This window comes from Stenella coeruleoalba (assembly GCF_951394435.1).
Source record: "Stenella coeruleoalba genome assembly, chromosome: 17".
NCBI classification, from domain to species: domain Eukaryota; kingdom Metazoa; phylum Chordata; class Mammalia; order Artiodactyla; family Delphinidae; genus Stenella; species Stenella coeruleoalba.
Genome location: NC_137163.1, coordinates 59,264,253 through 59,336,341, shown reverse-complemented (window position 1 = coordinate 59,336,341; position 72,089 = coordinate 59,264,253). Strand labels below are relative to the sequence as shown.

General features: G+C 35.0%; 1 pseudogene across 1 annotated transcript; it reads left to right on the top strand.

Moving 5' to 3' along the window:
• The first annotated feature begins 31,667 nt into the window (after positions 1-31,667).
• Positions 31,668-32,025, top strand: LOC307176387 (glutaredoxin-2, mitochondrial-like; annotated as a pseudogene). The gene has a single exon. The product of its transcript is annotated as a glutaredoxin-2, mitochondrial-like (transcript).
• The last annotated feature ends 40,064 nt before the right edge of the window (positions 32,026-72,089 follow it).

Genomic DNA, 72,089 nt, shown 5'->3' with positions numbered 1-72,089 from the left:
TTCTAAAACCTGGATGACTGGGCTATGGCATATGCAGTGGAAATGCTGCTCCACAATCCAGATAAGTAGACCCACTTCTTCCTGAGTGACGTTAGTTGTCTACACCACAAATGGGGCCACTGAAAAAGTTAGATATTATCTGAACTCATTAATATTCTGCTATGAAGTTTGTTACTAGGCAATTATGATTAAAACAGACAAATCTTCAGTCTGCTGAAAACTATGTTTAATGACACTTGCAAGTAGAAATTTGTTTCTTCTACTTATGGTCAAATACTAAAACCAGACCTTCTTAAAGGAGACAATAATCTCAGTTCAAAGAAAATCAGCCATAATGCAATCACACATATGTAAATATTAAACATGTACATAAACCAGAAAGACAAGTCATGTTTGATTGTGGCAGGAATGGATTATGATTCTTTTGTAATCTTTTCTTTGAAAAAATGATTATCCACAGAATAAGTTCACAAGTTCTAATTTTAGTTCTTCTTCATCATCAAGAGAAAAGGTGATTAAATATTTAGCATTCAGAGCTCCCTATGGAGTAGTTATCATGCCCATTACAAAATGAGGAAAAAAACACTCAGAAGGATTAGATAAAATTGCCTAAGCACAGCTAGACAGGAGCAGAAACAGGATTCACACTTGTGTCCGACTTAAAACATATTCTCTTTTACTTCCTTATGTTTCCTTTCAATGAATAATTATTAAGATTGTATTATATGAAGGATACTGTAAAGAGCCTTCATAGGCTAGAAATAAACATAAGCTCCTGTCTTTCTGTGGATTAACTGATAGAGCAAATGTACTGATATAGTGATGCAGTCTTTATATATGCAGAAGAGGCCTGATCATTAAGACTTGAATGTTCCAGGGAAGTCTTCAAGTGAAACTAGGAAAGGAGCAGGTGAATAACTCCTGACTGGAGAGAGCATGTTCATAGCTGAGCAGGTCAGAGAGCTGCTGCCTTGCATCCCTCAGAATCATCACAGACACAAGAAACACAATCTAACATAGAGTGGATAATAAGTAGATAGTTATTGAATTAATGGACAAGAGGACTAATTAATAAAGTCATTTGGCTGGAGTGAAAGTTTTATGTAGAAAAATAAAAGCAAAGATAAAATTAGGCAGATAAAGAAAGGGAGCATGTAGAATGGTTTCACGGCAAGAATATGGGCTTTGAACTCTATCCTCTAGAAAATGGGAGAGGTCACATAAGTGGGATGATAAAAGACAGAGTGGATATATTGTCTAGGAAGAATTGGAAGGGGAGAGATGGGTGAGAAATAGACAATAGCCCAAGTGTGAGATAATGAGAACCTGGGCTGGGGAGGGGGGGCAGTGTGGAATGGACAGGATTACCTTTACTTGTGAATAATGGAAACCTATTTCAAGAATAAATATGGCAAATATATTCCAACAAAATGGATAAATCACTGTTAACAAATTTCTCTTACAATTGAAGATAAAAGAAATACTGGTGTGAATAAATTTATTTAAATTTTAAGATGCATATTTTAAGCAGTTTCATTATTTGATTGATATTTACTATTCAAATAATTAGTTGTCCATATCATTTTTTTTTTTTTTTTTTTTTTTTTTTTTTTTGCGGTACGCGGACCTCTCACTGCCATGACCTCTCCCGCTGCGGAGCACAGGCTCCGGACGTTCAGGCTCAGCGGCCATGGCTCACGGGCCCAGCCGCTCCACGACACGTGGGATCCTCCCGGACCAGGGCACGAACCCACGTCCCCTGCACCGGCAGGCGGACCCCCAACCACTGCGCCACCAGGGAAGCCCTGTCCATATCATTTTGCATATACAATAACTCATACCCAATCTGCTGACAAAACCTTATGGAGTCTACATGGCAAAACTGCATCAGCCTTTTCAATTAATTTAATAAAGCACTTGCTCTTCACATTTTAAAGAAAAAAATATAACAAAGCCCTAGCCCAAGAAAATAATCTTTTACTTGGGCATTTGTAAAATAAAAATTGAAAAAAAATAATGAACATCTTTTGTCTTTCTCCAACTCTTTTTTACTTTTCTCCAACTCTTTTTTACTTTTGTCTTTCTCCAACTCTTTTTTACTTTGTCTTTCTCCAACTCTTTTTTACTTTTTTACTTTACTTTTGTCTTTCTCCAACTCTTTTTTACTTTACTTTTTTACTTGGGCATTTGTAAAATAAAAATAATAAAAAAAAAATAATGAACATCTTTTGTCTTTCTCCAACTCTTTTTTACTTTGAAAAAGAGCAATAAGAAAAGTCCAGAATTGTAAGTTCATCCATTATTTGGACTGAATATAATTTCATCCTTAAGTGAGTATTATGTTTTTAATCCTGGCCTCCTACTATAATCAAAATAAAGCATATTGGTTACCTGCCAGGAGTCAAGTCTGACGCCACAGTACAAGTGCACTGGATTGTTCTTTGGGGCACCCAGGGTAAACTAACACCCAAAAGTCATCCCGAGTTGCCCTTCAAAATCACTTGCAGCTATTCGTTATTTAATCTCCACAGCAATGCTTTTGTGACAAAGGTCAGGATCTCTTTGTAGGCAACCAGGTGGCTGAGGCAAGTGACACAAATGTCAGAGTTTTAGGGCTTCATCCAGCAGCTCAATTTTCATCTCTCTGTTTATTAGACCAAAGTAATAAGGCTTAACCCAACTATGTATTCAAAATGCATCATCATAAAAGATAGATGTCTTGGCTGTAATAAATTTTTTTTAAACCAAAAAATAAAGCAATGTTTCATACAGCTGGGGAGTTTGAGTTTATAGAAAAGTATTTGTTGACACAATAGCGATCTTAGCATTAAGAGCTTATATTTCTTAAAAGCTCTTCAGAGCTTAGAATACTCACTAATACACTGGGATGGATGGCGTATAAACGAGCCTACTTCCTACTTTGTTCATCTTTTGTTTTAAATGTTAATCCACAAAAGAAGCCGAGTGAAGTGTTTTCTATGAGAAAAGTATAAAAGCTGAGTTTATAAGTATAAAAAATAAAGACTAGTATAACAACCAGCCCTGAAATAATGGGAAATGGACTGCTGTCAAAAGAACAAGAAAAAAATTAGGAGAAAAGACTGGATTTTTCTACTTTTGATGTGAAAAGGAAAGGGCTGCTTATTTTCATCTGTTTACCCCCGGACTCACCTCTCCCCAGATACGTCGATTCTGAGTTTGAATATTAAATGTCTATCAATGTAGTAGAAATAATGAGATCTATTTGTCTATCTATTTATCTGTCTGTACATATACATTTAAATTCAAAACATACTATCATTTGATACAATCATTTTTTGAAATGTCAGTGTTTCATTTTATATAAAAAGAGATACAAAAAATTAAGTGAATAAATTAAAAGAAGGGTCAGAAATAATGTGACACAATCATAGTGACACAAAGGACCCCTGGGAGCCATAAAGAACCTTTATCTGTTTCTAAGAAGCCTGCGGCTTGGTTATTTAAGATAAATACTTGTCTCTGCTCTCTTGATCTGCACATTCACAAAGCAACAGACTGGGAAGCAACACACCAACTATCAAGTTCTTTCTTTGCTGCTTAGTAACAGTATACCTTTTGCACAGCCATTGAAATTTTCTGTACCTCACTTCAGTCATAGGGAAAATCATGCTATAAACTTTCATTTGTCTTCTATCTTTAAGAGTAAGGGAGAATAAATTAAAATTAAAGAGATTTTTTCTTTTCTTAAGTTGAATTCAGGAATTTTTCTCATAGCTAATAAATATATTTTCAAGCACAAAGGCCAAACTCCAATGGCAAACGCATTATCTAACCTTGTATGCATTGTCAAATATTTCCAAGGAGAAATGCAAGTCTGTGTGTCTAGTGTGTGTGTGTGTGTGTGTGTGTGTGTGTGTTTGTGCATCTGTGGTATTTGCCCACACCGACATATACCTGTGAATACAAACTAATATTACAGCATATTGAATATTATAGGAGTAAAAAATCTATAAGTCTGATATAAATATTAAGTGTCTTAATTCTATGGGATATTCTATTGGGCTTATAAAATGTATAAGATGTAAATCACAGAATTTGTCAAAATGCAATAGTTCTAATTTGAAAGTGGTTAAAGTCAAAACTTTACAAATGGGCCTGGTCTTACTCTACAACAGATGGATTAAGCAAAGACATTTAAGCTCATAGCCTAAGTGTATAATCATCCTCATTGAGAATAATATCTTTTTAAAGTTGACTGTCCATGACTTGATCTATTTAGCATTGGGAGGAGAGATAAATTAGGAGTTTGCAATTAACACATACACACTACTGTATGTAAAATAAATTACCAACAAGGATCTACTGTATAGCACAGGGAACTCTACTCAATATTTTATAATAACCTATAAAGGAAAAGAATCTGAAAAAAAATAGATATATATGTATGTATAACTGAATCACTTTGCTGTACACCTGAAACTAACACAACATTGTAAATCAAATGTACTTCAATAAGAAAAAAAAGATATAGAGGTGCCTATCCCATCACCTATTGTGAGTTTTACAGGGTTACAGAATCCTGGGTGGTGCCAGGGCCTAGCGGGCAGAGTCATAATAATTTCAGAATTACTTAGATTTGAAATTCCAGAAATTCTATTAAGTCAGAAGTGAGAAATGTGTGAGTCCTCTTAACCACAAAAGTATGCAATGAAATATATTACAGTATTTAAGAGAGAAGGTCCTAAGCCTGCTTGCCTTAGTTTCAACGTCAACTCTGACACTTTCTAACCAAGTGCCTTGGACAAGTTATTTAATATCTCTGTACCTTGAAATCCTTGCTCACTATTGAAAAGATGATGGTAGTCTTTACCTCATAAAGTTAGAATTTTCTATGTGTTCAGGAAAAAAGAATCACTAGCACAGAGGAAGCGTGTGAAGAATGTCTGATGTCTGTTTTTCCACTGAGTGTCCTTCAACAGCCTCTGGACAGTCCTGAGAACAAATAACTAAAGCTCTTCTCTTTGATGTTGTGTTGTATGGACACTACTTTCTACCTCTTTAGTCTGTAGTTTTCTGTGACAAGTTGAGACTTGATAAGATTTCCAGGGCTTTATTTTTCTCCACTTGTGATGAGGGAATTAACTCATTTGATAAAAGTTTACTGAATAAATACTATGTGCCTGAAACTATGGTAGGTACTGTGGATGTATGAATGCTGGTGAAGTTACATGCTACGAAGAAAAATTGCAAGAGTTAGGGAGTGTCAGTTTTCCAATGAGTTAACATTTGAGAAGAGACCTACAGGAAGAGAGTGAATAATCCAGGGATGTATATGAGCCCTGAGTGTTTGAAGGAAAAATAACAGTAAGCGCAAATACCCTGTAGCAAAGTCATGCTTGGTGTGTAGGGCATTGCAGAAGCCAGTATGTCTAGAGCAAAATGAGGAAAGAAGAATGATTGTGAAGCTCCAAGACATGGGATCATGCAGGTTTTTGTAAGAAATGTGGCTTTTACTCTCAGCGTATTGAGAGCATTGAAGAACTGGAGTAGAGAAATATCAACAAACATGGTTTACAAAAAGTGTCTTTGATGTGTTGCAAATAGATTGAAAGAGGGCAAGAGCCAATGCAATTAGAAGGCTGTTGCAATAATCCAGGCAAGAAATGATAATATCTTGGATGAGGGTAGCAATGATTAAGATGGTAAAAGAATTTGTATTCTGAGTATACAGCCCTTAGGGACAGAAACAAGGGTGTTTGTTCATAGACTGGATATGGGTTTGAGAGAAACAGGGAGGTTATGGACAACTGCAGTGTTTTCGGTATGAGTATAAGGGAGGATGGAGCTGACTTTAATGAGATGGCAAAATTGTGGGATGGGTGGGGTTTGGGGAATCAGAGAGAATCAGAAATCTCACTGTGAATTTGTTTAAATGTGAGATGACTATTAGATACTTAGTGGGAGTATCAAGGAAGCAGTGAGGTACACTGTCAAGATTTGGTTACTCTGGGAATAAGATCCAAGGGGCAGACTCATCATTGTCATGATGTTTTGGATGTGCCCATGACTTTCATGCATTGACAACATATTGCTGGTCATTTGTCTTGTACAAGTTAGTATGATGATAAATAACAGAAATACCTTTATGTACACCCCACCCAAAAAGGTATCAATAGAGCTATAAGAGATCATCTCTGAAAGCATGATGGGCAGCTGCATGGTGTGAGGCAAAGGGACAGCCTTACCAATTATAGGTACCACTTTCCACCACCTCTCCACATTTAGACATTGTTTGCCTTACATTGTATCTCTGAATCCACAGCTCGTTGAATTTCAAGCTCAAACACAATAAGATGTATGGAGTGATTACTGACTCCAAGCAGAAGGAAAAAAATGAAACAAAACAAATGACAAGTTTTGACTATTCAGTTTAGTTAAAATAGTAATCCCCAAGATGAAGTATTTTAAACTAGTTCATTTTGTCCATCTAAATGTGTTTCTTCCGTTACCAGGGCTTACTTTTTTCCTCTGACCTACCTTTGCTTTTAATGTTTTTCTAGTCTGTTTTAAGTACATTTAACTATATGGGAATGGAACTGTGTTTCCTTCTGAGAATTCTGATGACTCATTAGCTGGGTTGATTTCATACACTGCATTAATGTGCTTGTTATTACAAACTATAAGATAAAAGCATGTTTTCTTTTTTATTTAAAAGTTCTTTCTAAATATATACACACATTCATATGCAGCACCTGCAAGCATTAGAATTGCTACACTTCGTATTTCATGCATTTTCCTTTTTTCTGGTGTACCTGTTTTTGTCTCATTTCATTCTATACCATTTATTTTTAATTAAGGATGCCTCTTTTTCCTCTAGATGGCTGACTCTAAATTCTTCAACTGTTCAAAACCCACTGAACATTTACTAGTACACTGGGATCCATTCTTTGGAATGTTTCTAAAACAATGAATGTTCTATGCACCAAATCAAAATACGCATGCCACTGTCCCTGTACCTCCAAACCTGTTTCTGATTACTGATCAAAATTCCCCTGTTCTTCATTAAAGGCTGAGATTCTTTTTAAATGCTTATTTATGGCTGCCTGTTCCACAGGGGCAGACTATGGATTTAATCGCCTACAGCACCAAATCTCTTTTAACATTTGGCCAACTGAGCATTAGGTACCTTGTTGGCTGGGGGGCAACACGTTCCTACTTAGTGTTTGGAGAAGGTAGCAGCAATCCAATATGCTTCATTTATTTCCAAGAACTATTAACATTAATGAGCATTACATCCACACATCAAGAAAAGATACAAAATAGAGTCACTGCTTCTCAGACTTTATTAAGCTGGGTATTGCTTTATTCAAGGGGTAAGTGTCTAATTTTAGAATGTTCTGTAAAGACAGATGAAAACAAATACACTGTAATTAATAAAAAGTATTTCTTACCTCTTTAGTTGGTAACTCCTATTCAGATACAGCTGTGAGTTTAAAAAGATACTTCTTGGGGTTAAACGAAGAGATAATTAAGTGTACTACAACAGAAAGCAATTCATTAAATGACAATGAATTTTATTTTCTCCTGATACAAGTAAAACAGGCAGGTGTCCACATTCATTTTGTATCTTCTTTTGTGACTGCAATATACCACAAAAGGTTTTCACTTAAATTTAATTTTTGTTACATGATTCATATTATATTGCTTGCTGTATGTGTTTAAATGCTTTAAGCTCTGCATCTACAATATAAAATTTAAAAGAAGTTTTTCCTCTTGGAAATGTCAGGGTTTTTTTTCCCCCTAAATCCAGAGTATGTTTTCAAGGTCTCTTCTAAAATGATAACCTTCATATGAGTCACAGGAAGCTAAGAACATCTCTGGATTAGTCTGGCTTCAGTGAGGTTAAACGCAGCAACAGTATGCCTACAAAGAGATACGATAAGCAGTTATAATGGGTATCACTCAACACAGCACCAAATATAAATCAAAACTAACAAATGCCCTCCCCCACAAATGCTCTCAAGTTCAGTTCCTTGAATTTAATTATTATAGCAAATGGTAATATAACAAGAGTGTCTACTGTCAGGGAAAAAAATGTTTAAAACAGATGTGAACCATACAAAGCATATGTAAAACACATGTGATCCACAGTGAGGTCACAGGACCCATTGACAGAACACATGTGGAGTACGTGAACCACATATGGACACATGTTGCAAAATCACATGTTTCTGTTCAATGCCAAGACTCGTATCGTATTCTAAAGAAATCAGGGGCTCTTAAATAAACTTTGTACTTCTTAAGGTAAATGGATACCTTTTTGTTTAAAATCCCTTAGTGTAGGCAGACAAGGGTCCTCAAATCTAATACTGGGCTTGAAAGTACTCAAATCCTTGTTTCACTCCTGTTTTCCTATCCCAGGGTGATTCAGTTGATTATTCTCAGGGAATAAAGATTTCTTCCTTGCCCACAGCTAATTCTTTGAGGATGCCATAGCTTATAATGAAACCTAAGCAAACAGAGCCTAAGTGTGTGAATTAGGAGCAACTGTGGTTTGAATGGGCTTTTTCTTTCCTAAAACACTCAAACTAGCAAGACATTGCTGCCTTATCTTATGTATCTGAAATAGAATTAAAATCTTCTATACTTACAAAAAATCATCAGCATAAAAATCCCAGAATAACATTTATTTTATCTTATAATTTGGGGGAATAAAATATTAACCATATAATTTAAAGTGAATATGAAAAGTCTCATATATACATGGAAATAAGCACAAGTATATCATTTTCTAGTGTGAAAACAGTAACAGTCCCTTATGCACAGGCATTAATTTAATTAGATTCAATATATTATTTCATTTGGTCCTCCTCACAGCCCTGAAGAAATGTAGTGCAACTAGAATTCAGTAAGGCAACTACATGGTATTTAAAAAGAACCTAAGAGAGTGGCATGGACATATATACACTACCAAATGTAAAATAGATAGCTAGTGGGAAGCAGCCGCATAGCACAGGAAGATCAGCTCGGTGCTTTGTGACCACCTAGAGGGTGGGATAGAGAGGGTGGGAGGGAGATGCAAGATCCCCCATATATGGGGATATATGTATATGTATAGCTGATCCACTTTGTTATACAGCAGAAACTAACACACCATTGTAAAACAATTATACTCCAATAAAGGTGTTAAAAAAAAAAAGAGAACCTAAGATATAAGAACAAATGAGAGAAGTAAAAGTTCTTCTCCCTGAGCTGTTAAACTGTGGCTTCCAACAAGTGATACACTTTTTTTGAGGTTCAGTTTTTAATAAAGAAACATGGGGATTATACAATTGCTAACTTAATATGTTTGCTGTAAATTACCCAACTATTATATGCAAAATCATATTGTAAATGCAAAGATATTGTATGTATAGGTGTTAGTTATTTCCACTGACAATTTACACATGAGAAACACTGAGATTCAGAAAGGTAAGCCGATTGTCACATGACTAATAATTAGTAGGCCTAAGATAAGAAAATAGATAGTTTTGCTTAAGAGTCCCCCATTCTCTTCCAAAAGGCAAAGCTAAGCAGAATATATTTCTCATTACAGGACATTCATTCTGCCTCTACCTCAATAGACAAGCATTGATATCACAGATAATCATTACTATAATAATGCCACATTCACATTTATAGCATTTTACATTTTCAATGTAAAGCATGATCCAGTGAGCATTTGTCTCTTCCATTTCAGGGAAATTACCTCCTTTCTAAAGATTACTAAATTAAGGTTCTAAGAACACAGTAAATAGGTTGCTTGAATTCGTATGCTTGTTAAGAAACAAAACTAAGAATCTAATTCAAGAGATGAAATTTGAAGTCCAGTAATTATTTTCCATTAAACTAAAATTTTAAATATATAATTGGCAGGCTCTCAATATTGTGTTTTTGTATAATTATATCCAAAACAATGTTTCTAATGATGCTGCTATTAAAAATGAGTGTATGATGGAAGAAAATCACGGCATTAGAAGGAGAAATTTTACCACTGAATGAAATGAAAGATTTTCCTTTGTTACTGATTTTGGCAAAATGCAGTCAGTAGACTATTCAGCATGGCCTGAAAAGACAGAGCTCCAAGCTGCTTACTGACTTCAGATGTATCCGTTACCTATTGTTTATTGTTGTTTTTGAAAGTGTCATTCTATTATACCTTAAGATTTTAAAAATATTTTTCTTAGAAACATTTTTTTAGCTGTAATTTCTTTGTTAGCATAACTTTCCCCTTTAAACCTGGCTCACTGCCATCCACACTTCAAGACAGAATTCTGATATCACTTCTGTGAACCCTTCCTGGAGGATCCTAGACAGAATTGTTTCCATCTTTCCATTGTACTTGCTGCATTGTGTTACAGTGGATTATTTGCATGTCTACGTTTTATCTCTGCTAGTCTGAAAATTCCTCAAGAGTGGAGTCATTATTTTTATTAACTTTGTATCCACAGTGTTTTGTAAAGCTATTTAAAATGGCAATTCTGAGGAAGTAGAAAATAAGTGAATGAATGAATGAATGATATATTGCTGCTTTTCCTTTTTGGAATTAGTTGACTTAGAGGTTTACACACTCAGTTCAGGTGCAATGTCTTGGCCAGCCACATACCGTACTAAACTATTTCCACCCTAAAAGAAAATATTATAATGCAAATAGCCACTGGATTTTTGTTCATTCCTATTAAATTGTCTATTTATGAAACATCCCTTCAAATAATCAGCTAGCGAAGTAGTGTGCCTCTTCTTTTAGACGATTCTATATGACATGTATTATAATTTTTCATGAGACACTCCCCCTGACACTAGAAAGAATCTTTATGTCATACTAACATAGAGAATTGTAGACAATATCACTACACTGGGTCTGGAATTATTTTTCTGGATTTTGACACTAGATTATACACACGCTTTTATCATACGCTGCATCTCCATTGGAAATACAAAGAAAAGGGGTAATCTTTTGTCATTCCAATTTGCCACCAGCCATTGACATTTCTCTATTAGAGATGTGGAGCTGAAAATGTGAGTCTCACCCCTTTTTGTCTTATCTTAATGAGCCACGAGGAAAGAGAATCACTCAATATTTTGGCTGTACACTCTCTACCATGTGCAAGGCAGACACGGTGTCAGCCAGCCCTCCAAAGGGTATGCAGATCTTGCATGCTTTCACATTTGATCAATACAAATCTGACAGTCTGCTACTTAGTTTCTTCCAAGGCTGGGTCTCACACATGAAAACAGGAGTAAGGTTTTCAACTCAATCAAAACTGATTGTTTTTCCTCTCTTCCCATCTAATCCTCTCCCCATCTACGCACATCCACCAGGCACAAATATGACAAATATGTTTTAAAATCCTTTCTTGTATATAAGGTGAGGTCCAAACTACTTTTGTACACAGACATGTTTTGTTCAATCTAGACTCTTACCTATCTCATCATGGTTACCTTTAACCACTTTTTTTCTGCCCCTTCTTATTCACCTTTATTCTCCAGCCACATGAAGTTCTTACAGCTTTTGAAACATGATACCTACGTGATTTGCCTGACTTGTCCTATCTCTACCTCTGCTTGTAAAAATCCTTACTGATCCTTCAAAAATCAACTGAAATATCATAGAATATCTTCCTTTTCATGCTTTCAGAGCACCTTTTATTACTTCTCTGGAAGAAATTGTCACTTTGTAATAAAATTATTTGCTTATGCACCCTATTTTGCACAAGATTGGTGAATTTACGAAGGTAATATCATATGTGTATTTCCTATACCTCTACATTCACCCACTGGTTAAAATAGTATATGGTAAGAGCTTGACAGATTAAAAGAAGCAATGGAGGGGAGGAAGTAGCTGATCTTATTTCAAAAGGAGCCATTAATGCATACATCTTAAAATAGGCTTTGAAATCAAATATAGAATTTGTCCTTCTTAATCTTTAGAGATTCTTTTTTAGATAAGGATGCACCTGAAGACAAGGAATATACTGTGGATTCTGAATGTCTGTTTCCATCTTATAGAGCAGTTGCTTATAGAGCATCTTATAGAGCATTTTCCCCTTATAGAGGGGTTTTAGGTACCCCGGTTACTGCAACAGTTAATGATTCTTAGCTTCTATTTTTATTATGACATGATCATCTCCCAATAATAATACTTGTATTTATCATTTTTCTTTGTGTTCTTTATTATCAAAGCTGATTTATCACTGAATTTTGGTTTCCTTATGCAATCGGGAGGGTGGACCCCATGAATACAACTTGAGATGATATCAGCCAAATGTAGCATAACATGAAGTCACATCACGTATCTAATAAAAAAAAATCAATACTAAGCACGTGAAATATACAAGTTGCCCTGGAAAAGAGTAACTCTCGAAACAACTGTGAGATCTTAATTAGTAAAAGGAAATCTTGAAGAACACTTATGAATAGTTAAAGCTTTATTTGTGTTATGGTTTTCTAATGATGTGGATGCAAAATATAGTGTGAATGTGAAACAGTTTTGATCTCTGAGGACCTCGCAAAGATAGGACTATCCTTCTAAAGAGAGAGAATAGTGTGTAGTCTCCATACTGTGTGTTACATCTCAAGAGAACTTTCCACTCTGCCCAAAATAACACATGCATACATACACACACACACAGACACACAGACACACACACACACACACACATACACACTCACTTGGACATTCCCTTTATTTCTGAAAGTCACTTTGAGGTTTTAGTTTAAGCCAAATAGGTTAAGTGCATTTCTTAAAATCTCAAAAGCCCAGAGGAGAAGTGACCTTTAGTCCCTGGAAGGATGAATGAATTTATGTTTCAGAGACAATTTTGCTTAGGGAGCAGGGCTGAGAAAGGGCATAACAGGGATGGAGGAAGAACAGGTAAGTGGCAACTCCGTGTACCTCTATGTAGACCAGGTGGCACGTCACCTTTGTCACAGTTTTGTCGTTGGTAGAAGGAGCACTCTCCTCTATTTAGAATTATCAACCCTGAGAATAACAGTAGAATAGAAAATATCACTGTCAAAAAGTCTTTTCTCCAAATCTTCCCAGCAAGAAGCTGGGGGATAATGATTTTCATACAAGTTCTATAGGTGTTACAGAATTAAATCTTCTTTCAATGTGTTATTCTTTCTCTTATGGTGACTAACTGCCCTCTTTCTTGACTAAAAACAAATATTGTTTATGACCCTTCCATTACTAACAGAAATATTTTTTAATTACAAATAAAGCCTCTACTAATGGTCTGTTGAAGGCCATACCACATGCCAGTATAATAAAAATTTCCATTTTAAGTCAAATAAGACTTGTTAGAATGTGAGAAAGTTGTATTTCTCATGATGGCATACAAAACAATGTATTATTAATCATCAGATGCTACAGAACGAAGATCACGGAAGAAAATGATTTATTATAGGGGTAATATATTTGGTTTTATTTTTTTCTTCTTGTTAGTTTTTCTGATGGCGCCCCTTACCAAGGGGCATCTAAAAATATCTTTTCACTACTGAGAGTAGTATTATTCTTATTTACTTATTAACAATTTTAAAAAGTTAAGTGAACATGGGAAAGTATTGTTTTAAAGCAATTTGTGACAGAAACCTCTGTGCTTACACTATTCAATGAGCTTAATCCATTTGGTTTATCTCTCTCAAAAGAAATTGCATATCTTTGGGTATTTGGAAACTGTGTCCAGAAATTTCCTTGTGTTTAATTTTTTTGTATTTTCTTTTAAAACTATCTATAAAACTTATCATGTGATTTAATTTCACTGGAATTTATTTGTGAAGAAATACCAGACTTCTTAAAACAAACCTGAACTCCCTTTTCTCCAACACACACACACACACGCACACACACACACACAGAAACACACACAATTGATAATATAAACTTTTTGATTTCAAAATCTACTCTGTTATAAATCAAAGTGCACTGAATAGTGCACAGAGTGAAGTAGGTCAGAAAGAGAAAAACAAATACCGTATGCTAACACATATATGTGGAATCTAAAAAAAAAAAAAATGGTTCTGAAAAACCTAGGGGCAGGAAAGGAAGAAGATGCAGATGTAGAGAATGGACTTGAGGACGCGGGGAGGGGGAAGGGTAAGCTGGGACGAAGTGAGAGAGTGGCATTGACATACATGCACTACCAAATGTAAAATAGATAGCTAGTGGGAAGCATCCACATAGCACAGGGAGATCAGCTTGGTGCTTTGTGACCACCTAGAGGGGTGGGATAGGGAGGGTGGGAGGGAGACGCAAGAGGGAGGAGATATGGGGATATATGTATCTGTATAGCTGATTCACTTTGTTATACAGCAGAAACTAATACAACAATGTAAAGCAATTATACTCCAATAAAGATGTTAAAAAAAAAAAAACTACATGTGCATTTAATTGTGCCTCAAATGTGAGACATGTCCCCCCCCCCACCTAAGCCTGCTGCACTATATTGTGAGATACATAAACAAAAGATTTAAATCACTTAGACTATATCTGGCCTTGTATCTATATTGTTGCACAACACATTCCTAAAACCAGGAAACACTAGCTTGTGAAAACACCACTGTTGTAGTATTGTTGCCTTTTAATAACCTCGGCAGTCTTCAAAGGATTTTCATTGGGTCAAAAATTAAAATTGAGTCACTTGGCTAAAGTCTGTTCTCTTGGAACACACTGGAGTGTTCCTGATGCCTGTGTGTATATCTAAACCTTTATAATGTAAGAGGATGAGCACGTAGCAACAGGAGTTTTATCTTGATATCATTTGATGCTACCATGGTTTGTTCAAAAGCATTCTCATAAAAGAAGTTGCAAGAATTATTTTCAGGACCGTGTATGGACATGAGGCACATAATTCTGACTACAATAGTGGGAGTGGTGAGTTTAATTCCACCCACACACCCTTATTAACTGAAAGCATTATTCCAAGCTGCAAGACTTCAAAATCCTGGTTCCAGCAGCTATGCTGTCTGCCAGTATCCCATAAAACTTTATTTCCCTAAGGTTTCCACAATATGACATATTTGGATCATGTTCAGTTCTTACCTTCCCCTGTGTACATTTGTTTCGTGTATTTTTATTGTTCTCTTAATTATCTGCACATAGATATTAATTCCAGAATGTACAAATAGGCACCATTGTGATTTCCCCACCACACTTTATATGATAACATCACTTATGAATGCTATTTACAAGTTTCCAGGCAGACGTGCGGTTGATCTAAATTTGTGGGACAACAGCATTCAGATATCTGCTTTCAATTTGTGTGCATGTTTCCCCCTGTTATTTTCCCTTTTTTATGACTGTATTAATTGTTAGCAGAAGTCTCTATGAAATGACTGAGCAATCCAACAATGGAATGTAGCAGATTAGAAATTATTGTTTTGCTTCATCTGAGAAACGTGTCAATACAGCCTAATTCTTATGTCTTGGGGACATTTGTATAGTGATACGCCACTTAATTCTCAGCATGTGGGCACTAGCTGACCACCGGGACATGAACTGTCCTAACATTGATGCTTTTATCGACCCATTTGACACGATACTTGCAGAAATGATGAATCAAAAACTAACCCATCAGTAAGGGAAACGGGACATGTGGGAATTGGTATGTTGCACCTCACTAAGTCTTAAGGCATTAAGGCTAAGGATTAATCCAAAGAGGCTGTGAAGGGCATCAAAGCCATATCCTAGCCTCATGCCTCAGTGAGTTAGCAGCAGAATGGAGAGCAAAGGGCCCTGCGGTCTAATCCGGAGCATTGACTTACTATTTGGTCAGGTTTATTTCCATAAATTTCTTCTGACACACAATGCGATACTTCTTTCATTGAAAAAGAGAACTTTAAAAAAGTATAAATAAAATTACTAACCACTTAAGAATATGGTTTCAAAGGATATGAATAAAAGCCATAATTTTTAAAGCCTGTAACCATGAGTAATCTAGGCTGAAAGACCCTGACAGAGTTACAGTGAGACCAACACTGAGGCTTTGAATGTAGTCAATTAAAGGAGATGGCATGGGTCTTTAGACTGAGATAAAGTGTAACGTGAACTAGTCGATCAAGAAATAACATGACGAGGAAATGCCTCTGAACCCTACCTAGTGCAATATAATTGCTACTGTCACCTCTGCAAACAGTTCAGGTGAATATACAACTTTCCACTGATCTAGAAAATGGATGGAATATTCAGTTTCTCTCTCTCTCTCTGTCTTTCTCTCTTTCTCTCTCTCTTACATGTTACCAATTGTTTTCAATCCTGATTGCATTTTAGAAATATCCAAGAAACTTTTAAAAATACTAATGCCTAGACTCATCCAGAGAAATTGAGGCAGAATCTCTAGAGGTGTGGCTGAGGCATGGGTATTTTTAAAACTCTCCAAGTGACACAAATGAGTATCCAAACTTGAGAGAATTTTGGAGGTTCTAATCAATAGCTTACTCAGTATAAACAGCAGTGTGAGATACATGAGTATATTATGTATCATGAACAAATTCCCAGAGTAGATTACAAGCTCCCCCAAAATAATTTGTTCCATAGTAATATTAAACAGTCACTGCCAACTGCTTAGTAACTGTTTGGGGGTTTTATTTTGCCTTCTTTCCTTTTCCTTTTCTTCTCAACCAAAAAAGAGGGAAAATCCCTTATACTTTCTAAAAACAAGAAAAAAAGAAGATTGACTATACTACACTTATGTGTACATTTATTTATAGGGAAATGTTTCTGCATTATGCTACTAAGTGACAAATGATTGTCCGCATGGGTCAATCTTTTTTCCTTTATAGAATACAATTCTCAGCATCCATCTATAGAGTCAACTGCTATCTTCACTCACTGTTAAAATAAAGAGTCCTTCTTTTTCTTCCCTCTGTCCATACAGGCTAATAGCTGGCTATATTTACTTAATACAAAAGATGAAAATATAGTAACATAGCAAGAGCAATAAATGATGGCTGTTAATCTTTGGCCTCATGTACACTCCCACAAATGTTCGCTCAGAAAGTGTTTAAGAAATGTTTCCTGAGTGCCATCAGGTGCATAAGAGAAGATCATGTTGGATCCCCTGGAGCTGCTCCATAAATTTATACTCTGAGTCATTTTACATTTGTGAAAAGCAGATGGTAAGAAGGGATCAGACTTGCAAGAGATCTATTAACGCCTAGGAGCATGAGAAAGTAAGGAGAACCTTCAAAACGTGATGCAGATCTGATATCCATGGAAGGACAGAGGAAAGGAAGGTAGAATGAATAAGAAGAGTCTCAGACTACATTGCAGTTCCAAGAAAGGTTTGGCAAAGCCAATGGGACATCCTAGAGCCAAACTCACCTGTTGGGACAGTCTTGTATTCACAGGAATGGCCTGCTTTCTTGGCCACACCAGGCTCTGTCCTGTGCTGGTAACAGTAACTGGAACGATCAGTCAATCATGATCCCTGTAATAGGAGATCTGAGTGTCATGTTTTTAAGGTTACCCCAGTCCATCCCTGTGCTACATATATCCATTTCTCCATGATGCTTGGTGGCTCAGCTCCACCATGGTTCCTATGGGCTTATCTTCCCAAAGAGAACCTTAAAAGTGGAAGGTTAGTGAGATGAATAACAGTCTCTCTCTTTGCAAGTGATCTCAGGGCTACAACTGGTACTCATACTTGCCCCTTCTCCAGTACCAATTCTAAATACAACTGACCTGATAAAATGGACCAGAGATCACCTGAATGTGCAGAAGTTGCACTACAGGAAAGGAACTTTGAAAGGATGAGACTTGGAGCTTATGTAGGGTGGCTGGCACTTCTGATGTTCCTCCTCTCTGAGAGGTGGAGCAACTGAGAGAGAGAGAGACAGAGATGAGAGACTTGGACTGTACAGCATAAACAAGTCCCCTTTATGCTGCTTCTAAATGTAATCAAATGGCTTTGCTCTGGGGGAGATAAGAAAATAGAGCCCAGATTTATTACATTAGAATGCAAGCAAATGGCACTTGAGCAATGCAGAATCTGTAATTTCCAAAGCCTGTTTACCATGCAATTATTCCAGTGGTCCCCAACCTTTTTGGCACCAGGGACCGGTTTCGTGGAAGACCATTTTTTCATGGATGGGGGGTGGGTGGTTCAGGCAGTAATGCGAGCGATGGGGAGATGGGGAGAGCAGATGAAGCTTTGCTCCTGCTGTGAGGCCTGGTTCCTAACAGGCTGTGGACCAGTCCATGGCCCGGGGGTTGGAGACCCCTGCTTTACTCAGATTTCTAGTAATCTTTGCTTGGAAAGCTGTGACATTGCAGAAAAACGGGACTATTCACAAAGTCTTCTTTCGCACCATCACTTCATCTCGATAAGGTGACTCAAACTTTCATTCCTGAGGTTCTGAGCTCTTGCCAATTATACAGGTCTTAGGCCAAGTCTTCAGAGTATGTCTGGACACTATTACCATGGGTCCAGGGAGTATCAAGGGGTGTTCAAGTATGTCACCTGTGTTCCATATGGCTTCCTCTTTGACTGCATATTATAAAAACAGCCCTAATCCCTCTTACTGATCAAGATTGATTACTCCTACCATTATGGTGACTTTTCTGTACACCTACTGATCGTCCCAATTTTCCTGAAACTACGGGGGACATGGTGCCATATAAAGCATGCGCTCTGATTTAGTGAAACACTACATCTGGAAGGACAGCATTCTGTCCATTCAGAGTTTGCCTCCAAGGTGGTGATTTATCCATGTCTTTAGAAAGCCATTCTAAAGCCAGAAATTGTGTTTGCAAGTCAATGGGTCATGATTTATCCAATCTTAAACTCCAGACCCCTTGATCAACACCATTAAAATCCAATTCCAGGGTTGCTTCCTTGACTCCTGCTTGTACTCACTAGCTATTTTTGCAATTTCTCCAATATGTAATCTCTTTTCTCTTTTTTCAGACCTTGTACATCCTTAGCCAAGTTACGCTGAGATTTAAACTAGTCCTCAGCTTGTGGGTCAGCAAAAGTGTTATTGGAAGCTACTGAAAGGTCACAAGTCCCTTATGGTAGACAAGCTTTTGCAACATCTTCCAAAAGGAGAAGTGCTAGCTTTGGATGAAAAAATGTGGGACATCTCTTTAAACTCATAGTGTTCAGGAGTCTGCAGAGTCATTCTCAGACATTCCTCCAGAAGTTCCATCCACACTTTAAGGTTCAAATCTGCCTTGTCAGGGTATTCAAACATCTCTTGATCTCCACTCTGACAGATCTTTGGTATACAGCTCAGCCTTTACTGTTGGAGGTAAGGGCTTTTTTGTAAGTTACTAAAGAGGTCTCTAACTGCTTGCTAATTGCCCTTTGTTTCTCATTATCCCTCCACAAAGAGTCAATACAGATTAGCAGTAACAAACAACTCTGCTCTATTTATAGTCATAGCTCCCACCATATCTTACAAATGCCAGAATCACCTACAACTTCAAGGATATTTCCCTCCACAAGTTTATTTCCCTGGGTCTTAAACAGGGAAATATTTAGTTAGTGGGTAATCATCTTGTGCTCAGAACTGTCTATGCCCCAAAACTACTCAGAATGACGTACTTTTCACCAGCACAGGGGATAGTGAATCAATCTCAAATCCTCATTTTAACACCAGTTTTCTTGAACTATTCTATTTTCCATTTACATTAGTGTGGGTTCTCCAAGATGCTGAAGTCAAAATGGGATTAGAGATGAAAGTGGGATGGAGGGGCAGCAGAAGAAAGTGGAAAGAATATTCAGCTTATGATATAAATATCAATCTTGTGTAAGAAAATGGTGATTGGAATTAAGGTTATTGTAGGACATGTTGCAGATTACAGTACAATTTGAAGAATGCTGGGGTTGGGTAGCTGAGTGCTCTCAAGACAAAGTTGTGCCTTGGAAGTGCCCTGCTTTTCACTGAAATGGGTCCACCTTAGGACTTCCTCTGTGCTCAGTCATTGGCTAGGAACAGGACATAGAATATATGGCCTCAGTGTTACTGCAGTGGTGAATCCACAGGGACAGCAACTAGTATCATTGGACAGTTATGTTCCACAGAGCATGAGATCTGACTGGTCTATTTTCATAAACACCTCTACATGTAAGCCTAAGTAAATTGTATTCATAAACACCTCTACATGTAAGCCTAAGTAAAAAAAGTTCCTGTTACCAAAACCAAAGAAGGAAATTCAAAAGGTGCCAAGTAGACCCTAATATTGATTTACAGGAGAACTCCATGGGAAATCAACTTACCTCTTGCACTGAGAAGAATCAACACCATCTCTTGGTGAGACTTCTGGGATCACACTTAAAAAAAAGAGAGAAAGAGAAGAATTTCACTTGACACATATTGGGTTCAGGGTACTGTTGGGAATCTGAAAAATATTGAAAATGTCCAAAAGAGTTGGGAAAGTAGAATGCAAGCTGGATAGACAATTTAGGAAAAGTAATTCAAATTTTTATCCTCTAGGTGCTTTAGTGGAATGCATAGTAGATATAAAGACACAGAAGAATGATGTAAATATAGTGTGTGTGTGTGTGTGTGTGTGTGTGTGTGTTTAAGGCATGATTTAGTATCACTAATTTTATCTCATGAATGCCAATAAATTAAAAGTTGAGATGCAGAAAGTAGCTTGAGAATACAAAAATAACACTATAGTTTGACTATTTTTTAGTTCCATGAATTGTTTATATGTGGAATCCTAAAATAAACTGTGTTTTCAAGATGCCCTCAGGCTACATCCCTCAATGAACATATTTTCAAAGAGAACAGATACAGAAGTATCACTTTTAAATTCTGATCTTGACGAAACATTGTGAGTAAACATAGGTAAAACATACCCAGTATTTCTGTTTTAAGATAGCAAATTCTCCTTGTAAGACATGGACACACATATATGCAGACATACATTTATCTAGATCTCTCTCTATATATAGGAAATTATTAAATAAAATTATACATTTGAAATAAAAACATTAATTCATGAAAATCATGCCAAATACATGAATGCAAAGCTTTTCAAAACTTTTTCAGTCTTAGAGCAAATGTAAAATTCAAAAGTTCCAGGTATGTAAATGAAAACAGCCTAGCTAAAAGGAAAAAAAAAGAAGCCAGTTAAAAGTATCTTCTCAAACATTCTAGGGTGCCCCAGGATGAACCATTTAGAAAGCCAAGATCAGAGCAGATCTCTGAATGTAGATCAAGTTTTATCAAAGCCAACTACTTGGTCTGCAAGTGGAACAAAAGACATAGTTTAACAAATGCAGAAATAATGAGGGTTTCAGATTTCTAACCGAGGCTCCAAAAGATATACTCCAGTCTAAAATATCAAAGCATGGGAGTTCACAACTGAAACTGTACTATTGCCACATAGAATTTCTGCATACCATAGGCAGAATTTATAAAAGCAAATATTTCAGTCACTTCCGCTTTGTATTTCTCTAATGAGAAGAAAATATATGCTAGATCTAGCCTACAGAAATTTGCAAATTTCAGTATTTATGTTGGTTGACCCAAGAAATCTGTTGATTCTATGGAAAATTAAACTCATTACTCTCCCGCAGATTCTCAAGATGCTAAATTTCAAAATACTGGCACCAGTCACCAAAAGACCATATTTCAAGGTTGCAAATTTGAAGTTGTGTCTTGGGTGATGGTAATATGTTACAATGAAATATAAAAATGCATATACATAATAAGGATAACTTAATTAATTATGCAAAACTTTGTTTTGAGATCTCAAAATAACTTCAATCACTTTCTTGTCCATCTGGTTCTGAGCATATGAAATAGAATCAGATCTATATCATCATGAATTCATGTGCTTGATCTTCTATTTGTTATCTAGGTGATTTAATTCATATCAATCTCAATTTCCACATATTAACATTGAGAATACTATTATTACTCACCTTGTAGTTAAGATGAAATAATAAAACTAAACTACAGTGGCTTATTGGATACCTTAAAAATGTAGTCATTACTATAATGTTATTAATACCTTCTCATTAAGTATGTAACAATTTGAATGTTCAAAAAATTATATAATGACTTCTTTATTAAATAAATATGCATTTTCATTTCAATGTATATCCATTATGTTGTCTTTTGATTACTGAAAAAATTTTTTTTTAACAATTAAAGCAATAGTTGCCCAGATTGGTTCCAGATGTCAGAGTAGAAGGACATGCACTCACTCCCTCTTGCAAGAGCACAAAAATCACAACTAAATGCTGAATAGTCATTGACAGGAAGACACTGGAACTCACCAAAAAAGATACCCCACATCCAAAGACAAAGGAGAAGCTGCAGTGAGATGGTAGGATGGGTGCAATGACAATAAAATCAAATCTCATAACTGCTGGGTGAGTGACTCACAAACTGGAGAACAATTATACCACAGAAGTCAACCCACTAGAATGAAGGTTCTGAGCCCCATGTGAGGCTTCCCAAACTGGGGGTCTGGCAATGGGAGGAGGAGTTCCCAGAAAATCAGACTTTGAAGTCTAGAGGAATTTGATTGCAGACTTTGACAGGACTGAGAGAAACAGAGACTCCACTCTTGGAGGGCACACACAAAGTAGTGTGTGCACCAGGACCCAGGGGGAAGGAGCAGTGACCCTATAGGAGACTGAACCAGACCTACTTGCTAGTGTTGGAGGGTTTCCTGCAGAAGCAGGGTTTGGCTGTGGCTCACCACAGGGACAAGGACACTGGCAGCAGAAGTTCTGGGAAGTACTCCTTGGCATGAGCCCTCCCGAAGTCCACAATTAGCCCAACCAAAGAGCATGTAGCCTCCAATGCTTGGTCACCCGAGGCCAAAAACCCAACAGGGAGGGAACACAGCCCCATCCAACAGCAGACAAGCAGATTAAAGTTTTACTGAGTCCTGCCCACCAGAGGAACAACCAGCTATACCCACCACCAGTCTCTCACAACAGGAAGCTTCCACAAGCCTCTTAGCCTTATCCACCAGAGGGCAGACAGCAGAAGCAAGAAGAACTACAATCCTTCAGCCTGTGGAACAAAAACCACACTCACAGAAAGATAGACAAAATGAAAAGGCAGAGGACTAAGTACCAGATGAAGGAACAAAATGAAACCCGAGAAAAACAACTAAATGAAGTGGAGATAGGCAACTTCCAGAAAAAGATTTCAGAATAATGATAGTGAAGATGATCCAGGACCTCAGAAAAGAATGGAGACAAAGATCAAGAAGATGCAAGAAATGTTGAAAAAAGATCTAGAAGAATTAAAGAACAAACACCTAGAATAATTAAAGAACAAAAAAAAAGAGATGGACTATACAATAACTGAAATGAAAAATACACTAGAAGGAATCAATAGCAGAATAACTGAATCAGAGGCATGGATTAGTGACCTGGAACACAGAATGGTGGAATTCATGACAATGGAACAGAATAAAGAAAAAAGAATGAAAAGAAATTAAAACAGCCTAAGAGACCACTGGGACAACATTAAACATACCAACATTCTCATTATAGGGGTCCCAGAAGGAGAAGAGAGAGAAAGGACCCAAGAAAATATTTGAAGAGATTATAGTCGAAAAATACCCTAACGTGGGAAAGGAAATAACTACCCAAATACAGGAAGTGAAGAGAGTCCCAGGCAGGATAAACCCAAGGAGAAACATGCCAAGACACATAGTAATCAAACTGACAAAAATTAAAGACAAAGGAAAATTATTAAAAGTAACAAGAGAAAAACAACAAATAACATACAAGGGAACTCCCATAAGGTTAATAGCTGATTTCTCAGCATAGACTCTAGAATCCAGAAGGGAATGGCATGATATATTTAAAGTGATGAAAGGGAAGAACGTACAACCAAGATTACTCTACCAGCAAGGATCTCATTCAGATTCGATGGAGAAATCAAAAGCTTTACAGACAAGCAAAAGCTAAGAGAATTCAGCACCACCAAACCAACTCTACAACAAATGCTAAAGGAACTTCTCTAAGTGGGAAACACACAGAAAAAAAGGACCTACAAAAACAAACCAAAAACAATTAAGAAAATGGTAATAGGAACATATATATCAATAATTACCTTAAATGTGAATGGATTAAATGCTCCAACCAAGACACAGGCTCACTGAATGGATAAAAAAACAAGACCTATCTATATGCTGTCTACAAGAGAGCCATTTAAGACCTAAGGACACATACAGACTGAAAGTGAGGGGATGGAGAAAGATATTTCATGCAAATGGAAATCAAAAGAAACCTGGAGTAGCCATACACATATCAGACAAAATACACTTTAAAATAAAGAATGTTACAAGAGATAAGGAAGGACACTACGTAATGATCAAGGGATCAATCCAAGAAGAAGATATTACAATTATAAATATATATGCACCTAACATAGAAGTAGGTCAATACATAAGGCAAATGCTAACAGCCATAAAAGAGGAAATTGACAGTAACACAATAATAGTGGGTGACTTTAACACTTCACTTACACAAATGGACAGATCATCCAGACAGAAAATTAATAAACACAAGCTTTAAATGACACAATAGATCAGAAAGATTTAATTGATATTTATAGGACACTCCATCCCAAAACAGCACATTACACTTTCTTCTCAAGTGTACATGGAACATTCTCTGGGATAGATTACATCTTGGGTCACAAATCAAGCCTCGGTAAATTTAAGAAAATTGCAATCATATCAAGTATCTTTTCTGATCAAAACACTATGAGATTAGAAATAAATAACAGGGGAAAAAAGTAAAAAACCACAAACACTTGGAGGCTAAAACATATGTTACTAAATAACCAAGAAATAACTGAAAAATCAAAGAGGAAATCAAAAAATACCTAGAGACAAATCACAACAAAAACATGATGATCTAAAACCTAGGCGATCCAGCAAAAAAGTTCTAAGAGACAAGTTTGTAGCAATACAATCTTACCTCAAGAAACAAGAAAAATCTCAAATAAAAACCCTAAACTTACATCAAAAGGAACTAGAGAAAGAAGAACAAACAAAACCCAAAGTTAGTAGAAGGAAAGAAATCATAAACATCAGAGCAGAAATAAATGAAATAGAAACAAAGAAAACAATAGCAAAGCTAATAAAACAAATAGCTGGTTCTTTGAGAAGACAAACAAAATTGTTAAACCTTTAGCCAGACTCATCAAGAAAAAGAGGGAGAGGACCCAAATCAATGAAATTAGAAATGAAAAAAGAGAAGTTACAGTGGACACTGCAGAAATACAAAGCATTATAAGAGACTACTACAAGCAAATTTATGCCAAGGACAACCTGAGAGAAATGGACAAATTCTTAGAAAGTTATAACCTTCCAAGACTGAACCAGGAAGAAATAAAAAATATGAACAGACCAAGCACAAGTAATGAAATTGAAACTGTGATTAAAAATCTTCCAACAAACCAAAGTCCACGACCAGATGGCTTCACAGGTGAATTCTATCAAACATTTAGAGAAGAGCTAACACCTATCTTTCTCAAACTCTTCCAAAAAATTGCATAGGAAGAAGCACTCCCAAACTCATTCTATGAGGCCACCATCACCCTGATACCAAAACCAGACAAACATACTACAGAAAAAGAAAATTAAAGACCAATATTACTGATGAACATAGATGCAAAAATCCTCAACAATATACTAGCAAACAGAATCCAACAGCACATTAAAAGGATTGTACACTATTATCAAGTGGGAGTGGGATTTATCCAAGGGATACAAGGATTATTCAATATATGCAAATCAATCAATGTGATACACCATATTAACAAATTGAAGAATAAAAACCATATGGTCATCTCAATAGATGCAGAAAAGGCTTTTGACAAAATTCAACACCCATTTATGATGAAAAACTCTCTGGAAAGTAGGCATAGAGGGAACCTACCTCAACATAATAAAGGCCATATATAACAAACCCACAGCAAGCATCATTCTCAATGGTGAAAAATTGAAAACATTTCCTCTAAGATCAGGAACAAGACAAAGATGTCCACTCTTGCCACTATTATTCAACATAATTTTGGAAGTCCTAGCCACAGCCATCAGAGAAGAAAAGGAAATAAAAGGAATACAAATTGGGCAAGAAGTAAAAGTGTCACTGTTTGCAGGTGACATGATACTATACATAGATAATCCTAAAGATGCCACCAGAAAACTAATAGAGCTAATCAATGAATTTGGTAAAGTAGCAGGATACAAAATTAATGCACAGAAATCTCTTGTATTCCTACACACTAACAATGAAAGAATAAAAAGAGAAATTAAAGAGCAATTCCATTCACTATTGCAACAAAAAGAATAAAATAACTAGGAATAAACCTACCTAAGAAGGTAAAAGACCTGTGCTCAGAAAACTATAAGACACTGATGAAAGAAATCAAGGAAGACACAAACAGATGGAGATATATACCATGTTCTTGGATTGGAAGAATCAATGTCGTGAAAATGACTATACTGCCCAAAGCAATCTACAGATACAATGCAATCCTTATCAAATTACCAATGGCATTTTTCAAAGAACTAGAACAATAAATCTCAAAATTTGTATGGAGACACAAAAGACCCCAAATAGCCAAAGCAATCTTGAGTGAAAAAAATGGAGCCAGAAGAATCAGGCTGGCTGACTTCAGACTATATGACAAAGCTAGAGTAATCAAGACAGTATGGTACTGGCACAAAAACATAAATATAGATCAGTGGAACATGATAGAAAGCCAAGAGATAAACCCACACACATATGGTCAACTAATCTATGACAAAGGATGCAAGGATATATAATGGAGAAAAGACAGTTTCTTCAATAAGTGGTTCTGGGATAACGGAGCAGAAGCTACATGTAAAAGAATGAAATTAGAACACTTCCTAACACCGTACACAAAAATAAACTCAAAATGGTTTAAAGACCTAAATGTAAGACTGGACACTATAAAACTCTTAGAAGAAAACATAGGCAGAACACTCTTTGACATAAATCACAACAAGATCTTTTTTGTCTTACCTCATAGAGTAATGGAAATTAAAACAAAAATAAACAAATGGGACCTAATGAAACTTAAAAGCTTTTGCACAGCAAAGGAAACTGTAAAGAAGATGAAAAGACAACTCACAGAATGGGAGAAATAATTGCAAATGAATCGATGGACAAAGGATTATTCTCCAAAATATATAAACAACACATGCAGCTCAATATTAAAAAAAGAAACAACCCAATCCAAAACTGGGCAGAAGACCTAAATAGACATTTCTGCAAAGAAGACATATTGATGTCCAAGAGGCACATGAAAATCTGCCCAACATCACTAATTATTAGAGAAGTGCAGATCAAAACTACAATGAGGAATCACCTCACACCAGTCAGAATGGCCATCATAAAAAAATCCACAAAAAATAAATGCTGGAGAGGGTGTGGAGAAAAGGGAACCCTTCTACACTGTTAATGGGAATGTAAGTTGATACAGTCACTATGGAAAACCGTATGGAGGTTCCTTAAAAAACTAAAAATAGAGCTATCATGTGACCCAGAAATCCCACTACTGGGTGTTTACCTAGAGTAAACCATAATTCAAAAATACACATGCACCCCAATGTTCCTGGCAGCACGGTTTACAATAGCCAGGTCATGGAAGCAACATAAATGCTCATCAACAGATGAATGGATAAAGAAGATGTGGTACAATGGAACATTACTAGTCACAAAAAGGAATAAATTGGGTCATTTGTAGGGATGTGGATGGATCTAGAGACTGTCATACAGAGTGAAGAAAGCCAGAAAGAGAAAAAAACAAATATTGAATATTAACACATATATGTGGAATCTAGAAAATAGTACAGATGAACCAGTTTGCAAGGCAGAAATAGAGCCATATATGTAGAGAATAAATGTATGGACACCAAGGAAGGTGAGTGGGATGAATTGGGAGACTGGGACTGACATGTATACATTAATATGTATAAAATAGATAAATAATTAGAACCTGTTGTATAAAAAACAATAAAATTCAAGTTAAAAGAAAAAAGATGAAGAAATCCTTTAAAATAAATAAATCAATCAATAGTTGCCCAATACTAATGTGAATAAGAGCTTGTAAAAACATGCATTTTGCATCTGTGAATCTGCATTTTAATGAAGCACCACAGATAATTTTATATAGGTTCATTTTGGACAATACTGACATAATGATTTCTAGGAATAATTTACATGTAGTGTTATAATTGGTGTTCAATTTCAAATGAAAAGCTTTTTGGATTTTGCAATAAAATAAATCTGTTAAGGAAAGAATGTTTGTATCCCCCCCCGAATTCATATGTTGATGCACTAACCTCCAACATGATGGTATTAAATGGTAAGGTCTTTGGAAGGTAATTAGCTTTATATGAAGTCATAAGGATGGAGCCCCCATGATAGGATTAATGGTCTTCTAAAAATTGGACAGGCATCAGAGCTTCCACAGTGTGAGGACACACTGTGAGAATTTGGTTATCTGTAAGCCAAGAAGATGATCATCACCAGAACCCAACCATACTGGCACTGTGATCTCAGACTTTCAGGCTCAAGAAGTGTGAGAAATTAAATTCATGTTTTTTAAGTCTCCTAGGATGTAGTATTTTGTTATGACAACAAACTGAATATTACAAACCCAAATCATCCAAAGCATTTGTTTGACTTAAAACATGCCCTCACAATGAGATATTATTTCACACTTGTCCCAACAGCTAATCATCAAAAAGTCTACAAACAATAAATGCTGATGAGGATGTGGAGAAAAGGGAACCTTCCTACACTGTTGGTGGGAATGTAAACTGGTGCAGCCACTATGGAAAACAGTATGGAGGTCCATAAAAAACTAAAAATGGAAGTACCATATGATCCAGTAATTCCACTGCTGGATATATATCTGAAGAAAACAAAAATACTAATTCAAAAAGATACATGCATCCCAAAGTTCATGGCAGCATTATTTACAATAGCTAAGATATGAAAGCAAAATAAGTGTCCATCAACTGATGAATGGATAAAGAAGATGTGGTATGTGTATAAAATGGAATACTACACAGTCATGAAAAAAGAATGTAATTCTGCCATTTGCAACAATGTTAATGGACCTAGAGGGTATTATGCTTAGTAAAATAATTCAGACAGAGAAAGACAAATACTGTATGTTGACACTTATATGTGGACTCTAAAAAATAAAACAAATGAATATGTATAAAAGAAAATAGAAACATATTCACAGATATAGATAAACTAGTAGATACCAGTGGGGAGAAGGAAGGAGGGAGGGGAAAGATAAAGGTATGGATTTAAGAGCTACAAACTACTACATATAAAATAACTATGCAACAAGGATATATTGTACAGCACAGGAAAATATAGCTATTATTTTGTAATAACTTTAAATAGAGTATAATCTATACAATATTGAATCCCTATGTTGTATACCTGAAATTAATGTAATCATCTATACTTAAATAAAAAATAATAAAAAAGGATGTGACAATATATAAAACATGAAATACTTATGACAGAATAATATAAAATGTATACTCATTTCTGACACATTAATTTGGTTTATCTGTCTCCTTAATATCTTTACTGCATGTTTTTTGTTTTGTTTTGTTTTGTTTTTTGTGGGATGTGGGCCTCTCACTGTTGTGCCCTCTCCCATTGCAGAGCACAGGGTCTGGACGTGCAGGGCCAGCAGCCACGGCTCATGGACCTAGCTGCTCCATGGCATGTGGGATCTTCCCAGACCGGGTCACCAACCCGTGTCCCCTGCATCAGCAGATGAACTCTCAACCCCTGTGCCACCAGGGAAGCCCAAGTAACATTTTTTTTGAAGAATTTATTCCCTTTTCTTTGAGCCTCCAAATGTCACACACATGACACAAGGTGCTTAACAATAAATTGTTTACTAGAATTTATTGCTGTTACTCAAATTTATTTTAGCCAAAATAATGGAAACTGTGAACTAATACCTGCACAAACATATTAAGATTAATGAAAAGAAAAAAGTTCTGTTAGAAATGTTTCTGCATTCAAAAGGCAAAAACATATTTCACAATAAATTTAATGGTAAAGTAGTAAATATCCCTTATTTTATTTTCTACTTCACTTATACAACAAAATTCAATATTCAATATATTCAATATCTATTTATGTTCTTGCTACTTTTCTTTATCTAAGATTGCTTGCAATAGCTGTTTTTGAAGAAATTGATTAGAAAAAACTATATGTATGTATATATAATTTTCATCTTTCAGTCTTGTGTGTGTGTGTGTGTTTGTGTGTGTGTGTATGTGTGTGTGTTCATATAACATCCAGGATTTTTCATTGTATTTATTGGAAAGAACAGGAACAAGTGTTGGTCTACTCCATCTCATCTTTGAGTAGGAGATTTTGAAAGAAGAAAATGTTCTGAATTGCCAAGAAAAATATCCAATACAGATCTCAGCAAACATATATGAACATCTCCCCAGTGTTGTGTATGTCAACATTGAATAACCAGCTCTCTGGGATAAAAATTTTTGAGTCTGAGGAACAGAAAGAAAAAAGGTTGAAGACAAGTTAACAGAGTCTAAGGGGCCACTGGGACACCATCAATGGACCAACATATACATTGTGGGAGTCACGGAAGGAGAAGAAAAAAAGAGGAGGAGACAGTATTTGAAAAAAATGGCTTAAAATTTCCCAAATTTGATGAAATATATAAATATAAACTTCTAAGAAACTCTACGTATTCCAAGTATGGTGAACTCAGAGATGTGCACAAAGACACATAATCAAACATTCAAAAGACAAAGACAAAGAGAGAATCCTGAGAGCAGCCAGATGGAGGTGACTCATCACATATGAAGAATCCTCAATAAAATTATTAACAGGTTTCTTATCACAACATTTGGAGGCCAAAAGTCAGGAGGCCTATATATTTAAAGTGATAAAAGAGAAAAATTGTTAACCAAGAATCCTATACTCAGCAAAACTGTCCTTCAAAGGTGAGGCAGAAATTAAGACATTCTTAGACAACAAAAGCTGAAGAAGTTTGTTACCACTAGACCTGCCCTTGAGCAAGAAATGCTCAACAGAGTCCTGCAGGGGTGAAATGAAAGGACACAAGACAGCAACACAAAATCACATGTAGAAATAAAAAACTCACCAAATGTAAACATGTGGACAATTATAAAAGCCAACATTATTGTAGCAATGGTTTGCTACATATGTTGCTAAATATGTATAATAACTAAGATATGAAAGCAAAATAAGTGTCCATCAACTGATGGACAACCTATTTTTCTATAGGACTCAAGAGATGAAAACATTTTTAAAAATTATTGCTCTAAAAGCTAGTACTATTATAACTGTGGTTTACAACTTAATGCTTTGTTTGAAACATAATTTAAGACTCTAATGCATTTAAAAGAATTATTAGTTAGTGTTTTAGTGTATGCTATATATAAAGATGTAATTTTGTGACCTCAACAACCAAAAGGGGTGAGGACAGTGCAGTAAGTGGGCAGAATTTTTGCATGTTATTGAATTTAAACTGGTAAAAATTCAAATCAAGACCATGTGTTGGTGCCATGCAGATTTGGTGGGAACAAAGCTAGAGTGGCTTCAGTAGGCCATCTTGGTTGGGCAGCAGGAGCTTCTGCCTTTGGGATGGGGAATAGCACATCATCATCTTTGGGGAACTCAGCAACTGCTCCTGTGAATCAGACCCAAGAAACAATTTCTGATAACTGGGTGATGATTGCCTCAAAAACATCCTTTTCTTACAGTACAATGGCAAACATACTTTCCCATGACATGAATGTTAACTATAAAGTGGTGGAATTGGACATGCTTGAATATAGAAGCCAGTTAGAAGATATTCTTTTCAAAATACACCAGTGAAAGAAGTGTGCCAAGAATATTTGTCAATGGAACTTTTATTGGAGGTGCAACTGACACTCATAGGCTTCACAAGGAAGGTAAATTGCTTCCACTCTTACATCAGTGTATTTTTTACAAAGTATGAGGAAAGAATTTTAGTGATATGTGCTCATAACTTTGATACTAAAATGTCAACTATATAAAGTGATAATGCCTGATAGTGTATTTTAAATATTTGAAAGTTTTAAATTAGAAAATTATCTCTATGAAAAAATCATAATGAACAATAAATCACTGTGAAAAACTCAGAAATTCAAATTAGTGTTATAATTTTAAAATTATAAATGTAATCCTCATGGTAACCATAAAGAAATAGATAAATAACATACACAAAAAGAAAAGAGAAGAGAATTAAAATATTCCACTATAAATAATGAACAAAACTCAAAGGAAAAGACCAATGCAGGGAATGAGGGACAATAAAGCTGTAAAGCATGTAGAAAACAAATAGCAAAATAGAAGTTCTTGCTTATCAGTAGTTACTTTAAATGTAAATGGAAGAAATATTCCAATCAAAAGACAGAGGTTGGCAGAATAGCTAAACACACATTATCCAAGTGCATGCTGTCTACAAGAGATCCACGTCAGATCCAAAGAAAGACAAATAGACCAAAAGTGAGAAAATAGAAAAAGATATCCCATGCAAATAGTAACCTAAAGAGAATATGGTAGCTATACTAGTATTAGAAAACGTAGACTTTAAATCAAAAGAGTTTACAAGAAACAAAGAATAACATTATATATTATTAAAAGATTTAATACAGCAGAAACAACAATTATAAATATTTATTTACAGACAATAAGAAACCGTCAAAATATAGGAAGTAAAAATTGACAGAATTGAAGAAGTAGTTCTATAATAATAGTTGAAGACGTTAATAACTCACTATCAATAATGGGTAGATAAACCAGATAGAAAAAAGTAAGAAAATAGAGGACTTTAACAACACATTAAATTAACTATATCTAACAGACACATATAGAACACTCTACCTAATAACAACAACATACACATTCTTCTCAGGTGCACATGGGATATTTTCCAGGAAAAAACATATATTAGGTCGTAAAGTGAGTCTTAAGAGATTTTAAAAGTTAGCTTTCATACAAAATACATTCTCCAATCCAATGGGATAAAGTTAGGAATCAATAACAGAAGGAAAACTAGAAATTTAACAAAATATGAAAATTAAACAATACTTTCTTAACAAATAGATCAAAGAAAAGATCATCAGGGAAATTAGAAAATACTTAGAGATGAATGAAAATTAAAACACAACTAACAAAACTTACAAGATGCAGTGAAAGTAGTGCTAAGGGGAAATACATGGCTATACAAGATAACATTAGAAGAAGCAAGAAAGATTTCAAACCAAAAAGATAATTTTAAAACTTAAGGAATTAGAAAGAAAAGAGCAAACTAAACCCAAAGCTAGTAGAAGGAAATAAATAATAAAGATTAGAGCAGAGGTAAATGAAATAAAAAATAGAATAAAATAGAACGTAATCAATGAAACCAAAAGCTAGTTCTTCAAAAAGATCAACAAAATTAACAAACCTTTAGCAAGATTAAATACAAAAAAAAGAAAGAGAAGATTCATATTACTAAAATCAGAAATAAAAGTGGAGCAAGTCCCGGAAGCCCACATTCTGACCCTGACAAATCTTCCTCCGGTCACACAGGTCACAGTCCTGAGCCCCGCCCCCATCAAAGCCTCCTCTGGCCATGTGGGTCAGTGGACCCAAGCACCACCCACCTCCAAAGCTTCTTCTGGGTATGCTGGACTCTGCAGCCATGCCAGTGGAAGCCCACACCCCAGCTGGCCTACGCAGGTACCTGTGTTCTGGGCGAGCTTCAGGAGCAGACACTGGTGAGAGGAACATATGCAGGGGTGGGGCTGACAAAGTGGTTCAGAGACCTACCTAGAGGTTTTGGAGGGTATATTGGGGAGGTGGAGATTCGCTGTAGCTCACTATGGGGGCATGGATACTGATAGTGGAGGCACCAGGGAATTTTTTAATTTAATTAATTAATTAATTAATTAAAATTTTTTCCTTTTAATTTTTTTACATTGTTGTTCTGTTTTGTAGTTTCATCTTCTTTTTTATTTTTTCCAATTTATTTTTTATTTTACTAATTTTATTTTATCTCATTTTTTATTCTTTGTTATTGTTCTGCTCTTTTTTGCTTGTTGTCTTGTTCTGTTTGTCTTGTTCACTTGTTGGTTTGTTTTTTCAATATTTTTGTTTTGTTATCTTCTTTTTTATTTTATTTACTTTTTTTTTCTTTTTGTCATTTTTCAGTGTCTTCAGTTCATTTAGCTTTTCGTTTAGTTTAGTTTAGTTTTGTTTTGTTTTCTGTTTAGGTTAGTTTTGTTTTTATTTTTGGTTTCAGTTTTTGGGCTCTCTTGTTTGGGTGTCTTCTTGTTTCTGGCTTTCCTTGTGTTTTGTTGTTATTGTTGTTTGCTTGTCAGTTTGTTTTTCATTTGCTTGTATTTGTTTTTGTTATTTGTCTTAGGTTTTATTTGTTTTCTTTTCTTTGTGTGTGTGTGTTTGTTTTTGTTCAGTTTGGTTTTTATTATCTGCCTTGGGCTTCCTTTTTCTTTTTCTTTTTTTTTTTCCTGAGCCATGTGGTTTGCAGGGTCTTGGTTCCCAGGCCAGGTGTCAGGCCTGAGTTCCTGTTGTAGGAGCACCAAATCCAAGCCACTGGACTACCAGAGAAATTCATGTCCCAGGAAATATGATTAATCGGTGTGAGTTCTCATGGAAGTCCTCATCACAACAACAAGACCCAGCTCCAACCAACTGCCTGCAAGCTCCAGTGCTGGACTTCTCAGGCCAAAGAACCAGCAAGACAGGAACACATCTGCACCCATCAACAAAAATAAGAAGACAAAGAAATATGTTACAGATGAAGGAGCAAGGTAAAATCCTACAAGACCAAATAAATGAAGAGGAAATAGGCAATCTACCTGAAAAAGAATTTGGAGTAATGATAGTACACATGATCCAAAATCTCAGACATAGAATGGAGGCATGGATTAAGAAAATACAAGAAATTTTTATGAAGGACCTAGAAGAACTAAAGAACAAACAAACAGTGGTGAACAACACAATAAATGAAATGAAAAATACACTAGAAGGAATCAATAGCAAAATAACTGAGGCAGAAGAACGAATAAGTGAGCTGGAAGATAGAATGGTAGAAATAACTGCCAAGGAGAAGAATAAAGAGAAAAGAATGAAAAGAAATGAGGACAGTGTCAGAGACCTCTGGGACACATTAAATGCCTTAATGTTCTAATTATAGGGATATCAAAAGAAGAGAAAGAGAAAGTGTCTGAAAAAATATTTGAAGAGATTATGGTCAAAAACTTCCCTAACACAGGAAAGTAAATAGCCACCCAAGTGCAGGAAGTGCAGAGACTCACATACAGGATTAACCCAAGGAGAAACATGTGAAGACCCATATTAATCAAGCTAACAAAAATTAAATTCAAAGAAAAAATATTAAAAGCAGCAAAGGAAAAGCAACAAATAATATACAAGGGAATCGCCATAAGGTTATCAGCTGATTTTTCAGCAGAAACTGCACAGGCCAGACGGGAGTGGCAGGATAGATTTAAAGTGATGAGAAGGAAAAACCTACAGTCAAGATTATTCTAACCATTTCAATGGAGAAATCAAAAGCTTTACAGACAAGCAAAAGCTAAAAGAAATCATCACCAACACACTAGCCCTACAACAAATGCTAAAAGAACTTCTCTAGGTGGGAAACACAACAGAAGAAAAATATCTAAAAAATAAACCCAAAACAATTAAGAAAATGGTAATAGGAACATACATATATATAATTACCTTAAATGTAAATGGATTAAATGCTCCAACCAAAAGACACAGACTGGCTGAATGGATATTAAAAAAAAAGAAAAACACATATATATGGTGTCTACAAGAGACTGATTTCAGACCTAAGGACACATACAGACTGAAAGTGAGGGGGTGGAAACATATTCCATGCAAATGGAAATCAAAAAAAACTCAGAGTTGCAATACTCATGTCAGACAAAATGGACTTCAAAATAAAGACTGTTACAGGAGACAAGGAAGGATGCTACATAATGATCAAGGGATGAATTCAAGAAGATATAACAATTGTAAATATTTATGCACCCACCATAGGAGTACCTCAATACATAAGGCAAATGCTAACAGCTAAAAAAGGGGAAATCAACCATAACAAAAAAATAGTGGGGGACTTTAGTACTTCACTTACACCAAAGGCAAGATCATCCAGACAGAAAATTAATAAAGAAACACAAGATTTAAATGACACAATAGGCCAGATAGATTTAATTGATGTTTATAGGACATTTCATCCAAAAACAGCAGATTACACTTTCTTCTCAAGTTCACATGGAATCTTCTCCAAGATAGATCACATCTTCAGTCACAAATCAAGCTTCAGTAAATTTAAGAAAATTGCTATCATATCAAGCATCTTTTCCGACCACAACACTCTGAGATTAGAAATGAATTACAGGGGAAAAAAAGTAAAAAACACAAACACATGGAGGCTAAACAGTATGTTACTAAATAAACAAGAGGTCACTGAAAAAAATCAAAGAGGAAATCAAAAAATACCTAGAGACAAATCACAATGAAAACATGATGATCCACAACTTATGAGATGCAGCAAAAACAGGTCTAAGAGGGATGTTTGTAGCAATACAATCCTACCTCAAGAAACAAGAAAAAATCTCAAATAAACAACCTAACCTTACATCAAAAGGAACTAGAGAAAGAAGAACAAACAAAACCCAAAGTTAGTAGAAGGAAAGACATCATAAACATCAGAGCAGAAATAAATGCAGTAGAAACAAAGAAAACAGTAGCAAAGATCAATAAAACTAAAAACTGGTTCTTTGAGAAGACAAACAAAATTGATAAAGCTCTAGTCAGACTCATCAAGAAAAAGAAGGAGAGGATTCAAATCAATAAAAACAGAAATGAAAAAGAAGTTACAATGGACACCACAGAAATACAACGCATCGTAAGAGACTACTACAAGCAACTCTATGCGAAGGACAACCTGGAAGAAATAGACAAATTCTTAGAAAGGTATAACCTTCCAAGACTGAATCAGGAAGAAAGAGAAAATATGAACAGACCGATCACAAGTGCTGAAATTGAAACTGTGATTAAAAATCTTCCAACAAACAAAAGTCTAGGACCAGATGGCTTCACAGGTGAATTCTATCAAACATTAAGAGAAGAGCTAACACCCATCCTTCTCAAACTCTTCCAAAAAAATTACAGGGGGAGGATGACTCCAAGCTCATACTATGAGCCTACTATTACTCTATATCAAAACCAGACAAAGATACTACAAAAAAAGAAAATTACAGACCAATATCAGTGATGAACATAGATGTAAAAATCCTCAACAAAATACTAGTAAACAGAATCCAAAAACACATTAAAAGGATCATACACCATGATCAAATGGAATTTATCCCAGGGATGCAAGGATTCTTCAATATACAAAAATCAATCAGTGTGCTATACCATATTAACAAATTGAAGGAGAAAAACCATATGATCATCTCAATAGATGCAGAAAAAGCTTTTTACAAAAATCAACACAAATTTATGTTTCAAACTCTCCAGAAAGTGAGTATAGAGGGAATGTACCTCAACATAATAAAGGCCATATACAACAAACCCACAGCAAACATCATTCTCAATGGTGAAAAACTGAAACCATTCCTCTAAGATCAGGAACAAGACAAGGATGTCCACTCTTGTCACTATTATTCAATATAGATTTGTAAGTCCTAACCATGGCAATCAGAGAAGAAAAACAAATAAAAGGAAAAAAAAATCGGAAAAGAAGTAAAACTGTCACTGTTTGCAGATGGCATGATACTATGCATAGATAGTCCTAAAGATGCCACCAGAAAACTACTGGAGCTAATCAGTGAATTTGGTAAAGTTACAGGATACAAAATCAATACACAGAACTCTCTTGCATTCCTATATGCTGAAAATGAAAGATCAGACAGAGAATTTAAGGAAACAATTCCATTTACCATGGCAACAAAAAGAATAAAATACCTAGGAATAAACCTATGTAAGGAGGCAAAAGACCTGTACTCAGAAAACTTAAGACACTAATGAAAGAAATCAAAGATGACACAAACAGATGGAGAGATATACCATGTTCTTGGATTGGAAGAATTAATATTGTAAAAATGGCTATACTACCAAAAGCAATCTACAGATTCAATGCAATCTCTACCAAATTACCAATTGCATTTTTTACAGAATTAGAGCAAAAAAATTTACAATTTGTATGAAAACACAAAAGACCTCGAATACCCAAAGCAATTTTGAGAAAGAAAAACTGAGCTGGAGGAATCAGACTCCCTGACTTCAGACTATACTACAAAGCTACAGTAATTAAGACATTATGGTATCGGCACAAACACAGAAATATAGATCCATGAAACAGGATAGAAAACCCAGAGATAAACCCACCCACCTATGGTCACCTAATCTATGATAAAGGAGGCAAGAATATACAATGGAGAAAGACAGTCTCTTCAATAAATTGTGCTGGGAAAACTGGACAGCTATATGTAAATGAATGAAATTAGAACACTTCCTAACACCATGCACAAAAATCAAATCAAAGTGGATTAAAGATCTAAATGTAAGGCCAGACACTATAAAACTCTTAGAGGAAAACCTAAGCAGAAGACTCTCTGAAATAAATTGCAGCAAGATCATTTTTACCCACCTCCTAGAGTAATGAAAATAAAAACAAAAATAAACAAATGGGACTTAAAAGCTTTTGCACAGCAAAGGAAACTATACACAAGAAGAAGAGACAAACTTCATAATAGGAGAAAATATTTGCAAAAGAAGCAACCTACAAGGTATTAATCTTCATAATATATAAACAGCTCATGCAGCTCAATATCAAAAAATCAAACAATGCAATCAAAAAACGGACAAAAGACCTAAAGAGATATTTCTCCAAAGACATACAGAATGTCAAGAGGCTCATGAAAATATTCTCAACCTCAGGAATTATTAGAGAAATGTAAAATAAAGCTACAATGAGGTATCACCTCACACCAGTCAGAATGGCCAGCATCAAAAAATCTACAAACAATTATTGATGGAGAGGGTGTGGAGAAAAGGGAACCGTCTTACACTGTTGGTGGGAATGTAAATTGATACAGCCACTATGGAGAACAGTATGGAGGTTACTTGAAAAACTAAAAATAGAACTACCACATGACCCAGCAACCCCACTCCTGGACATATACCTGGAGAAACCATAATTCAAAAAGCTACATGCATCTCAATGTTCACTGCAGCTCTATTTACCATAGCCAGGACATAGAAGCAATCTAAATGCCCATAAACTGAGGAATGGATAAAGAAGATGTGGTACATATACACAATGGAATGTCACTCAGCTATTAAAAGGAATAAAATTGTGTCATTTCCAGAGATGTGGATGGACCTAGAGACTGTCATACAGAGTGAAGTAAGTCAGAAAGAGAAAAAACTAATATTGTCTATTAATGCATATATGTGGAATCTAGAAAAGTGGTACAGATGAACCTATTTGCAAAGCAGAAATAGAGACACATATGTAGACAACAAATGTATGGACACCAAGGTGGGGAGGTGGGATGAATTGGGAGATTGGGATTGACATATTTACACAACTATTTATAAAATATATGACTAATGTGAACCTACTGTATAGCACAGGGAACTCTACTCAGTGCTCTGTGGTGACCTAAATGGGAAGGAAATCCAAAAAGGCGGGGATATATGTATACGTACAGCTGATTCACTTTGCTGTACAGCAGAAACTAACACCATATTGTAAAGCAAGTACATTCCAATGGAAAAAAAAAAGAAATGAAAGTGGATACATTAATACCAATTCTACAGAAATAAAACGTATTATAAGAGAGTACTATGAACCATTGCATGCTAACAAAATTGGATAAACTATGTGAAGTGGACAGATTCATAGAAACAAAACCTTCCAATCCTAAATCATGAAGAAATAGGAAGTCTGAATAGACCTATAAATAGTAAGGGGACTGAATCAGTAATTGCATCTCACTCAACAAAGAAAAATCTCTGGATCTGATGGCTTCCCTGGTGACTTCTACCAAACATTTAAAGTGGGACTAATAGTAATCCTTCTCATTTTTTTCCAAAATATTCAAGAGGAGAGATCACTTCTTAACTCATCCTATGAGACCACAATTACCCTGAAACCAAAGAAAAATTCAATACATAAAAAAGACAATTACAGATCAATATCCCTTATAAACACTGTCATAAAAATCCTCAATAAAATACTACCAGATTGAATTCAATATCATATTAAAATGATTATACACCATGACCAAGTGGGAAATTCCTGGAATGCAAGGATGGTTCAACATAAGAAAATTGATCAATGTAATATAGTACATTAACAGAATAAAGGGAAAACTCACATGATTATCTCCATTTGACAAAATTCAACACTCCTTCATGATAAAAACACTCAGTGAAATAGAAATAGAAGGAAGTTACTTCAACGTAATAAAAGCCACTAATGAGAACACACAGCAAACATTATACTCAACAGTGAAAGACTGAAAGTGTTTCTTTTAAGATCAAAAAAAAAGCAAGGATGCCCACTCTTAACACTTCTACTTAATGAATTCTGGAAGTTCTAGCCAGAGCAATTAGGCAAGAAAAAGAAATAGAAAACATCGAAATTGGAAAAGAAGTAAAATTATTTTTGTTTCCAGATGATATGATCTTATACATAAAAAACACTAAAGATTATACACACAAAAATACTGTTAGAACTAATAAATGAATTCAGCAAAGTAGCAGGACACAAAGTCAGCATTCAAAATCAGTTGTATTTGTATACACTACAATAAATAACCTGAAAGAAAATTTTGCACATTTCATTAACAATAGCATTAAAAAGAATAAAATGTATAAGAATTCCCTTAACCTAAAAGTGAAAGACTTGTAAAATAAAAACTACAAACATTGCTGAAAGAAATTTTAAAAGGCATAAATAAATGGAAATATATCCCTTTGTTCATGGGTGGGGAGACTTTATATTGTTAAGATATCAATACTACCTAAAGGAATCTACAGATTCAATTCAATTTCTATCAAATTCCCAAAGATATGTTCTGCAGAAATAGAAAAATACATTCTGAAATTCACATGGCATGTAATAACCATGACAATCTCAAAAAGGAAGAACAACACTGGAGGACTCTCTCCTAATTTCAAAACTTACTACAGTAATCAAAACAATGTGGTATTGGCATAAAACAGACATATAGGCCAGTGGAATAGAATTGACAGCCCAGAAATAAATTTCCACATATATGGGTAAATGATTTTTGACAAGGGTTCTAAGACTATTCAAAGGGGGAAGAATAGTCTTTTCAACAAATAGTGCAGGGAAAACTATATACCAGACCAATATTTTATTATTTTTAGTTATTCTAATCAGGTAATTACTCTCTAGGTGACAATTTATTTCTGTCCTAGGAACAATGAGGTAAATTAGCAATTTCCAAAGTTTTCCTCCAGTCAGTCCATTTTTTTTTTTTTTTTTTTTTTTGCGTTACGCAGGCCTCTCACTGTTGTGGCCTCTCCCATTGCGGAGCAGAGGCTCCGGACGCGCAGGCTCAGCAGCCACGGCTCACGGGCCCAGCTGCTCCGCGGCCTGTGGGATCTTCCTGGACCGGGGCACGAACCCGTGTCCCCTGCATCGGCAGGCGGACTCTCAACCACTGCGCCACCAGGGAAGCCCCAGTCAGTCCCTTTTAATGTCTGCTCTGGTACTGTTTACCACTTTTGTAACATGCCTCCCTGTGTCTGATGGCCAAGAGTTCCAGAAGGACAGCCACTAGGGAACTTTCCATGAATGCTGAGATCCCCTGATCAATGTATGAAGGGAGTGTACACTGGAACCTGGAGGGAGGGAGTAGGGAGTTATGAATGGCTCTTACGATATGAATCCATTCAAGCATTTCCTATATTCCTAAAACTTTGGATTCATTCCTCTACATTGTACCAGAAAATTCTTTATCCTCAGTTGCATTTAGTGTAGGTTATATTTTGTCCAAGTGCCATTCGAACAACAGAGTAAAAGTTAAGCCCACTGCCCACTCTCTCAAATCAAGAATCTCTTATAACTGTATGCATATCAGTATATCCAACCTAACCAAATCATGTTATTTTCTTCCTGGTATCGAACTTAAGGAATCAATTCCTACATATATTTCTCAGATTTCTGTTGAATTATATGTTATGCATTTTTTCAATGGATAAGCTATATTGTATTTACATCTTTGGGGCATGCTAGATGTGCCTCTAATTGAGAGTCTGAAGTCCATGACTGGGTAGAGAAAGTGAGTCTTAAAAGGGACTTGGAATAATTAAGACAGGGTAGGCAGGTTTCTTCAGACAAGATAAGAGAAGCTGATTTTCTTGACAAGAGATGATTATTAGGATATCAAGGGAAGGGATCAAGATAATCAGATTTTTTAAATCCACCCAAAAGTTTTCATTACAAAACTGAAGACGTTGATCTTTCCCAATCCCTGTCCAAACTGCACTATAATTTAGAAACATACCTGAACAGACTTTGTGTCTATATTTTGAATATTTCAGCCCTTTGGGTAGAAAAGTTAAAAAATTATTTTGGGGCCAAATGGAGAAGTTCTCTACTTCTTTGACCATGCCTGAGAGATTATAGGTTTGAATTTGCCACTTTCTTTCTAGAAACTCTTCAGAACAGCCAGAAGCAGCTACCCTACACCACAGCTCTTATTTCCACCCCAATGTTCTATTGCTTCTGCCACTTGGGCTACCAAACCATGCATATAACAGGCACTCCACTACACAACAACTGTAGCAGATAATTTAAGTAACTGTATTTCCACTGAAACACACTATCAGTATCGTATTTTCCACTGGCAATAATGTTATCCCTGTTTTTAAATATAAACACATCAAATAATAAAATCCAGGATCCCATCTTTAAAATTGGTTTCATGGAACCACTTATGATAATAAAATTCTCAGTTTGTATTTGATGAGGATGATGGTAGCCATTCTAGAAAGTTCAAGTGGAAAAGATTTAATACAGTAAAATAGATATTTTTACAAAAGTGATGAAAAGTCTAGATGTTTCAAGATTCAGGAAAACTGCCGTGGTTCTCAGATTTGCCATTAACAGTTAGGGAGTCATGAGGTTGCATGAACCATAGGAAACTTTTGGTCACAAACACCCCTGGCTCCTGATATGAGGCAGAAGGTTTCTGTGAAAACTTCTGGAAATTGTGGCAACAATTTCATGTTTGATAGCGCTCATATTTTTCTTGCTTCTACTGGAGGAATTATGATAAATTTTCCTTCTTCCAATTCTTACATTATTGTCTCTTATTTTCAGACTCTAAACCTGATCCTCTTGGTGGAGATTACGGGGAAAAAAGTTCATGGGCTTCCAGCTGGGAGAGCATAGAAAGGGAGAAAGTAGTGCTGAGAAGGTATAGTTTATCTAATTTCTGCTGTACTGTAGTTAATCATGGGGCAGATTAAGACTTCTTTATGACAGATTCTGTATGCCACCTTGAAAAACTAGGATCTTCTCCCAGCCTTAGGTTTCCAAGTAACACCTAATGTTTCTAAAATAAGGAAAAGAAAGATTAGATTTTTAAGGAAGATATCTTGAGTTATAGAATGAAAATAGACTAGAAAGATGAAATACTGGAAGCAAACAGATTGCTGAAGAGACTATTGCAATATTCCAGGGAAATGAGATGATGAAGGCTAAAGTAAATGAAGTAACTACAGGGTTTAAAAGAAGGGATGGGGCTTCCCTGGTGGTGCAGTGGTTGAGAGTCTGCCTGCCGATGCAGGGGACACGGGTTCATGCCCCGGTCCGGGAGGATCCCACATGCTGTGGAGCAGCTGGGCCCGTGAGCCATGACCACTGAGCCTGCGCATCCGGAGCCTGTGCTCCGCAATGGGAGAGGCCACAACAGTGAGAGGCCCGCGTACCGCAAAAATAAAATAAAATTAAATAAAATAAATAAAAAAAATAAAAGAAGGGATGATTATAAGGTATTTCAACACAAAATTAACTTAAATTAGTAATTGAATAAGGGGAGCTCTTGGTTTCCCCCTTTTACTTGTACCACCTTCTGCTTTTCCAAACCTACTTCCCATTCAGTTGATTACTGTTATGACACATTTTCTTCCTATTTCTTAAATACATTCCCTATATGTATATCTATGACCACTGCCAGTATAGAATCTCTCATTATCTCTCACCAGGATGACTGAGTCAGGTCCTACAAAAAGAAACAAATGAATTACTCCACTGAACAAAACCTTTCAACAGTTTCACATGGTCTAAAGGAAAAAACTCAAAATTCCTTAGTAGAATCAGATGTACATTTGATATCTTTATCAGAACTGCACGTCCTGACCTCCTCTATTTGTAGGTATCATCTTTTCCATCCGTTAGAGGAAACTTATCCTCCTGAATTCCATATGATATTGATAAATGTCATCAATTACTTTATGGTCATAGAGGTTTGCTATATAAGAAAAATGGAACCAATCATACTGTGCCCCTGCTTGGCCTCAGAGATATATCCAGATATTGGCATATGGCTCAAGTAGACCTAATAAATGCCCCTACCTAAATTTTTTTCTAGCTGGAACTTCTGTGGAACACTCTCCTACTCTTGGGTTACAGAGATGGAATAAAATGAATACCTGTAGTCTTGATCTTGACTATCTGATAAAGCCATTCTGCATTTTGAGAAAATGAAACAAAAATACAAGAAACAGTAGACTAGAAAGAAGAAATTTCTGTCCTTGGTTTGAGCCATACTTTTGTCATTTTTTTTTTTTTTTTTTTTTTTTTTTTTTGCGGTACGCAGGCCTCTCACTGTTGTGGTCTCTCCTGTTGCGGAGCACAGGCTCCAGGCACGCAGGCTCAGCTGCCATGGCTCACAAGTCCAGCCGCTCCGCAGCATGTGGGATTTTCCTGGAGCGGGGCATGAACCCGTGTCCCCTGCATCGGCAGGCGGACTCTCAACCACTGCGCCACCAGGGAAACCCATACTTTTGTCTTTGTATTTTTCAAGGTTTGAATGAGAGCAAAGAGTCTCGTTTTTATGACTTTGAATTAAAATTCTGTATCACAGTATGGAAGAAGGAGAGAGAGAAAGAGTGAGAAAGGGAGAGAGAGAAAGGGAGAGAAGAGAAAAAAAAAAAACACTGATTAATACTATGCAAAAATGGCTTAGTGATTTGGATGTTTCATGTTTCCTGACTTTATGTATTTTGCCCCATTTCTGGACTGTTCTTTCTGTTCCTTATCTGGATTCCCTCTATATTTCTTTCAATAATGTCCTCAAGACCTTCCACTAATCCTTCTTGGACCTTTCTTTCCAGGCACGCTTCTGTGTGCATTTCTGTCACAATCCTTACCATATTATAATTTATCCACGTTTATATATGAAACTTCCATGTGACTGGGAGTCCTTTGAATGGAAGGACCATCTCCTACTTATTTATTTTGTACTTTCTAGGAGACTATTTCACACAAAGTTTTGCTCAATACAAGCTTGTTGAATAAATAAAGTGGGGTAATCCAGGTCCATGGGAAAATATTATTTTTCTCCTTATTGTGTCCAAGGCAAAATTTTATTATTTTCATTTATAGTGGATATCTATAAATTCTTGTTGTTATTTATCTACACATTAAATATGGAATAAAAAAATAAATGAATTATCATGAATATCCACATCAGTGTATTAACCGAGGTATCTGGCCCACACTTTTTATCAATTTTGCCTCAACTGTTTATTTGCATATTGATATTTACAGAAAAAAGCCCTATAAGAGACTGACAACATGATATATTTACCAAGGTGAGGTCATTACAAAATGAAAGACCAAAAGCTAATTCATAGTTCCAATTAATATTATTTAATTCAATTTCATTCAGTTCAGTTAAATGTTGTTTGGTTCACATCACCTTAACAGCATGCATTGGACATCTGCTACAAGAAATGAAGTTTGTTAGGCACTATAGGAGGCACAAATATAAGACATTATCTACAAAAAAACGTTAATTTTAGTGAAACATAGAGGAAAAGAGTGTGCACTTTGGGACCTACATCTCAAAGTTCAGTTTTGAAACACCTTAATCTCCTAGATTAACATGATGTTACAACAGATTACTAATAAACTCAACCAATAGCTGGTCAGGTCTTTATGAGCTTTGAAATCATGCCTTCGATACTGCAATGCAGCATATAAACAATTAAGAAGTTTATACATATAAACAGAGTGCTGCAATTAATCTACAAACAAATTCATTTTATATCAGATTTGTGACTTTTACACCAATGTGTACTCATTTTGTGGCTGCCTCCCACTGTTTTGGCAAGGCTTTCAAATGTTTTCTTCCTCCCTCATCTTCCAGCAGGAAAGCCAACAGCTGTGGCCAAGGCAACAATTTTGGCAGTGGTAATGCCCAGATGACAACCTCTGGAGTATCTCTCTCCAGCAGTAGCAGTGACATCTGGACCACTTTCCACACTTGAGAGCATCTTGGCTCATCTCCACACATACAGCTGCAGAACCATCACAAGAGCTATCTTCAAGTAGGGACACGGCATTGTGAGAGACAACTGTTCTCTGATTAAGAGACAATTCACATTGTGTATATGTAAATGCATAATTACTGTATGTGTGTGTATTTTGTGAATAGGTTTAAGACTATAGTTTGTTTAAAAAAAGAGAGAATTAAATACACACTCCATGTCTTCAATTCACTGTAGTTATGTCTATATATTCAGGTTTACATATATGCATGTACATATACACACACATCATCATCAGAGTCAACCATTCAGACAATTTAGCATTTGAGAGCTTTTGATTATTATGGGATGAGACAACTTCCTTTATGAGTTCCTTTGGTACATAGATACTGTATATTTACTGCCAAACCATACATGGTTTGAGGAAGTAACATGTAAAGATGTAAATTACTTAAACATAGCATTACTACTGTTGAGGTAATTATAATCCTGCCACTGGGGATCCTGACAAGTATTGTTATTAACTCTAGTGTTCATTTTTTCTTTCTCTAGTTCCATCAAAATGTGAGTATTCTACTTCACAAGCTCCAATAGTCATATGTGAAGTTGTTTCTCTCTCTACTTTTGTCAAGTCATTTTTTAAATTTATTCTCAGTTTCTGTAGTTATTTCTTATAGAAATAAGTTATTATTTGTTGAATTTAGTCACTTAGAAACCTGAGGGGAAAATTACTGACACAGATTATTGGATAGTTTTGACAACCTCACCAATAGAAAATATCCCTTGAAAAGTTATTTATTTTAAATAAAATTATTAGATGACCTAGATTTTTAAGTTGATATAGGATGATGAAGTTAAGCCAATATCCAAATCAAAAGGGAGAGTAGTACATGAAATTAATAAAGATTAGATGATTAGACAGAAAACCTATCTCATTGTTTTATTCAAAGTTCAGGCAATTTATAAGCATGTGCCCTTTTATTTATTTATTTATTTTAACTGTGTTTTCAAGATCTCACATTCAACCAAGTACAATTAACTCAGTACAATTAGTACTTAGTGTGCATGCAGAATTGTGTATGCTACAACCTTCTAGCTCAGGGTTTTATCAAGGCTTGCTTTGCCTGTCTTGGTCCTCAGATCTCCCTGTTAAATTTCTGGCTGGTCTGCTGGTCTATTGCTCACCCCAACTCGTGTCAAAATCACAAGCTAGCTGGGCTATTGGCCTTCCCTAATTTTCTGCCACTGAGATCTCTAAGTGTTTGACATCTCTGCAGGTCCCAGCATTTCCAGAATTCTTCCCCAAATGAAGTCAGCCCCCTCCCATGATCTTTGTATCATTTTTGTGCCATGGAGCTGAAGTGAGAGGGTAGGAGCCACCTCTGACTAAAAAGTCACAGACTCCCTTGTTTCTATTGAGATTCAATAGATTTTCTTGAATATACACTTCACATTTTGCTATATGACTTCCGTTGATTTCAGACTCTTTAAATGGCTATTTTTTAAATAATTTCATCTGATTTATCATTGCATTTTGGAAAGAGGATTTGGAGAAAGGATTAACCTTATTCAGCCATTCTGAAAGTTCCATCCTCTCTGTTTCTTCTGTTTTCCATTAGCTCATTCCTTCCTGCCTTCTTTTGGGCTCTTTGAACCTCTTCAGTGTACTTAATGTTTTCTTGAATATATCTTTGTGCATTTGTTCCAACATCCGTTCTTGGGATTGCAATGCAATATTTAACTTTTCAGTCTATTTGAAATCAACTTTCTTAGTACCTCAAGTGAAACATATAAGATTTACCACCATATAGACTTCTTTATTCTGCCCTTATATTTTACTTATATTATTTGGGACATATATAAGCATCGCATTCCATCAGACAACTTTATGGTTTTTGTTCTCAAGCATAACACATATAATAAAGAACTATAAAAGGAAAGAATAGTTTGTTATATTTTCTGTACATTTATTATTTCAGTTGCTATTTTTTCATTTCTGATATTCCAAGGTGACTTTGGTAGCAGTTCCTTTCTGTCTGAAAGAATTACTTAAGTAATTATTTGAAAGCATGTCTGCTGACCAAAAACTTCTCTAAGATTTTCTTCATTTGAGAATATCTTTATGTTGTTTTGCTCCTGAAAGATTTTTCACTGGATATGGAATTCTGGGCTTTCAAGATACTTTTCTTGTCTTCAGTTTTCAGCATTTTGACTATGATATAACTGGGAATGGATGTCTTTTTCTTTTTTTAGGTTCACTGAGTTTCTTGAATCTGTAGATCTACATTTTTCACCAAATTTTGGAAATTTTCAGCCTCTTCTTTATTTTTATTATTATTTTTTACTGCACCTTTCTTTTTTTCTGAGATTGTGATGACATGAATGTCAAAATTTTTGGTATTATCCCAAAGGTCTCTGAAGCCCTTCTCATTTTTTTCAATCTGTTTTTCTATTTTATTCAAATTAGATAATTTCTATTAATACATCTTCAAATTCACTGACTCTTTCCTTGGTCATTTCCATTTGGTTATTGAGCCCAACCAGTAACTTTATTCCAGTTACTACATATTAAATTTAAATATTTCCATTGGCTTCCTATACCTTGAATTTCTTCAATGATATTTCTGCCTTTCCATTCATTCCAAGATATTCACCTTATTTATTGGAATATTTTTGTAATATCTGCTTTTTAATGTCTATGTCATTAAATTCCAACATATTTGTCATCTCAACTTTGAAATCTGTTGAATGTCTTTTCCCAAGTGAGTTGAGATTTTCCATATATATATATATATATATATAGACACACACACACATATTTGCTGATTAAATTCAATTTTATCCCAAGGCATTTTGAAAGCATGTTATGAGACACTAGGTCTTATTTAAATCCTATAGAGAGTATTGGTCATTTTGTTTTAGCAGGCAATCAACCCAGTTGGGTTCGCACCACCATTTTAATTCCTTTTTGAGGGGTGAAATATCAGTGTCCACAATGCTTTTCAGATCAGTCATATATATGCATTACCCAGTGTGCAGTCTCTGACCTAGGCAGCGTCTTTCTTTAAATTTAGTTCTCAACATCTATGATATCCTGCTTAGGGTAGGATCCATGAATACATAAAATAGGAGTAAGTACAGAAGTTCATAAACAAAACAAGGGGGTCACTTTCCAAAACTACTCTCTCTCCACACTTTCTCTGGCATTTTCTGGGACCCTGGGCTCCTCTTTTTGGTTCTCTGGTCAGAAAGCAATTTTTTTTCTTTTTTTAACACCATTCTGCTGTGTACTTCCCACAACTGTGGGACAAACATTGAGAAGTCAGAGAGAGAAAGAAAAACAACATGGATATGCACTGATACTCTTGGGACCACAGCTTCTTAAATTAGAAGGAAGTTTTCTCTCTTTCACAGTAGTAGGCTCTTAAATATCCCCAGGACAAAAACGCCATGGGAATCCTTGGTGGCTGAGACAAAAATGAATTTAAAAAAAGAAAAAGAAAAACAATGAGGCATTTCCAGCACTCTCTCCAAAAATTAAGAGAACCCATTCTAACTACCCACAGAAGAACTACAGGAGATCTGTTGGAACATTCTCTTGCAGTGTCATTGCCCATTTCTGGCTTTCCAGCTATGTTGAATCCAGTCCTGAGAGTACTAGAAAGAAAAAATAGTAAACCCACTGCCAGTTTGATGTAACTTTGAACTCTATTCTTCTCCAATCTGCTGGCTACTATTTGCTTTTCAGAGTCCTCAAAGAGTTTCTGTAAACATTCTGTCCAGGTTTTATAGCTTCATTGAGTGAGAGAGGCAGAATATTCTTACTTTATTTCACCCAATATATTTTGCTACTGTACCCATGTCTTCACCCATAACTCTAGTTGAGAATCATATATGACATTTTCACTATTGGTGTTCAAACTCTAGTCACACACACACACACACACACACACACACACACACACACACACACACACACACCATCCCCAGAAATACATCTATATTGTTTAACAAGGCTTCACACAGATCTCCCTTACTCTTTTTTGCTAGAGTTTAATCTGAGGACAGTTCTGTTAATTCATAAGGAAAATAATTTGAATATAAGTAAACCCCTTGAGTATATGAATCTGGCAGAAGGAGTGATTTTTTCGCTCTTTTTTTTTCACCATGCATGCCAATTTTTTCTTGTATTTGGTACCAATTTACTCATGAAAGAATAATTGTATGAATCCTTCCTGCCCATTCCCTGTAGTGGAATGCATTGCCTCTAAGTTACAACATTCCTGTCAGAAAACGTACTTTTCTGAACTATGATTGTAAAATATGTGATTGTAACCTGCAACTTAAAGATCTCCATGTCACTTCCTTCTGTCTAGGTATTTGTAAAATTAATTTTTGTGGGTATTTTGAATGAGTAGCAGGAATGCTGAGTCTTCTGTGGGTCAGAGGCAATTCAGAAGACCTGGGACTTTTTTCAGCAATAAAGATCCTTTAAATAAATGACCTCATTATTTAAAGAACTTTACAGGGCAGTGACATTATCAGCAAGTAAATACTTTTAAAAATGATCTCTTAAGAAACTAGAAAAAATAACAAATGAAGCCCAAAGTTAGTGGAAGGAAGGAAATAATAAACATCAGATGTGAAATATATGAAATATATACTAAAAAGATAATAGAAGAGCTCAGTGAAACTAAGAGCTGGTTCCCTGAGCAAAACTGATAAAACTTTAGGTAGACTCACCAAAAAAAAATGTATACGAGACAAGGCTCAAATAAGTAAAATCAGAAATGAAAGAGGAGATGTTACAACTGATATCTCAGAAATGCAAAATATCATAAGAGACTACTATGAACAATTATACATCATCAAATTGGACAACCTAGAAGAAATGGATAAATTCCTAGGAACATACAGTCATCCAAGGCTGTATCTTTTCAAGAAGATATAGAAAATCTGAATAGACCAATTTAAGGAGATTGAATCAGTAATCAAAAACCTCCTAACAGGGCTTCCCTGGTGGCAGAGTGGTTGAGAGTCCGCCTGCTGATGCAGGGGACACGGGTTTGTGCCCTGGTCCGGGAAGATCCCACATGCCGCGGAGCAGCTGGGCCCGTGAGCCATGGCCACTGAGCCTGTGCATCCAGAGCCTGTGCTCCGCAACGGGAGAGGCCACAACAGTGAGAGGCCCATGTACCGCAAAAACAAACAAACAAAAACATCCTAACAAACAAAAATCCAGGACCAAATAATTATAAACTGGAAAAAAAAATTTGGTTTCCTTTGAATCCAAAATATTTATTTTTAACCATTTACTTTTAAAGAACATGACACATGCAAAATTTCTTTCCTATTGGTGTCTTCAAATTTCATTACCAAGTTACAGTACTTGCAGGACATTTGGAGATGTTTATAAACTGAATTCTTTGTGTCTCTAAATGAACACAAAAGTAATAGCCAAAACAAAAACATACTTGTTGGCCAAAAAAAAAAAAAAAAGTCATGTTTCATGTAGCTTTTCCTTCCTTTATTGGAAGAGAAAAATATAGAAATTTCAGGGTGGTTTGCCTCCATCTTCTAAAAAGGTGTTGAATGAATAAAAGTGGGAAATCAAGTTTATCTATAGCTCTCGTGATATTTAGCTTTTCTTGCATATATATGCATGTTCATGATCATGGACTACTTACAGTTTGCCAATAGTAGGGGATGTTGATTTTATTTACTTATCCTAAGAACCAGAGAAAGTACAATCTTTGGAGAGACTCAGACTATGAAATGTTTTAGGATAACAAATAATAAATATTTTGGATTTATAATTTAATTTGTGGCTTTTCATTTAAACTTAAAATTTACCTATAATCCATTTCTTACTTCTTGAGATATTTATATGTTTTAAGGCCTATGCTGAGTCTTATCAGAGAAATTGAGACCCGAGGCTGAGATTGCTAGTTTCTTACCTAATAATCACTCTTATGTTGTTCCTTTTATAATGGTTTCCTGAAATTTTAATTTAATTTAATTTAGTTTTTTGGCCATGCCACGTGGCTGGCAGGATCTTAATTCCTCGACCAGGAATCGAACCTGGGCCGGGCAGTGAAAGTGTGGGGTTCTAACTGCTGGACTACCAGGGAATTCCCTCCTGAAATTTTTAGAAGATGTCAATGGGTTTAGCAAAAAATCGCTGGCATTGAGCATGGCTTCTGTGAATGCTTCTAAATGTGTCTCTAATGGCAAATCCTGTCTTTTACTCTTGCTAATGGCTCTCTTCATCATTTATAAATTGTATACATGACTATTAGAGCTCCAGCAATCATCTTGTGAGCACAAAGAGAGCTCATAGATGGAAATCACAGGATAAGGACACAGAGTAGAAAGATGTGAGGAGCCTAGGTCAGTGAGGTCACTGTGAAATGACAATATGATGCTAGGGTGTTATGGAGGAGAGGGGAAAAGTCCTATTTTATTGAAGCTATTGTTATTTTGTGTCTTTGTTATTAACAGCCAAAGAAATTTCCTAGCAGATACAAGATATATAGTGCATACCAGTGGTTGTCTTTCTATAATACTTTTCTTTTTGTGAAAATGTTTTCTTCCCCTATTTCAACTGTATAATTTTAATGAGGATTGTTATCCTTCTATAAATGTCTAGCTTTTTTCCCCATTATTGATTGGTTCAGAGTTGGCACCTGAACTAAGCTATGCAAAACATTTAATTCCTACCTCAACTGTTGATTGGTCTTGAAATAAGCATGTGTCCTAAGTTGCACCCGTTGAAGTGTTAAAGGATCTTTGAATTTAGCACTGGAGAAAAACAAAATAAAACAAAAACAACAACAACAAAAATAGCTTCTAACACCTCCCTGGTGGTGATATAATCAAAGGTAAAGCCTGGGCTCTATTTGCAGCCCTATTTCCTACCCAACAGAGGAGGTGGTCAGAGAAAATGGAGACAACCTTCAAAGGGATCAGTTTTAAAAGACTGGAAAAGAGAGGAGAGTTCTGGTCATTTTCAAGTCCTTGGTTTCAAGTTGTCCTTGGAGCTGGGCTACCCTTTTCTTTATCCCTGAGATATATGTTACAGTTCATTCTACCTTTTACCTAAACTTCTTAAAATGGAAGTGCTTATACTCTTCAACCAAAAAGTAATGATCAATCAGATTAATTTGGGTCATTCTATTGTGTACATGGGATACAAACACATACTTATCTGTTTCTCTGCATAACTTGAATTATGTCAATAAATCAGGTTGAGCAAAAAGTGATGCATTCAAATTAGCTGTTGCCAGAGAGCCTTATTCTTTAAGAAGTTTAAGGTGTTATTTATTCCCACTCACATTCTGAAGTCAATATTTCAGCCCAAGTCTTATAGTATGACTTGAATTTTTCTTTCTTTTTGAAGCCCTAAGTTTTGTTGCTTACCTTTTTTTCTCCTTCGCTTTTGTTTGCTGCCTGGTAACATATCTGCTTGATTCAGCTGAAAGGAGGGAAATGGCTAGTCATCATTCTATATCTGTTTATCTAATTAACTAGCTTTAGGCATCAACAAAGGAAGCCACACTAGGCAAGGGATAACAAATGTGATCAAGATATAGTAACAAAGTAGCTCCTTACAATGAACTTAAAGACTAATAGTTATATAAAGATAAATGCAAAGAAATCATGATGATAAGAATATTTACAATGAACAGTGGGTAGTCACTACACTACAGACAAGAGTGTAGTCAAATTTACTTTAGAACTGGGAATTTTCAGTAAAGGCTTCAAATAAGAGTCAAAATAGAATGAAGTCTTGAAAGATGAACATAGATAAGAAGTTGAAGAAAATTATTGTCTTTCTAAATAGTTTTTTGCTGTTGTTGTTTGGTTGGTTTTTGTCTGTAGGTTAGGAAAATGTTTGGCAATTTAAGAAATAGCATTGGGTAACTAAGCAGAAGCAAGATCATGGAAGAAGTGGTATGATTTGCCAACAGTTTGGTATTTCTCCATTAGTAACGAAGAATAACTGTTGAATGGTTTCAACAAGGTCACTCTGATTACAGTGTAGCTTCATTAAGTGTATATTATGAAAACCTGAGTAAGGATAAATCAGTGGACATAAATGGAGCAAATAAATTTGAGAGACCATAAAGATATAGAATTTCTAATACTAAATAGGCAGACATGTATAGGTGATTAAAATGGCCACAAACTCTACTTGGAGTTTCCTCTTCTTGAACCTAGGCTGGTTTGCATGAGTAGTTTGACTGAAAAAAGGTAGCAGAAATGACACTGTACCTTTTTCATACACAGGTCTCAAGAGATGGGTATCTACCACTACCCCACCCCTGGAACACCCTCTTGGAAACACTAGGTCCTAAGCCTCATTTTTTTTTTTTTTTTTTTTTTTCTGTACGCGGGCCTCTCACTGTTGTGGCCTCTCCCGTTGCGGAGCACAGGCTCCGGACGCGCAAGCTCAGCGGCCATGGCTCACGAGCCCAGCTGCTCCATGGCATGTGGGATCCTCCCAGACCGGGGCACGAACCCGCGTCTCCTGCATCGGCAGACCAATTCTCAACCACTGCGCCACCAGGGAAGCCCTAAGCCATCATTTAAGAAGTCCTAATACTCTAAGATCACCACATGTAAATGTTCCAATACACAATTCCACCTGAGCCCAGCTTTGCAGTCATCCACTCTAGGGTACCAGCCAGGTGAACGAAGCCATCCCATACCCTCTAAACAGCCCACTTCACAACTGAATAGTACCTTAGTCTATGCTACATGAACATATGTCTTAGTCCATTGGGATGCTATAATAATAATATCACAAACTAGGTGAATTATAAACAACAAACATTTATTTCTCATGGTTCTGGAGGCTGGAAGTCCAAGATCAAGTCACCAGTATATTTGTGTCTGCTGAGAGCTCACTTCCTAGCCAGGCATCTTTCTGCTATAAACTCACATGATGGAAGGTGAAGGGGTCCCCAGGACCCTCTAATTCCATTCAATAGCCATGGCTCACGGGCCCAGCCGCTCCGCGGCATGTGTGATCTTCCTGGACCGGGGCGCGAACCCGCGTCCCCTACATCGGCAGGCGGACTCTCAACCACTGCGCCACCAGGGAAGCTCGAGAGAATGTTTTTAAAGAAGTTAATGACAGGAATGGGAGATTAGGTGAGGTGGTGGTAGAAGGTTTTCCTTGAAGTAGGAAGCGTTCAGTAGTGAGAATTGCTAAAGTTAAGTCAATTGAGATGTAGACTACAAAAAATTTATTACATTTGACAGCGTTTTACATGACCAAAGACATTGCATGTTTTGTCTGTTTCCTCTCCCTACACCCACTCAGTCTATGTTTCACTCCTTGGTACCGCTCAATCCTACTTGAATTCAATTTTTATTTCATGCATCCATGGCCCCCTCTGCCAATTGTGAAAGAACTGGAATACCCCATGAAGGTCTTTCTTGAATCCCTGACAGTACAGAATTCAGCAACATTTCCTAGACTAAAGTGCAGAATCTCAGAGCAGCACCACTGAAATGCCAAAGTTGCATCACAGATAATCCTGATTTGGTTACAACCGTATACATGACAAATGAAAGAAACACCATCTCTCTTCCCTCCAAGGGGTCCAGGTATACAGCTTCCTTGGGTATCGTCTTTCCCAGAATGCCAGGCTTAGGTGCCATTTCTCCTCATATCACATCTTGCTAATTCTGCTTTCCTTTCTCCCTCTTCCCCTCTAGCCTGTAGGTGTTCTGGCCTCGTGAATAAGATTTAGACTTTTGAAATATATGAGGTATAGCCACCTTCCACAATAGTATATGTATGTATATATCTATTAGGTATGTATATATTGTATATTACATATTTATAATAATACTATTATTTTCATATATTTTTTTCAGAATTGTCTAAGAGTAAGTTGCTTATATAATGATACCTTACCTCTAAAAACTTCAGTTTGTATTTCCTAGGATTAGCACTCTTTAAATAACTTATGTAACAACTTTTGTAAGTCTCCAAACCATGATACCACCAAATACAACACATTTTAATGAAGCAACAATATCACATACAAAAATAATATACCAAATATTTTTGTGAAAAAATAGTTTTTACTGACTGAAACAAACACTTATATCTCTATACCATACCGTATAAACCAAAATAATTGCTCTGCTGTTTAAAATAGATTAATAAAAAATATTTGATCTAAAAAAGCTTCCTCCTTCAATTTTAACATCGGCAGAACATTGAATAGTCACAATAAGAAGCTACAAATTCAAAACGAAATTGTGAGAAAGGTGTTTAATAGAATGAAACAATTTTGTACAGCATTGCAAGCAACATTTATTAATGAAACATATTAGAATATTTGCAGTGCAATTTATAAATGTAAATGTGCAGCATACTCTAGTCAAAAATGTGTAACAGCTGTGGCTTTGCGAAGTGAGTTGGTACCTTCCATAGTATAAAATATAGAAAAATACAGATGACTGATTTGAATCAACGTGGTTTCCCGTGGCATGTCACAGTGGGAATCTTAATGATCTTCTACCTGGATTGTTTGTCTGACTCCCATTTTCTGTTCTGTGGTGTATGGATGTGAACTATGCTGAAGATAATTTGAGACTAATTACTAGCCATGTCAATGGCAATTCACCTTCAATGCTCAACTATATTTTTTCTTTTAAGAAACCTTTTCGTGGCTAATGACAATGAAAGTAAGATTTCAGACTGTTTTCTGGTTTCTGTGTTCCCAACAGTGTTTTTCTTCCCCTTGAAACACCAAATATCATTTAATCATAAACAAAAGTTTAGATTTTATTTGTATTTAGAATAGATGCTAAGGATGAAAGCAGAAGGTTACTGTGGCAGAGGTGTACAAGGCAAGAACTCAGCCCTAACCATTATTTATTTTATTAGATAAACTTAAAGCAGTACAGAGGCAAGTGTAGTGAGTGCTAGATAAATATTCACTATTGTGTTATCTTGCTTTTTCTTCTATCGTATTTCAGCCATCTTGAAGAGTAACATGCATGATAACCTCCTAAGTGCAAACTGTATAATGTATTCTAACTTCAACCTTCAAGTTAACACTGAAGTCTTAGGCAACAAAAATTAATAAATTATGGTCTTATAAACATTTATTTAAAAGTTTTGAGGCCATATATAATCAGGTGATCACAAAATAAATGGAGAATTTACATTTGTATCGTTTATCTGTAAGAAAACTCTATTGTATTAGTTTGGGCACACGATCAAAAATAGACATTACCTTTTACTAAAGATATCATTTCTTATTTTGATGATCTGCATTTAAGGATGGTAAGTATTATTAGTTTTCACAAAATTCCCAAGGGAATTGAGGAATGCTTGAATTGTGATTTATTTTTTACTTTGCCTTTTATCATTTTATAATTTGTCTTCTATATGAGGTAATTAGACTGAAGAATAATGTAAGGGAAAGAGTCTTGATTTTAGAATTAAACATAATTACATTGTAACCCCTGACAACTAAACTGCTTCTTAGCTGTGTGTTCTCTGGAAATTTATATATCATTTGTTTTCCCCTCAGGGAATATTATGTATTTAATACCAGGCAAAATAAAAATGGCTCCCATTCAAAACAAAAAAAAAAATTGAAACTTTAAACTTTGTAACTTATGTGAGAGAGATTTCTGAAGTCGCTACAGTGGAAATACAGAGAAAAAAAACTGGAATTGATTAATTTACAGCAGATGCAAGATTTTGACATGATTTTGATAATTCTCATTATGAGATAATTGATATCTATACTGTATACACACTTTGTAGGTTTAACAATGTTCTCATTTAAAATAATCTCCTTAAATTTTAATGTTCATTTGATTATTGATTCCCAAGACACGGTATAGTACTAAACAAGTATAACGATTAAAATGGGACTAAACTTCCTTCAGGAGAGCAACTTTCTTTCAGTATATTTTGAATATCTGATTACATTACCTGGAGACAAAATGTGGTTCAGATAAATATATTTATTTTAATAAAATAGGGACCCTATGTATACCACAAAATATGGTATGTTAGAATATTTTATGAAATAGCATTAGGCTCATGGAAAGCCACTGATACCTAAAAAATTGGGTTTAATAACTAGAAAAATCAATCTCTTTTATGATGGATGTTCACTAAACTTTTTGTGGTAATCATCTCATGTTGTATGTAAGTCAGATCATTATGCTGTACACCTTAAACTTATACAGAGCTGTATTTCAATTATATCTCAATAAAAATGGAAGGAAAAATTATATGTAAAGAAAAATTAAAACAAATATTTTAAAAGAAAAAAAATAAAGCAACTTATTCTATAGTTATTGACTGTTGCCATGAGTTTAGTGAAGAAAAAATACAGATAGAATAATTGAAGTATATGTACAATGAAACTTGACCTTTATGGAATACAAATATTTGATATATAACTCATCAGTAAAACATGAGAATATTCTTGGATAGAAAAATTATAGGCTGGAACCCAAAGGCCAGAGTCCCATGTAAACTGATAAATTAAAGATGCTACATAATTTTTTGTTTTTGTCTTTTTATCAAATACAATACTTAAATATGCTTTCCCTGTGGCATGCTAAAGTGTAAGAAAAAAACCCAGCAATTATTCTATACACCTATTTTTTCAAAGGTGCAGTTTTCTACTATTTTTGCAACAAAGCATGGAATCTATCTAAAACGACCATGGTCTTGTCAAAAATATTTAAGAAGCAAATTTGAACGGGTTGTCAATGTACACAGTTGGGATATTTAAAAAAAATAATAAATGCAGTGTATTGAAACATATCAAATACTTTTAAATCCATGAGCTTATTATTGATATTAAAAAACAACAGCAACAAAAACCTGATTGATCACCTTTGGAAGAAAATAGGTAACAAACTCATCACTTTGAAAATTACTACCAAAAAAAAAAAGGAGGAGAAAGAGGGACGTGGGCAGAGGAGAACAGACATTTTCTAGATTTTTGTACAAGAACTGTTCTTTAAATTAGCTTAAAAAATTGATAATAAAAGTGATGAATACACCACCTATGAATTAGTTTTTCTACCAACCAAATGGATGAAATCTGATCAGGCCTCTAGACCTAACTATTAATTTACAAGAAATAAAGAAGCAGAAAAATGTGTTAAATGACATCATGGGGATACAACTGGCAAAATCTAGAGTATGGGAGACAGGGCAAATATTCTGTTTTTTGGTTTTTGGGTTTTTTTTTAAGCACAATAATAACAGCTTTTAAAAGCAAAGGGCAAAGAGAGATGAGTAAGATTTAAAGGAAGATAACAAACTAATAAGCAAATCACAAAATATAAAAGTTATTTGTGGGCTTCCCTGGTGGAGCAGTACTTGAGAGTCCGCCTGCCAATGCAGGGGACCTGGGTTCGTGCCCCGGTCCGGGAAGATCCCGCATGCCGCCAGAAGTTATTTGTGTCCTGAATAAAACCCTATTTAAGAATGATAAGACAATTGGTACAATGTGAATACTACATAGATATTTGAAGATATTAAAGAATCATTACAAATTTTTAGGGGTAAAATGATATTTGAATATGTTTTCAAAAAACTTTAAAGTTGTTATCCTTTAGTTATATAATGAAATGTTTACAGATAAAATGATAGGTTATCTGCAATTTAATTCAACATTATTTTGTAGAAGTCAGTGGGGTGATAGATCAAAATGAAGTTGGTTGGGAAATTGATCATTGTTGTACCTTGATGATGGGTACATGCAGATTCATCATATTATAATAATTTTTTCTCATTATTCTTGTATAGCTTGGAAATTGTCTATAATAAAATTCTAAGAAATAAGAACACTTGGATCCTTAGATAGAGAGGAGTCTGAGGAAAATGTGATCTGTGGAGAATTAAACTACTTCTGCCCTGTGAGCATCTGTAGACTCAGGATGCTGAGCCTCAGATCGGGCCAGGAGACCAGGCCTCAGGTTACATGAGTGAAGAACTGGAAATGAGAACCCCACATAAACTGTAACCCCCAATAAAAAGATGAACTGGAAAAAGTATACAACTACTAGAAAAAACATGGCAACAAGGAAATTAAATTCCTCTGTTTTGCTCTAAGTGAGGATAGATGGACAATCTAAAGACACCGAAAGTGAAGCCAACAGACAAACCCAGATGGTATCATATTCTACAGGATAACTTCCACTAGTCAGTGGATTAAAAAAATATCTACTGGGATAACTATTACATATTAAACTTTAAAGGGGAAGAAAATCATTAGGTTTGTCAGAATTGTTAGGTTGGGTTTGTACAAATCAAATATAAAAACAAATTATTAAAATAATTGGGGAAATATGATTATAGATTGTGAATTAGAAGACACTAAGGAATTATTTTTAATTTTTAAGTACGCTAATAGCACTTGTCTTTGTAAGAACATGTTCGTACTTTTAAAGATGCATATTGAAGTAGGTAGTGCTGAAACATTATAACATTTGAAGTATGCTTTACAGATGTGTTACTTAAAGTGTGGTCCCTAGACCAGCAGCATTAGACTCACCTGAGACTTATGAGACATGTAGAATCTCAGTCACCACCACAGACCTATTGAATCAGAATTCACATTCTACGAAGATTCCCAAGCGATTTTTATAGACATTAAAATTTTATAAACTTTGATTGTAAAAACTGCAACAAAGAAAAAAAAATGAAGATAGATGAAGACAAGGTGGCAGAATTTTCGTTGTGTTAAATTTGTCAAGGACACAAGATTAACCGTACCAGTATTCTTACTCTTGTATGCTTTGGATATTTTTATTATTAAATCTAAAAATATAAAAAGAGATAGCACAAAATTCAAAGTCCAACAGACTAATTTGCATAATTTCATCTATACCTATTCCTGCTCTGTCTCTAAAACTGTATAATTTTAAAACTCAGTTCTACTATGTTGACGTTAAATAGAGATGTTGCTACTACTTAAACTACAGGGTGTACTGGAAGGTAGAAAATTCTGATAAATAAGGTTAATTTTCCCCGAAACTCATGATAAACTAGAAAACTCTGTCATGAAATTACTAAAATGTTCAGCATTAAATTATGAACACAAGTTCTGGTTTATGATAATGTAATTATATTAAAGCATAACTATAAAAATGGACTATTTTTATTATACATCTTGGCAAGAATCAATATTAAATTATACTGTATTTGGTGATTATAGGATCAAAGTTGTAGTAATCAGAAAACAGGAAGAGCTAACATTAAATTATATGATTCTTAAAATGGTCAGAAAGTAATAATCAAATTGTATTTTTGTGTATAGAGATAACTATGAGGGAAATTATTTTCCGTATTATACCAGAGTAGAAAAAATCATTGCACATGTAAGTTTGAAAAGCTGCAGAGATGTAACACAAAGTTAAATTGAAAGCCAAGAAAATGACAATTTCCATGCATATAGCATATAAAAATTACAGTTTGAAGCAACAGGGCTATAAAATAACTACAGCATCTTCAGCCAATTCATGTGCGAACTAGTATGACCAACATCATTCTTATGCCTAGTCAAATCCACAACAAAATGAGAGAAAAAAACAGAAGACAAAATCATTTTGCATTGTACATCTGTAAATGCACTTTCTGGGTAATATTCTAAACTTATTTTCATGTTTCTTTGTGTTTGAAAGTACTGTTTTGTTCAGTAATATAGTTTTTTAATTATAAAGGTAAAGTCAATATTTCCCCAGGAAGATTTCCACCTTTCTTTCCAAGGAACATAATGGACATATTTACAGAAAGCTATCACTAAACTCTATATTCATGGAATTAATAGATCAAATCAGACCCAAGAGTATTAATCAAATTTAGATGAGTATTTGTTTTTATTTTTTACTGTAAGGACACCTCACACTTTATTAAAACTCAAGGAGCTTTAGTTTGTGTGGGTTATATTTATCAGTAATTTGTATATTGTAAGTTAAAAGAGTAATTTTTAAAAATTGATTTTAAAATAACAGTAAGAAGCCCATTACATATGAGTCATATTTTTAAGAATAAGAGCTGTATTTTCAAGAAGAAAAATATCAAGGAGAAAAGTGGCATTATTTTACATTTCTGTAAATATCTTTAATATCTGGCACAGTGGAAGATAGCTGGATTCTCATATCTATTTCTATATCCAATCCATATGATATTACAAGACATTCTCCATAGTGGTTATGCAGGTTGTTCTGCATCTTCAGCACTGCATAATTTCCATATTTTTCTGGTTACTGGTTCTAGGTGATTTGCAGTGGTAATTCATTATAATTTAAATTGTCATTTCTATAATGAGTAATGGATTGAGCACCCATTTTGTATGTGTAAATAAGCATTTGTGTATCCACTTTGGGAAATGTCTGTTGAAGTCTTTGCCGATTTTTCTGTTAGGTTGTCTATCTTTTCCTTACAAGTTTGCAAGAGTACTTTGCATATTTCTTTATCAGATATATGTTGCTGGAATAACTTCTACCACTCTGTTCATCCTCTCTTAACGGACATTAGATGAATAACAATTGTTAATTCTAATGTAGATCAATTTATTGATTTTTTAAATATTTAGCACATATGTCTATTTTTAGAAATTTTTGCTTCCTTGAAAGTCATGAAGATGTCTCTGGTCGTCTACTAAGAGCCTCATTGCTTAAATTCTTATTTAAATATGTGACCTATATGGAATTTGCTTTTGTGTGTGGAGTGAGAAAGGGATTTGATACATTTGTTTTCCATGTGGAAAACCACTGACACAGCCCCATTTACTGAAAAAACCATTCTTTTCCCACTATATTTTAAAGTTACTTTTTTCATAAAATATGTTGATATATGTGTTAGGTCCATTTCTGGACTCTATTTTCTCTTCTGTTGGTTGTTGTATCTCTTTGCACCAGTATCAGACTCCACTAATTACTGTAGCTATATAATGAAACTTGGTATCAGGTAAGTCTCCAACTATTTGCTTCTTTTTCCAGATTGTCTTAGCTATTCTTGCCCATTTGCATTTCTGTATATTTTTTTAACATTTATTGTGGTAAAATACACATAACAAAATTTATCATCTTAACCATTTTTAAGTTTACAGCTTAGTGGTATTATCATATTGATCCAATCATCACTGCCAACCATCTCCAAACTCCTTTCGTCTAACAAAACTGAAACTCTATACCCAGAAACAATAACTCTTTATTCTCTCCTCCTCCAAGACCTTGGAAAAAACTATTCCACTTTCTGTGTTATGATTTTGACTACTCAAAGTAATTCATATAAGTGGAATCCTACAGTATTTTTCTTTTTGTGACAGGCTTATTTCACTTAGCATAAAGTTCTCAAGGTTCATCCATGTTTTACCACATGTCAGAACGTCCTTCCTTTTTAAGGCTGATTAATATTCCATTGTATGTACATGCCACATTTTGCTCACTATTTATCCGTCAGTGGACACGGGTTGCGTCAACATTTTAGCTATTGCGAATAACATTGCTGTGCACATGGCTGTACAGATATCTCTTTGAGAACCTGCTTTCAATTCTTTGGCTTATACACCCAGGAGTATAATTGCTGGATTATACGATACTTCTGGATTTGATTTTTTTTTTGAGGAATCACCATACTGTTTTGCACGAAGCTGTATATTTTACATTCCCACCAACAGTACGCAAGGATTTCAATTTCTCCATATCCTCACTAACCCTTGTTATTCTCTGTTTAGTTGTTGTTGTTGTTGTTAATAGTAGTCATCCTAATGAGTACTAGTTGGTGCTGGGTACATTTGCTTTGCATTCCCAAACGATTAGAGATGTTGAGCATCTTTTCATGTGCTCTTGACCCTTCATATATCGTCTTTGGAGAAATGTCTATTTAAGACAAGCCATCCTCCTTTTTTTTAATTGGGTCATTTGTTTTGGTGTTGGCTCCCACAGACTGTATTCAAGTTGCTCCTGGAATACATGCACAGATGCTTGCCACAGGACTCAGAGATGGGAGTCAGGTACTTATTGCTGAGCAAAGAGCTTAAATTGACCAAAATTAACTGTAATTTACCATCCAAGGTAAATTCTTTCCCCTGGAATTTGCCAGCCTTCAGTCTATTCTAGAGTTCCAAAATAGTTACATTAGATGGATTCTGCCACTGAATCTGCTACCTATGTGGGGGAGACAGATTCCTGGTGCCTCCCCAAGTGTAAGTTTGTTTGTTTGCAAATACTGTTACTATCTTTTGTAGATGATCAATGCTATTCTTTCTTTAAAGGTTTTATATTATTGATGAGTCTGTAATTTCCCTTTCTTTTATTCTTGTCAGGCTTTAGAATCAATAATTTTCTTGCCTCTTATAAAGACTTTGGAACTGTTTCTAATTTTTCCATTCCTTGGAACTGTTTGTAAAATATTTGTAAATATTTAGAATAATTCACAATTAAAGCCACCCAGGCTTTGGGATATTCATTGTGAGAACAGTTTTACTAATGAGTTCAATGACTTTAGTAAATTTCTGCTTATCCGATTTTCTATTTCATCTTGAGTCAGCTTTCTTAAGTTGTGTCTTTTTTTGACAATTTTGTCCATTTCATTCAAGATGTCAAAATTAATGCCTCAAAAACTGTTCATAATAACTTCTTGTTATGTTTTGATATTCATAACATCTGTATTGATGTTCTCTTTTTTATTCCCGATATCAGTAACTTCAATTTATGTTCTCTCCCTTCCCTTCCCTTCCCTTCTCTTTTTCTCCCACTCCTCTAGCTATTCCAGACTGAAACTAACTTACATTCAATCTTCAGCACCTCTTGCTTTTGTCTTAACCACTTCAGTTGCAACTGGCAGGATCCTCTTCCCCCCCATGCTTTCTCAAAAGTAAACCAGCCCTATGTCTCATTTTTCCTTGCAGATTCTTGTCCCTTCTTGATATGTATACTACTTGGTTGCCTTGAAGTTTCAACTCTCTGAAGGGTTAAAGAAGAGTTGCTATTTTGTATTTTATCTGACTTTTTCTCATTGTCATTCTAGGACAACATATTTGAAACTTTCTATTTCCTAACTAAGCAGAAGGACAACTCTAATAGTGTATATTATTAATTTTTATTTTTTGAAAATTATTTTGAGAGATATTGAAGACCCCATTGGAAAGATTAAACGGAATTTGAGACTTATCAGTCTAGGAAAATACAGCTGTAAAAATTTTATGTATTCATATAACTTTTCTCCCTTACTTCTAAATATTTTTAATCCAAAAGGCATACTAAAAATATGTTTTTCTATACTTATTTCATTGCCTTTCTACATATTTCTAGTTAAATAATATATGTCACAAATAATATATGTGACAAAGAGTCAGATGATTTACAAACCACTAGATCCATCATGTTTCAACAGTACATTAATTTATTCAAGAACAAATAATTTATGCCTGTGTTTTTTTATGTGTGGCAATGTTCTAGACCCTAGAGACTGACAAGGTGCCTAATTTTACAGAATATCTATTCTTTCTTTGGGAGTTAGAAAGCAAAAAAATATACAAATGGAAGAGCAAGATAATTTCAAGCAAAAGTAAGCACTATCCAAAACAAACAAACAAACAAAAAACTACTCAATGACATAATGAAGATGAATGGAGTAAGGACATTCTAATTTGGATGTAGTAAGTGGTAACAGAGTATCTTATTAAAAGTTTCTTTTTTAGCAGAAACCTGAATGATCTGAAGGAACCATCTGAAATATTAAAATAAAAAGTCTGTGGAAGAGCTGAGAAACACAGAAAGGCAGTCAGGTCGGCTGGAAAGTGATGATTGTGATACTATCTTTGGTCCATATTAGAAACTGTTATTCAAGTGGGCTATTATAGCAGATTACTTTCCTACTGTAAAACTTTACCAAGCGGCAGCCTTATATGGGTGAAAAAAAAGGATTATATAGGAAGAGGAAACCTTGTGCTCAGTAACATTACAGTTGAGAGCATTCACATCAGTTGGAATATCTGGATCTCATCACTGTTTTTTAGGATGCAATTTCTTTGTAGTAAGACAGTGGTGACAATGGAATCAAAGGATGAACAATGTCTGGACTCATGCATACCTGTCCAATGTCCCCAGTTGTCTTAATTTTTAAAAGCTTAATTTGATATTGGTTTCCGAGTGATCACAGTGTTAGACAGAACATGCACAATTTACACCCTCTTCAAGAGTTTAATGAAAACCAGTACAATTCTTGCCTGAATCTTCTTTAAAAGACCAAAAGACTTATCACTTCAACAGCCCAGTTAGAGAACTATACCAGATGGAATCCACCTTCATATTTTCTTTGCAAGAATACAGGAAGTGATGGTGGAAATGCCATTTTCTTCCTTTGGGGGAAAAATATCAATAATACTTACTTAAAATTTTATACTGCAATGACATTTTTAAATGAATATGCAATTAATCATAAACTATTTATATAACATTTATTTATAAAACCCTAAATAATAACTTATTTTAATAATGTACATATTTGTCTGATTGTTCACTAGTGATATACTGCTCAGTGTAAGGTGAGAACCACAGATATTATCTTCTGGGAAAAAAACCCTTTAAGCCCTAACAGATTCAGTTTATAAATTTCCTCTCTAATAAATGAGGAATAAAATAATTTACAATAAATTAATTATTTCCTCTTCTGAAGGTACTAATACCACAAATTCAGTCAGAAGGTGGATCAAGTTTTTCGTACATTTCTCTCATTTCACATTTTTTAAATAAATGAGACTATATTTTGTCTAATGACTACCAGAAAAAACTATCTAGAAACTGTGACTTCATTATATGTAAGACAGTATTTTAGGAGATATAGATGTATATTTAGATGGAGATATAAATACATAGCATATAACGCAATATTTAATAAGACACAGGAAATGTGCGATAGCTCCAGAGTGGTACACCCTATGTTCTGAGCTGCTCCGAAATGCAGTTCCTTTTTTTTTTTTTAACATCTTTATTGGAGTATAATTGCTTTACAATGGTGTGTTAGTTTCTGCTTTATAACAAAGTGAATCAGTTATACATATACACATGTTCCCATCACTTTCTTCTTGCATCTCCCTCCCTCCCACCCTCCCTATCCCACCCCTCTAGGTGGTCACAAAGCACCGAGCTGATCTCCCTGTGCTATGCGGCTGCTTCCCACTAGCTATCTGTTCTAATGGGAGTTCTCTTGGCACAAAGGGCATTATTTTCTGTAATGAGATTAGAAGAAAGGATTTGCTAATAATTGCTTCTATAGCAACTAAAAATCTTGGAATCCCACCTTTCAGCATTTTGAAAATCTTAAAGGGGATGTTGTCAGTAACAAAAAAAATTGAAGACTGATAATATATTTAAATTAATCATTCTTTAAATTCATCTGCCCATTCGCCTTTTAAATTGATTCATGCGTCTCAGAAAATAAAATATGCTAATCTATATATCATTTTTCCACTGTGTAGAGTAACTATATCTAAAAACAAAAATAATATAATTTTACTTTCCTTTACTATATTCCTCCACAACTTGTGTTGTACTTTCATATTTTCTTTTCATTCTGCTAGTGAGATATATACATATATGTATATATATACATAATATTTAGATTTTAGATATTTGCAATATGCAGGACAATCCATAAAATGGATAAATGCTTAATTTTAATACCATTGAATACAATTTTCATAATTTTATACTTTAATTATTTTTGGAAGCACAAACCAGAAAGGGTAAAGCAAGTTTGAAATGAAAAAAGATAACCAAGCTGGTAATTTTCATTTCAGACTTTATATTTGGACTACTCAATGGGACAGATTATATTATAATAACAAAATTTTGCTTTTGCAGGGAGGTTAATCTTTGCTTCTGCATTGCCTCATCTCTTAATCCCATCCAGTTTATATTTCATCTCAGAAACTATATTTTTCATCTCTAGGAACTCAATTTGGGTTATTTTTATATCCTCTATATGTCTATTTAAGATGTTGATGCTTTCCTTTAACCTTTTTGAACCTATGAAAATTAGTTATAATAACTGTTCGAATGTCTTTGTTTACTGATTGTACCATTTTTCATTCTGTTTTCATTAATTAACTTTTCTCCTTGTTATGGGTTATATTTTCTTTCGTCTTTGCATCCCTGGTAATTCTAGATTGCATGTCAGATATTGTGAATTTTACTTTACTGGTTGCAGGGCGTTTTTGTATTTTTTTTAATATTTGTAACTTTGCTCAAAGAGGTAGTTAAGAAATAGTTTGAGCATTTTGAGGCTTCCTTATAAGCCTTATTAGGCTGTAACTAAACAATTTGGTCCCACTACAAAGGCTATACCCATTGAATACTCTGTGTATTGAATACTCTAGTTGATGCTGCATGTATTAAATTATATCAAAACATATTTGTATAATCTTAAAGCAATAAATGCAATAAATGCAACACATAAAAATATAAAATAATTTTAAAATTAACTTTTATTAAATAAAACAAAAATGTTTTCTTCTAGTAATTGTAGTATTTTAACATATTTAAATACTGCATCCCTATGAAATTCATTTTGTTAATAAATATGAAAAGAGAATCCACCTTTATTTTTTACAGGTGATCAGGGACTTGTTCAAACACCAATATTTAACTGTATTACCCAAAACATTATGCCACTGGTTTTTATGGGCTATCATTATAATTAACAGCTTTATACAACTGTTGTCTTGTGCTGTTGTTCAGTGTCTAAAATTATTGTTTAATATATATATATATTTTTTACTTTTAGCAGTTTAAACCAGGAGAGTAAATCCAGTTCCTATTACTCCATCCTGTCCAGAAGCACAGGTCTTAAGTGAAATTTAATACCAAAGAAACAGTTCCAAATTTTACAATGGATCTATCACTGGTTGTTAGCATATCTTCCCACACCCAAGACACCAACATAACTTCTACTCACTGCTAAAGCTTTATGATGAGCAAAACTTCCACCACTGTGCTTCCTTAGCATGTGAGTATATTTTTAATTTACTGGTTATATATATTCTCTAATTATCCATTATTTTGTCCTCCTTTTTGATTAGATGTTGATATCCACATTTTTTTTCCTAATAGCTCACAGAAATTTCTCTCATTAACAACACCAATAGAAATAACAATAAAAATAGCCTTGGGGGACCAAATTTATATCACATTACCAAATTTTTATTTTGGTCCCATAAAGTTTCTGCAAAATACAACCACTATCTATCATCAGTATCATTAGAACAAAAACAAGGCATTCTAATCTCAAAAGCAAAATATTTTATTTAACTTAATAAATTTCACATTATAAAAATTTTCTCATAACATCATCCTTAATTCCTCAGTATTCACTAATATTGGGGGATTTTTCTTTCAGTTATTTGAGACTAAGGATGATTTTATTCATCTCTACAGCCTGGTACATATATGTACAATGTTTGTCAAAAGGTGGATATTCAAAAATGTTCTTGACTAAATTATGGTAATTCATGTGATCAGTTCTGCAGTTCTTAAAACTTTAAATTACTTGTCAATTCTAAGAGAAAGTCAGATAATTTTTAGAAGGATTTTCAAACCATGCTAAAGTGTCAGCCTTCACTTCCTTGTCTGAGGGAAACAGAATAGAAATAGATAGTTTTAAAGTTCTCCAAGCTCCTGTGTCCTTTATACATCCACAATTTTAATCCTTATCATTTTCAAGATTTGCTAAGTTGTTTGAGTGATCCATTCTCTTATTAAAGTTACATATTTTATGTCACATACTGAGCATATTAACAAATAACTTACTGATAAATGACAATGCCCAAATCAGGTTAATCTGATTTCCATGAAATGAGCTATAACTTCAAGAATATTAATTCATCTAATAAGGGTGATGATTTACATAATATTGCCTAAAATATTTCTCTTGATTATTTAAGAGAGTTTTCCTAGGGGAAAATAGCTGGGAAGTCAATAGAAAAGAAAAAAAAACATACAAGCATGATTAATTTAATTCCAGTCTAAAGGACCCATATATAATGTATTTGAGAAAACCAAGTCACTATCATAGATTCAGATAAATGGCTGTATATATGAGATATTTTTAATGTAACCCAAATTATAAGAAATAGTTTTTTGGTATAGAAGCAACCACTCTTTTACCTAAAGGAAAATATAAAATCTGAGTTCATTGAAAATTTGCCTCATTGCCCTCTGTTAGTTTGTGCCTGCCCCATCCATAGGGGCCCAGTTAAGAACTATTCTATCATCCATACATCAGAAGAGAATGTCTGTGTTCTACGTTGATAGTCAGTCTAAACAAATATTTATACAGTTGAGATCAGAGATATAAAATGTCAGTTCCAAATCCACCCATGATGGCACATATACCAGACAGATGACAAAGGTTATAAAGGCCTGTGAAATACTTGAATCATATTTTGAAACCCTTGAAAGAATTCAAGTTGGAGATTAGCAGAAACCAGGCTCAGTTCTGTCCATAATCCCCTTTATCTGTCTTCTAGCCAACAAAATGAAAACCTGAAGCCAAGCTGACAAATAGAGTGTGAAGGGCCTTCTACTGCATTTAAGAAAAAAACTGAGACTCGTTATAGGTAGAAATTATCTTCTCTATTACTATTATTGTTGATGTTGTTGTTATTCATAGAAATAATGAAAAAAAAACCCTAAATAACATTATTCTGCTGGATTCTTTACTATATGTAACACAATAAATTAACTCGCTTCATATTACACTGGGCATATAACATGAAAACATGTGCAGAGAATAGAAATCAGTATCTCTAAAGACAAATGGCCCTGTGATACAGAAATCTATTATTTTAAGTCCACACAATTAGATCTATTAAGGTGTAAGAGTGTCTCAGTACAGTCCTGCTAAAAGTAAAGCTTGAAAGCAAATCGAAAAAAAAAAGGAAAACTGATGCCAGTTAGATTCAAAATATAAGATTATGCTATGTATATGGGACAAGATAGAACTCTGAATGAGGTCACATGTAGGAAAAGCAATATTAGTGACAAATCAAATGTCCTTATTGAGCATAGACATTCCAAGAAGGGTGAAGAGTACTGTATATTAGACGTAAGGCTCATAATATTCAAGTTAGTTGTAAAAGAAACAAGGTAAATGCTTTCAGTCAATAGGATAGGCTGAACTGATATTGAGAATCCTTTCTTCCAATCTTCCAGTTTGTTATACTTGTGTTTTCTTTTATATGTTGCTTTTACATGTAGCAACACATAAAAAGCACATGAACAAGCAATAAATGAACAAGTTTACAAAAAAGGGAGGAGATCCCCAGTCTCAGAATTTAAGGGGAAAAAACAAATTCAACATTAGAGTAGTGAGGAGAAGTTGAAACCAAGAAATTCAAGGGGGCCCTGGAAATAATAAGCCTTGTTTTTGAGGGCTGGCTTTAAATA